The 68037-nt window shown below is 42.9% G+C and overlaps 2 protein-coding genes and 1 pseudogene across 2 annotated transcripts in view; 2 read left to right on the plus strand and 1 right to left on the minus strand.

Annotated features, from left to right (window-relative positions):
• LOC133931277 (protein JINGUBANG-like) overlaps positions 1 to 3 on the plus strand; it is a 2180-nt gene extending 2177 nt beyond the window's left edge. The window contains exon 1 of the mRNA XM_062378129.1: positions 1 to 3. This exon is cut by the window's left edge and continues 2177 nt beyond it. The gene's annotated coding sequence lies outside the window, so the exon portion shown is untranslated.
• Positions 4 to 6807: 6804 nt separating this feature from the next.
• LOC133883752 (uncharacterized) lies at positions 6808 to 58498 on the plus strand (annotated as a pseudogene).
• On the minus strand, positions 20011 to 22625 carry LOC133883341 (protein NRT1/ PTR FAMILY 5.8-like). The gene is made up of 4 exons (XM_062322637.1): positions 22574 to 22625; positions 22260 to 22477; positions 20895 to 21403; positions 20011 to 20812 (listed from the first exon to the last, which is right to left on the minus strand). The coding sequence occupies exons 1-4, from the start codon at positions 22623 to 22625 to the stop codon at positions 20011 to 20013; spliced, it is 1581 nt and encodes a 526-aa protein (XP_062178621.1).
• Positions 58499 to 68037: the final 9539 nt, after the last annotated feature.

Consider the following 68037-nt stretch of genomic DNA (forward strand, 5'->3'; position numbering starts at 1 on the left):
GAGTTACACAGACGAATTCTTAGGATCTGTCACTGATAAAATATCCAAAGATGATTTCTAAGCAGACGTGTATGTAACATGACCGACCATCTGGGTGTGCTAAAACCCAGAGACGGTTTTTACAAATTCGTCTGTTTCTATTATGCAGATATAAATGAAATTTAGAAAAACTCGTCTGTGATATTGTCGCAGATAGTTTCTTGTAAGATCCATATGTGTCTGTATGATAGACATAGACGTATTACTATGATAAACCGTTTGTAGTTAAATACTTGGGTACTGTTTTAAATTTAACCTCTCGCTCTCTGCTTACCACTACCTTTTTCACAAACTGCTCGTCTCCCTTACTAAAGCGACAGAGTTCATCTCCCTCGCTCTCCTTGTTGCCATCCGATCCTCTTCTGTAACTATGAGTTTAAGGTTTGTTAGGGTTTGATTTTGCGAGGGAGGTTCAAGATCTAGACGATGAATCCCCTTCCCTGCACAGAGGTGAGTTTGAAATGCATCGCGGTTTTGTTAGAGTTTGTTAGGGTTTGATTCCGTGTACTGAGTGTTGTTGTTGTGTATCTCAGATCTATATAGAATATGTCTCTGTTCATTGCTATCAAGCACTAAGAGGATGGGGTTATTCATATGCCTGCTTCCACGGTCAGGATGCTGGGTGTCGATTTTGGTCTTGTGGAATATGTGTTCTTCGCTGTTGTGAAGGGTACCACTATGAATCTAATTTATGATGTGAATCGTGTTTTATTGTCTTTTACTCCTAATAAAAGTTTTGCTATTGGTGTTCATTATAATAGAGATATTTTTTGAACTGTAAGACTGATTTGAACTGTTCATCTCTTACTTAATATGGGCAAGAGATTTGAAAGCAATGTTGTTTGGTTATGAAGTATGACTGAGTTAGTCAGGATGGTGTCTAGTCCTGATGACAGTGAGATGATGTATGAAGATAATACTTTTGCTAAGATTATGGTGAAATGCAAGCCTGCTAGTGAAGCTAAATCCTTGAAGACCTATTAGGGATTCATATTGTGTATAGGCTTATGATTTGAACAATGTTCTTCTGATGTTATGCTTAATTAGGTTGTGAATCATGTTTTGAACAATGTGTTCTTATGTGTTAATTAATTTAAATGTGGTGCCTATGATGTATATACCTCTATGATATATATATGTATGTGATGTTCTTATGTGAATTTGCATGTGATGCCTATGATGTATGCTATATCATGAGGGCAGCCATGAAGCAAAATGGTTTCTCAGAAGAAAAATGGACTGCATAGACAAATTTTAAATAAATCTGTCCGTGACACTTTATACAAACATGTTTTCTTAAAATCTGTCTATGACCCTTAATACACACAGACAATATTTCAGAAAAATACATATGTGTGTATTACGAAACCAACACGTGTGTAGCTCTATTACAGACAGAGTTGTAACCATCTGTAACAAGCTCGATATCACATATACTTTTGCAGAGACAAAACTCATACCCGTCTGTGATAAGGTTTAAAATCCGTCTGTGATAACCCGTTCTGAGGTAGTGGCTAATCTGCTACCATGACAGCTGATGACGTCCCGTGCCCTTGCCACCCCGCTCACCACTGCCAATGGGCTTGCCTGCCATCGCAGGCTTCCCTCTAAGCCTGCTAGATTCTGATGAACCTCTGTCAAGGGAGGAAGATTTTCCAGGAGCGAAACTCTGTCAAGGGAGGCCTAAGGTGTATAACAGAGGAAGATGGGGTCATTGGGCCCAGCTCACATATGAGCGCACGCGCACAACAACCTAAGTGGGCCCCACTAGCCCACTTTGCCCCCAAAGACAGTTCCCGATGACTCGAAGCTTCCAGAGCCTTCTACACGTGATCAATAAAATATCTTCGATGATTTCGTCCACTTCCCCAAGAAAAACCCTTGTCTGGTGGCCTATAAATAGAAGACCCCTCTCCACAGCCCAGAGGTTAGATTCAATCGATAGAAAAAGGCCAATTATGGTTCCACATCAGAAGACGACCGTCCTCATCGAAAATCAAGGCGATCTAGCAGTAGCAGCACCTGCGTCGCATGGCATAGATCCAAACCTTAGGGTTTGGGTCCTGTTTTCTGCAGGGTACTGACAAAGGGATTCTACATCACGTTTAACCATGTATTTCCAACGTACCATGAAGTAATCTTTCTGTTCTTCCCTGAGTAGATGGGATCTTACCATGTACTCAGCCCACTACATGATAGGGTCCTGAGGTGAAACTCAACGTCTTCAGGCATAAGCGCTAAGTATTATATGTTGTGACAACATAATCTGAGCTACACATGCAAGTGAACTATATACTTAGGTAAGATTGTCTTTGTCTATTGTTCATAAACCTACAACCTAATCTCTGTGCAACTTGTCCACCCATATTTCTCAATTTACGATATTCTTGTTAGTGGTAAAAGGCTAGGTAATACTAAGGATCCACTTGTTCCCTGATATCGATAAACCTTAGAATACTCTAAAAAAATGCTACATGACCAGTGCGCTTGTGGCTCTGAATGTATTATACATCAACAACATCCTCACCATTATTGGCGGGGTCGAATCGTCTACCTGGTACCGATCTACACGGTATCAAGCATCTACATGTGTCACACGATCTAACGATAGCACGCCCTACAGTATGTGGAAATCGCTTCTCTTCAATCTCTTGCCTGAGAACCAGCCATCAAGCCGGCTTCTGTATGCCTTAGAGACTATTGTACTTGAATAATACATACAATGGGGCCCATTAGCCATGACTGAAACCTTAGCCACTGGCATAGAATCCCTGGTGGCTCCATCCCTGCACTGCACGCACACCATCAACATCGGAGCCGGTGGCCTTCCCAAACACCTTGCAGTAGTTTTCATAAAAAATGATCAACCTGAAATCATCGTCGCCACAGCATCAGAAGACAAACTCACCCAGAAACACTGTGACTTGCAATCGAAGTTTACGTCACTAACATGAAGTTCTCCACCAAAACCCCGAACTCGGCGAATCCGAGCAAACATCGCCTCCTCCATATCCACCTCTTAGGATTCGGCTCGGAGATCGACTCGAAGTCGTCAGGCTAGTAGCCGATGTCGGTGTTCCTGAGGTTGCCATCAATGTCCCGAAGCATACCATTACCGCTCTCATCGTCGTCCCGCAACCACCGTCAACCTCCTCTATTCTCAGCGATTCACCATCGCACAGTGGACCACGTTCTTCCCTATCTCAATGGATCCTATCAATTCCGCCCACTTTCACGATGCGCAGCGAGCCGACGATCTCATCCTCACGTTCATCCCCACCTCCGACCAATGAATCAGCCGGAGCTTACCCCATTCGCACGCATGCACCACTGGATGGAGACACCAGTGCCCTGATGCCACGACTCTGCTGTTGCAAGGTGAGGACGTGTCCTCCTTTGCGCCTAATGACCAGTGAGAAGCCAAGCAGTTGCCTCCCTTCCTTCAGTGCGATGCCGCCGAGCCGCCTCCTCGTTTCCTTCAGTACAGTGCCATCGATGACCGCCGCATAGGAGCGGGCGGCTTGATTAATAAAGGGCTCAAAAATCCGAAAGAAAGAAATAAGAAAACGGAGTAATTAGGTCGAAAGCCAAATAAGTAAATCGGGCCGACCCAATAGAATTGGGCTGTAAATTCTAAAAACTCTAGAAATTAGAAACATTTTTATTTTATATTTTTTAAATAAAAATTATAAAAATAGATGCCATTTTAAAAAAGGCATATCTAGACTCCTATCATCCGTTCAAGACGACAAGTGCCTATCACACTTCTATGGGCAATATGTTAAAATAAAAAAAATACATCATTCTAATGCTCTCAAAATTCATAATACTATAGAAATAGTCAAGAAAAATTCTAAAAACATGTATGGTGTAGAGGATACTATAACCTAGCTCTTTAAAAAAAATCAACTCAAACAAAATACTTGTATAATGAGAATCAAAAAGATAAATTTCATTGTATTGAGTCACTCTGTACAATAAAATTTGTCTTTTTGTTTCACATTGTATAGATCACATTTTTGTCTGATTTTTTTTAAAAGCTAGACCATAGTATCATATACACCACAATTGTTTTTCAAAAAATTTCATGACAATTTTGATAGTGTTTTGAATTATAAGAGCAATGGAATGTAGTATTTTTATTTTTAAATCTGTCACCCGTTGTAAGGACGACACGTCTATGGGTGCGATTTTTCAAAATGGACACATATTTTTATAATTTTTTATTTAAAAAATATAGAAATAAAAAAACGAAAATTAGTAAATCTGAAATTTATTGGAAAACCCCTAGAAATCCTAGATATCATGAGAAGTCTATGTATTTTTGAAGAAGACACCCGTACTTCCTAGGAATTTAGCGCGGTCCTCAGGAATTTGCAAAAAGGTTCATATTTTTCTGCAAATTACACAGGACCCCTGAATTTTTGCAAAAAGGAGCCTATACTGTCTAGAAAATGGGCATAGTACTAAGAATCACAATAAAAGCCTGAGTAAATTAGAAATTTCCAGGTTTTAAGGAACTTCACAAAACAATCCCTCAGGAATTAGTATTTTGCATCCGAATTGTGTGCATATGGCATATTTGAATATGAATGACCATGCTTCTTTATATTTATGCCTTAAATTGATATTGTTGATATATTATTGTGCACTTTTGAATGTAGTTAATTATCACATATTATGAATCATGCTATGTAATCTCAAGAATAAAATATTGAATGATTACATTAGAAACATGGTTTAAGACCTATGAGGTCTCTTAATTCTGCAGATCTTAGACTTAGCTCCTTAGATAGCCTCGTTTTTTTCCTAGCATTGTGTGAATTTTGGGATGAATGAATAATGGGTATTAATTTAGAAAATTAGAAATATATCTTAATTAAATCCTGATGCTAGGATGCTTATAAAAATGTTTTAGATAATCATCCACTACTTTTTGCACCCTACTACTTGTTTATGCACATTATTTTAATTCTATAGAAAATTACCGATCTCATGAAGAGAGAGTTCGATGTGCGTGCCACGAATGGTAGTAACTACCTGGCTTGGTCACTTGATGCTGAAATCCTTCTTATCGGGAAGAACCTCTTGAAGACTATTAAACCCAACAAGGATGAAATTGCCATTGAAGTTGACCAAGCTCAAGCACTGCATTTCCTGATGCGTCATTTAAGTAATATTCTCAAGAATGAGCACATGACCGATAGAATCTCAAGGTCTTGTGGGACTCACAACATGAATGCTTTAAGAAGATAGAAACAACACTACTCCCACGTGTGTAGTGTGAATGGCAGAACTTGCGCTTCCAAGACTATAAGATAATTGAGGATTGCAATACCGCACTTTATGGGAATGTTACATGCTTAAAGTTGTGTGTAGGGATGTCAACGGGGAAATTCCTCGTAGGGAATGGGTAACCATCCCGTCCCGATTGGGGGAAATTTTTCCCGTCCCCGTCCCCGTCCCCGTTCGCGGGGGAGAAAATTCTCCCATCCCCGTCCCCGCGTGGGAAAATATACCCGACGGGGAACCCGTCCCGGCTACGCTAGCACGATAAAGGGCCTGCTGGCTGATGGGCTTTGGTGGGTTGGGTTTTAGTTGGGCCGTTTCTTGCATATATGGGCCATGAAGAGTTTAAATATTTCGGGAAATTATCCCCGCGGAGAAACATGGACGGGGGACAGGGAACCGTCCCCGCCCCCGCCATACCCGACGGGGGAGAATTTTCCCCCATTAAACCCCCCGCGGGGGGGAAAATTGGCCCTATCCCCATCCCCTAATAGGGGAATTCCCCGTCGGGGAACGGGGATCGGGACCCGTTGACATCCCTAGTTGTGTGGCAAAAAGCTTGAAGATAAAGATCTTATAGAAAACGCTCTGTCAACTTTCGTACCCAAACTCACTTCCGTGTAGGGTTGCTTGTTCAGTTTGTTCGGTTCAGTGTATTAGGCATTTAGATATAATACGGTGTATTAGGCATTTCAATATAATATTGTTTGTTCGATTCGGTGTATTAGGCATTATGCAAGTGCTTTACAAAGATGTGTGGTCTTGGCTCCTACAGATTAGTGGCTTGGTACGTTACTGTATGGCTGCGTGCGGTCAATCCAAAACATTCTACAATGACGTGCTTGGCCAGCAGACTTTGGGCCCAAACACAGTGTTATAGCGCAATAGCGCAAGCAATGGACAATGCCAGCGTGCCACAGCGGACAACCTCTGCCTCACAACCCAAATAAATTGGTATCTTCGGGTTTTTTGGCTTTCATCCGGCTTTTATCAAAAAACCGAAAACTAAAAACCATTCTTCATGTCTACCTAACCGAAAACCGTCAAGCTGAGTTAATCGGTTTTGTTTGGTATTTTCGACTTGATTTTTTCGGTTCGGTTGCAAAGTGCACAACCCTACTTATGTGAGTCCTAGTATGAGAAAGACAACTATAAAACATAATGCACTGCAATAGAATCAGGAAGAAGATAAGACTATAATGGTGAACCATTTGCCTTGTCTTACTGGCATAGTAGTGCCACCTGAAGTAAATGCTACATCTTCCAAGAAGAAAGATAACAAGAGGAAAGAGCCACATAAGGCTCCATGAAAGGTAAAAGCAAAAAATGCTAATAGCTTCGAGTAGAAGAAACAGTGGAAATCTAAAAAGGTTCTATCAGAACGAGAATAGGGTAAACAAGACTAGAATGTTACAGGTGTGACATGAGATGCTCTGGTGTAGAATTTGATGCATTCCTATCCTCTCTACGTCTACCATGGAGGACAGATTAGATACAAACAACCAAGCTAAGACATTGAGTCCCACCCTGGCACGACGAACGGGCAACCAAACCATCAAGATATCGTCATGCTTTTCCCTGCCTGCCTTGCCTTCGCCATGGCCCTCCTCCTCATCCTCCTAACACTGGCGCCGGTGGTCGCCACCCTACCTATCATCGCCGGCAAGCCTGCACCATCGGAGGCTGCCGCACCAGCGAGGTGGCTCACTGCCCAGAACACGTGGGGCGTCCTCAGGTTCCAATTCCACCCAAAGTCCCAAACCCTTCTCTTCTTGTTTTTACGCATGCTGCTTGGTGCCCTAACTAGTTTCGTAGCAGCATGTACTGGTTTGATCGATTTGGCCGATTGGCGGTGCTTATCTAGATATTACTGCTTTGGAGTTTGGGCTTTGTAGTATAAATTACTACCATCTAGCAAGGGCAAGTGCGGGGACCGGCTACAAATTGCTCGTGTTTGTTAGAATTGAGAAATTGTTAAGATTACACACCATATTGTTGGCTGCTAGTGTTAGATATACGAGTTTAGCTCAATATATTTAGAATTCTAAATAAATTTAAAAATTCTAACTAAGTGGGGTGTATCTTTTAGTTCCACCTTGCTAAGTAGATTTGAAGGGATACGTGGATGATAGTGTTAGGAGAACACACATGCACTCACCCATTTCAATGGGTTGTGGCTGTGGTGGGAGCGAAGGGTACGGATGCATGACACCTACGTGAATAGTTCGTCGAAATTGGATCTAGTAGCTTGTGTCTCCTCCACTCACTTAGCATGTGTGGATGAGAGTGCTAGGAGAACACACGTGCACTCACTCATCTCAACAGGCTGTGGCTGTGGCGGGAGCGAAGGGTACGGACGCACGACACCTGCATGAATGGTTTGTCGAAATCGGATCTAGTAGCTTGCGTATGTGCAGCCTCCTTTTGCAGTTTTATTCTTTTGTTGTGTGGACAAACGAATATATATAGAGATATCGTGTCAATTAAGAATCTGATCGTGACGCGTAACAGAGTCCGACCATAACACGTCTCAACCGTGCGATTTTCTCTATACATATCTGCCAGCCACCGTCACAAAGCATATACGCAACTAGCGTTTTGCCTATTTCTCTCTGCTACGATACCGCACGTAGTCTACTCCATCCCACTGCTCTAGCGTGCACCAATGAATAGGAGAGCAGGTATCTGGAACCCATCGCTATTGAGATCCTGCACCGAGAGAGGGTGAATAAGTTTTTAGGAAGCGCTCATCGTAACTGCTCACGATCTGCTTCCTCTACATCATCACAGTCTGCTTCATCTACATCCTTCGTCGTCATTTGCTGCATCATCATCACAAGGGCCTCTGCATCTCATGCTGCTATCAGATACGTACATTACGATCTATTATATATTAGATACCTTGTCGGAGCTTGACGAAAGCTTGTCGGGGCTTATCGAGATCTTATCGGGGCTTGTCGGAATCCTTCTCAGAAAGCTAGTCGGGCCTCGTCGGAGCTAGTTGGAGCTGATTGTTTGCATCTGTTCCTATTCATGTTATATTTATGAATTAAATTAAATTAAATCTAAAAATGCTATTTTTCTAACATTTAGTATTTTGGAGCTTCGAGTGCTGTGTAGATACTAAAAAGTTGGGGCTGCTTTGGTAGTCAGGTGCCATAATTTACACTTGGGGATGCAGTTTTTTGTGCAAATCGCTGCCCTGATATGTGAATTTGATAATGATAACTCAAAGTTATATTTGTATGTCATCACATCACTAAGTTCAGCATACAGTAGTAAAAATTTACCATGCAATTTGCATTGTAGAACTGCAATTTAGCAGGCTTGTTAAGTCTTCTACCCTGTATTTGTCAATGCCCATTTGGCTGGTCATTTATGAATACTTGATTATTTCTTGCAGCACAATATCAAGTGAGCTAAGTGGGGCTCCATTTGGGTATTTCTTCTTGTCTCACTATTGCAAACTGCCAACATATATACTCTCTTCTTGTTCGTGAACTCGATTCTTTCATTCTTGTATATACAGCAACGCAGTTTCATATAGCAATGGAGTACCGGGTGAGGGCCATGGGACCCCCTACTTCTCTATTTGACAACTCTGGATCCCACTGCTAGAGACGCACTAGAGGATGAAAGGACCTCCTTCACCCTTAGCGAGTTCCGTCTTGGGACATGTGGGAAAATTGATCTGAAAACCCCACTTGTGCAAGTGCCGACTCGCGGACTGTGAGGGCGAGGCGCAAGCGCCAAGTGGGAGTGGGCGAGCGGGAGCTGCGAGAATGCAGAGCTGTGTGATTGCGGGAGTGTGGAGCAGTAGGGCTGTGGGTGCGGGAGCAGCTAAGGCCTAAGGCGCTAAGCGGTGGCCGAGCAAGGGGTGACTGCGGTGACAGGGTTAGGGACTTGGGGTTACTACTGGTTGCATTGGCCGTTTAGGCTACAACCTACATGGTGCGAATCTGTAGCTTCCTGAAGGAGGTGAGGGATTTATGGGTAACAGGTTAAGTACCGTTCTTTACCATGAGAACGTACCTGAACCCGCTACACTCAATGGGTAAGTTTTTTTCCATTAATAGATCTGTAGAGAAAAATACACCATATTCGACTCTTAATAGAGTAATTACTTGCCAGGTAACGGATAACAAATACTCATTACCATCCCTAGTCCTTTCCATGCATGAGATCAGAAGTTGAAAAGAAGTGTACGAAACACGCAAAGTGGTCATCCGGCATCCAATCCATGGCCCCCATTCTCCCGTCACAATCTGTTCTTGTGTACCGATAGCAGTAGCCCCAACTGGTCCCCCCTCACCTCTCGCCTCTGCCCAGATCATCACTAATAGTTGGGCCGCCGTCTCCATTGGGCCCCACGCATCGGTGCCCCCGCAGCAGTAAACTTCCCACGACGCAGTCGGGCCGTGTGGTCAGCACGTCGCCAGGTCCACACCTCCTCCTCCTCCAACTCCAAGTCATGGTGACTCATCAAAGCAATGACACCCTTCTGGAACACATGTTCGTGCCTGTACGCATCAAGCATGAGGCCATGAGAACGCCTCACGAGTCTCTCTGATTGCTTCCCTCGCCTCCTCTAGAATTCCCTCCGCTTAGCTATCAAAGACCATGATGTTCTTCGCTTTGCCTATAAAACTTGACTGTGAGCCGGAGACCACGAGAGCAATCCAACGCCCGTTTCTTGGTTTCGGAGGTGGATCTTGTCTCATACGGAGTACTACCACGTAGCTTGTTCTGATCTTTTTTGAGTAGCAGAGCGCCAGAGATATGCAGCGGAGCAACTCGTTCGGGACATCGTGGGTAGACCAGTGGGACTACGGCGGCGACCTGAGCCTGAGGACACCACACGAGCGTGACGAGGGGAAGGAGAGTGGTGGCGTTGGGGAGGAGACAAAGGCGGTGGTGGCAAGCGGGCTGAGGAAGGTGAAGGAGGGCACGGTGCAGGGGTTCCAGTAGATTAAGGACAAGTGCCAGCGGAGGAACAACTGCAAGAAGCAAGGCTCGGAGGTTGTTAGAATAATCTAATTACCTCTAATTACGGTCATGTAACATGATGTATTTATTGTCAGTCCTGTTGTTGCCAACTAAGTCAAAGTAGCTAGTGCTAGCTATAGTAAATTAGGGTGTGAAACCTGGTGCAAGCAGAGTGACTTGCGGAGACTAAGAACAGAGTATGCATGAGCTATACCAATACTAGAAGGCTCTAGTTCAGTTGAGATGTAATCAATTGGGCATTCTCTTAAGCTTATAAATATAAGAAAAATAGATTGGCAAGCAGATCTGCTGTGTCACAAAAATATTGCTAGTTGTGTCATCCTCTCCAGACTCCTGTGTGGTTGTGCATTGATGTGTGTTCTTGTGGGTTTGTGTTGGGCACCCTTCTCATCCATCATTTGGTATTCAGAGCAAGGTCTAGCGATGGTGAAATCACCAGTGGATGCCTAAGTATATGCCCAAGGACGCCATGGCGAATAGCCAAGGAGCAACGAGGGAGAGTTCAGTCGGGCTGTCATACCCCGTGTTGATATGAAACAACTACTCAGCTTGGTCTATTAAGATGCAGACTGTGATAGAGGCGCAGGACATCTGGGACATGGTAGAAACTGCGGATCCTGAGGCGGTGATAGATGCGAAGGGCGATAAGGTGGCTCATGCAACCATTTTTTGGTAGTTCCTGAGGACATCCTCTTTGTTGTCTCCAGAAAGAAGATGGCAACAAAGGCATGGTTGGCCCTAAAGATCATGTACCTCAGGGCCGACCATGTCCAAGAAGCGAGGGTACAAACCCTCAAGGAGGAGCTCTACACGCTCAACATGAAGAACAGTGATAGCATCGAGGACTACGCCATCAACATCGACAGGCTTGTTAGCAAGATAAGGGAGTTAGGGGAGATGATGGAGGACTCTTATGTCATCAAGCGCATGCTCCGTGCACTCCTCAACAAATTCTTGCAAATTGTCACCTCAATTGAGCAATTTGCCAATTTTATGGTGATGACAGTGGAGGAGCTCATCGGCCGCCTCAAAGTGCACGAAGAGCGCTTGCGTGTTGCTAATGGTGGCGATGATGAGCACCTCCTGCTCACTTGGGCTCAATGGAGAGCCAAGGAGGAGAAGAGCAGAGGAGAGGCATCCAACAACGATACCAAGAGAGGAGGTAGTCATGGCCGTGGAAGGGGCCATGGTCGTGGCCGTGGTCATGGGCGTAGCGACGGTGAACGCAGCAGTGACAACAAGTTTGACATCAGGAAAGTTCGATGTTACAATAAGCAGAAGAAGCAAGGTAAGGCTTTGGTAGCTTAAAAGAAAGATGATGATGAACCATCCCTGCTAATGGCTGAAGCATGTGAGCTGGTGCATGTATCTAAGAAGAAGAATGAGTATGTGATGCTGACCAAGGAGAAGGTGAACCCAAAATTGATGGGAGAAGCCAGCGTGTGGTACCTTGATACAGGGGCAAGTAACCATATGACAGGTGACAGAGACAAGTCCGCTGACCTCAACAATTCAATCAGTGGCTCAATGAGATTCGGCGATGCCTCAATTGTGAATATTTGCGGATGTGGCTCTGTTCTATTCAAGTGCTTGTCAGGTGAGCATAAAGTGCTAACTTATGTGTATTACTTACCTCAATTGAAAAGTAATATCATCAGCCTAAGCCAACTAGATGAGAATGGGTGTAAAAGTGTTATTGATGATAGTATGTTGAGCATCTTTGACCGATAAAAGCAATTGTTAGTGAGTGTTAAGAGGTTAAATAATCACTTGTATGCACTCAATCTGGAGCTGACTCAACCTGTGTGCTTGTTGGCTAGCATGGATGACAGTGCGTGGGTGTAGCATGCACGCTATGGGCACTTGAATTTTCAGACATTAAGGAACTTAGCAAACAAGGAAACGGTAATCGACATGCCACTACTAGAGCATGTAAATAAGCTGTGTGATGGCTGCTTGGCTGGGAAGTAAAGGCGAGCACCATTTCCAGCACAAACAGTGCATCAAACTAAGCATGCACTAGAACTTGTGCATTGCGATCTGTGTGGCCCGATCACACTGGCAACTCCAGCAAGAAACAAGTATTTTCTGCTAGTGGTGGATGACTACTCCAGGTTCATGTGGATAACACTTCTGAAAACCAAGGATCATGCACTACTTGCACTGAAAAATATCAAGGCTCGTCCTGAATTGGAAGCCGAGCACAAGTTTAAAGCGCTCCGGTCTGATAGAGGAGGGGAATTTATTTCCAAGGTGTTTGTGGAATACTATGATACTCACGAAATACGAAGGTATCTCACAATGCCATATTCTCCACAACAAAATGGGATTGTGGAGAGAAGGAACCAAACAATCTTGGCTATGGCGAGGAGTTTGTTGAAGAGCAAGATGATGCTAGGAAAGTTTTGGGGGGAGGCTGTGACAACTGTCATTTACCTTCTGAATCGTGCACCTACATGGAGTGTGTGATTAGCCAAACTCCATATCAAGTATGGTATGGCATGAAGCCAAATATTTAGCATCTTTGCACTTTTAGTTGTATGGCACATATGAAAGTAGTGTCTCCTCATCAGAAGAAACTTGATGGCAGAAGTGTGCCTATGGTGATGATAGGCTATGAGGATAGTTCAAAAGCCTATTGTACGTATGATCCTGTTGCAAGGAGAGTTCATGTGACACGAGATGTGGTGTTTGAAGAAAACAAGCATTGGAATTGGAGTTCACAATCAAAAAATGATGAACTGCACAATGGAGGTGAAATATTTAGGCCTTGTTTGTTTCCCCCCTGGATTATGGATTATGTATTGTAGGTTGTGGATTGTAGAAGCTCACCTTGAGTGGATTTTACAATAATCCAGACATATATTTGCAAAATCCACTTCCAGAATCTGGCCGTTTATTTACAGAATCCACAATCCAGGGGCAAACAAACAGGGCCTTAGTGTGTTTTATCCTACAACTGAACCTACAATTGCAACTAAAGAAGGTGATCAGCAACTACCATAGCTAGTGGAAGAGCTGAGCGCATCTGTTGCTATGGATGAACCATCATCGTCCACAGAAACTGCATCAGCAGGAATGTCTGTCTTAGTAGGCGAACCTACATCTCTAGCAATAGCTACACTAGCAACTCCTATCGAAGCAGTAGCAACTCCTACCTCAACGTCCTCAATAGAGAGACCACAAGGTTATCGTCACCTCCAAGATATCTATGATGTCACAAGCGAGGTGGGGACGGATTACTCTAGGCCCTGTTTTATGGCGATGGAAGAGCCTCAAAATTTTGCTGAGGCAGTGAATCAAGAGAGCTAGCGCATAGCAATGATTGAAGATCTTGATTCAATTCAGAGAAATGGAACATGGGAGTTCGTAAATCTGCCTCAAGGACATCGACCAATTGGGTTAAAATGGGTGTTCAAATTGAAGAAGAATACTCAAGGTGAAGTTGTGAAACACAAAGCCCGTTTGGTTGCAAAAGGGTATGTGCAAAAGCAAGGGATATATTTTGAGGAAGTATTTGCGCCTGTAGCACGACTTGAGACAATGCAATTTCTCTTAGCTCTAGATGCACAAGAAGACTGGGAAGTTCATCATCTAGATATTAAGTCAGCCTTTCTCAATGGAGATTTAGTCGAGGAGGTGTATGTTACACAACAACATGGTTTTGAGCAAAGAAGGAGGCAAGGTGATGAAACTGAAAAAAAAACATTGTATGGGTTGCGACAAGCTCCAAGAGCATGGAACTTCAAGCTGGACAGAACTTTGATTTCTCTCGGGTTTGAGAAGAGTCCACTGGAGCATGCTTTGTACAAAAGAAGAGATGGTAACTCACTAATGCTGGTTGGTGTATATGTCGATGACTTAATTGTGACATGAACTTGCATTGCTGAAATAATCAAGTTCAAGCAGTAGATGAAAAATCTTTTCAGCGTGAGTGACCTTGGCAAGCTGACCTACTATCTGGGTATTGAGGTACATCAAAATTCTCACGGTATTTCCTTGTGTCAGTCATCTTTTGCTGCAAAGATACTTGAGAAAGTTGGAATGCAACGCGGCACAAACCCCCATGGAAGAAAGACTGAAGTTGAGTAAATTCAGTCAAAATCCACCTATGGATCCAACAATGTACAGAAGCATAGTAGGCAATTTGAGATACTTGGTGAATACTAGGCCAGCTATAGCATATGCAGTTGGTATACTTAGCAGGTTTATGGAGAAGCCTACTTCTGAACACATGGCAATAGTAAAGCACCTGCTCAGGTACATCAAAGGAACATTGAATCTTGGTTGTTTCTATGTGAGAAAGAAGAAAGGAGAAGCTGAGCTGATCGGTTATAGTGATAGTGATATGGCTAGGAATGTTGATGATAGAAAAAGCTCTACTGGAGTGGTGTTTTTCTCTGGCTTAAACCTGATCACTTGGCTCTCTCAAAAGTAGAAAGTGGTGGCGCTATCGTAATGTGAAGTCTAATACATAGCAGCTACCTCAGCAGCTTTCCAAGGCATTTGGCTCAGCCGATTCTTAGGAGATTTGATGAAGAAGGAACCCAGTAAACATTCAGCTGAGAGTTGACAACAAGTCTGCTATCTCTCTCTGCAAAAATCCTATGTATCATGAGAGAAGCAAGCGTATTGATATTCGATATCATTTCATCAGGAGCTGTATTGAGGAGAACAAGATAACAGTAGAACATGTGAGTTCAAATAGCAGCTTGCTGGCATATTAGCAAAGCCTTTGGGATGAGTAAAGTTCCTGGAGATGAGGAATAAGGTGGGATTGTGTGATGCATAGAAGAAAAGAACAAGATTAAGGGGGTGATTGTTAAAATAATCTTGTTACCTCTAGTTACTGTCATGTAACATGTGAAATGTCACCTAGAGGGGGGGGGGGGGAGGGGTGAATAGGTGAAACCTAAAAATTCTGCAAACCTAAAACAGCGGATCAGAAAAAGTGCGGACCTTCTGCACTTTTGTCCAAAACCTCCGCACTTATACGGAGGTTCCGCAGAAAAGTGCGGATACTCCGGACTTTTGGGGAAAACTTGAACTGGAACAAAATCAGAGATAAGGTGTGTCAATTTTACAAGTTACCAAGCACCAGTAGATGTATGTCAACCTATATGGCCAAATACCTACAGCTCAAACCTTACAACAAGATAGATCGGGTTTAAACCCTAGAATTCAATTCAAACAAGAGAATATATACAAATACAAGAAATTAAACAAGATTGACACAAGAATTTGTTTATCAGAGTTCGGCCACTCCACAAAGAAGTGCCTACGTCTCCATTGAGGAGCTCACAAAGAGCCGAGTATTTTTCAACCCTATCCTCACCAAAGCCACCACAAAGATCGAGCTTCAGGTTTCTTACTCAACTTGTCAGGGTGATACAAACGTCCCGAGGCTCACCACAAACTTGGGAGCTCAACAGGCGACGCCAAGCCGTCTAGGTGGATGAACCACCAAGAGTAACGAATTTGAAACCACCGGCTTGATGAAGAAACGAGTGCTCAAAAGGATGGCTTTGTATCTCACTAGCACTATTGCTCAAACTCACTCAATCCTAGCAAAGATCTCAATAAGAATCACAAAAGGGGAGTGGAAAGGAGCTTTTTAATGAGCTAGAAGCATTTTGTCTCAAAGTTGGTCGGAATTGAAAAGCTCAGATGCTGTTGCATTGAAGGTTGTGGGGTTTAAATACTCTACACTCAAAAACTAGCCGTTATGCTCTGGAAAGTGCGGACCCTCCGCACAAGTCCAGAACCTCTGCACTTATGCGGACATTTCGCAGAAAAGTGTGGACCTTCTGCAGTTAGCCGTGAACTCACTAAAGTGCAGACCCTCCGCACAAAAGTGCGGACCTTCCGCACAAGTGCGGATACTCTGTAGAAAAGTGCGGACCTTCCGCACAAGTGCGGATACTCCGCACAAAAGTGCGGACCTTCCGCATTTTTCTGAAACAAAAGATTTAGGGCTAACTTTCTATGACTCTCATGGGTTTGTTTGGATTTTTGAGCACTGTCTCTATACAACCAAGTAGATTTCATGTCCCCCTTTATAGTACAGCATCCTAAACTCAAATATAAAGCATAAAAGAATTTAAAAACCATAGGAGCCATGCCATTTTCCTTTTTCCGTTTTTGGGGGGTTCACAATGCGTCACATTTTTCACTTGATGAACTAACACATGTCCATAACTCATAAAACTCATTAGTTCTTTAATTGTTTTGTCATTATCACTAAAACCCACTTAGGGGCCTAGATGCACTTTCAACATGGTGTATTTATTGTTAGTCTTGGTGTTGTCAACTAAGTCAAAGTAGCTAGTGCTTGCTGTAGTAAAATAAGGTGTGAACCTTGTGCAAGCAGAGTGACTTGCAGAGACTAAGAACAGAGTATGCATGAACTGTACCGAGACTAGAAGGCTCTAGTTCAGTTGAGATGTAATCAGTTGGGTATTCTCTTAAGCTTATAAATATAAGAAAAACATATCATCAAGCAGTTTTGTTGTGTCACAAAAATATTGCTAGTTGTGTCATCCTCTCCAGACTCATGTGCGGTTGTGCACTAGTGTGCGCGCGCGTGGGTTTGTATTGGGCATCCTTCTGATCCATCAGAGGTCGCAGGGTACTGATGTGCTGCTGCAGTTGTTTGGAAAATCAAAACCTCTGCATCACAGCATTTTGCTCTGGTAAAACATTCGTGTCTCGGTGTTTCAGATAACATGCTAGGAGAAGATTTGTTCTGATGATTTGCTATAAATGTGTGTGTGCGTGCATGGGCTATGGTTCTATGATCTTGCTACCGACTTGGCGGTTGTTTCACGCATGTGGTATACTAGTACTGAACTCGCCCATGTGTTTAGTTTCTCTATGTACATGAAAAAAAAATTGGTTTATCATACTTGATATTTGTTCTGGACATGCTTCTACTTGTTGTTGTCTATTTTGTTGCTGAATTCCCTGCTCCAACACTCCAACTCTAAGTCTCTAAACCTAGCTTTGATCCTCGTCAAATTGTTTGGTTTGAAATGGAACAACTAACCTTATAGTTCACATGCACTAAGCTATTGTAAACTAGTAAGTGAGAAATGGGGTTATCCACCCAAATCAGGCAGAGGATCCCATAACAGACAAACACGTTCTAGAGTAAAATGCATCCGCAATACAAGCACCCCATAACTCCCTGGCTGTATGATTGGTCTATTGGAATCACAGCCGACTAGTTAGCATATAAGAAAGGGAAAATTGCAAAAACCATACCAAAAGTCACTTTGATTTTGAGTTTCTGCTCTATAACCGCTTTTGTTGCAATAACCCACCTACTATTTCGGTTTAGTTTGGTTTCACCCTTAAAACTCATGGCATACTCATCGGGCTTTGGTTTTTACTGATGTAACATGGTTGGATGACCTCTCACTACTTCTAGATATGTTCGACATGCTAATTGATTACAATTACTACTACAGAACCGGTCATACATGATGGTTCATCACTATCGGCTGTGCAAGAACCGGTGGTGAAAATGTATCATTGTTGGTTCTTAATCTCCCACGCTCAAACCATGATGGAGCCGCTAATAACCGGTACTGATGATTGGTATAAGTGTCGGTTCATAACACGAACCAGCACTGATACCGACCATTAGTGCCGGTTGTAGCCCCCAACCAGCATTGAAGCTAGCTCGAACCCAAAATTTCCATTCAATTGGATTTTGGCTTGGTCTTATCCCTCTCACGTCCGATCAGTGTTGGGGCTTATCTCTTCGTGCGTGCTCGTCCGCTCTCTCTGTCTCCCTCTCTCTACCTTAACTCCTCATGCTCATCCGCTCTCTCTACCGCTGCCATCACCTACTCTCGCTTCCCCACCCTCACCGCCCTCTCTGCTCCCGCTTCACCGCCTGTCATCCACATCCACATTCTCCAACTTCGCCTTCCCCGCTGGTCGAGTCCACCCGTCAAGCGCGGCGGGCTCCTCGGAGCTGGCCTGGGCCACTACTGCGCCCGCTAGCTCGCCACCGCAACGAAAGAAGAGGCACAACAGGGAGGATCCCTACTATGGGCCCTCCTCCCACACGGTGATGGCGGTGCCCTCCTCCAGCACGGCGAGGGCAGTTGCCTAGTCCACCTCCTCGGCTCAGTCCACTGCCGCCTTGGGCAACAGCGGTGAGAGGTCTGTGGGGCGGTGAACCGTTGCTGGGGCCATGATGAGGTAGCCTGCTAGGGCGGAGGGTCTGAGGGCGCAAAGCGTGGTGGGAAGCGACAGCCCTGGGAGCGGACAGCGAGGGGAGCGGAGGCCCCAGGAGCGGACGACAAGGGGAGCGGGTCCAAGGGCGGTGGGTCCAAGTGCAGCTACCCAAAGGACAGCGGCTCGAAGGGAGGCAAGTCCAAGGGCGGCGGCTTCGAGAGCGCGGTGGGACAAAGGACAGTGGCTCCAAGGGTGGCTCGTGGTCGATGTCAAGAAGGATGGTGGTGGTGGCCTTCGTGTTGTGTGCTATGTGTTGTGGTGGCGGCCTTCATGCCGTCGCGTTTTCTTGTACAGGTGAAGCAAGGAGAGCTGTGGCACGACAGTGGGCTCAGGCTCACTGTGCCACAGCTCGAGCTCGTTTCTTTTTTTTTGCTCCCCAGAATACCTATCACTGATAGTTACGATTTTCACTGCCGAGTAAAAACTACCGATTCCAAAACCAGCAGTGATGGAGTTTTGGAACTGGCAGTGATTAGCTTTTTTTCTATGGTAGCGAATTATGAGTCTAAAGATGCATATCAAGGGTTCGGAGGCAATGACGAAACATCAAGTGGTGATGTTAATTGTGTAAAGAATGAGTCACACAGCACATCACATCGAGGCCAAAGTTACAATCTGTCGACCAGTTGTGTCAAATGATAAAAAAAAAGAGTCTAAATCAACACATTGCATGAGTGAAGTGGCAAAACCAAACAAAGGAAAATAGCAGGTGGGCATTTGCAACAAAATTGGTTGTAGAGGGAAAACCCAAAATCAAATTGACTTTTAGGGTGATTTTTGTAATTTTCCCAGGAAAAAATGTTGGTTTCCATAGCTTCCTTTACCTTCGGCCTCCCATTCACCAAGTTAAGGAATTATTAGGTGTTGGAACTTGGTAACTTCTTTGGGTTTATGTGGGAATTGAATTGTTTTGTGAAATATATATCTATGAAGCTCATATAGAATTTCTGCATCCTGAAACTAAACTAAAATTTGCAGCTCGTCCAGTACGTGATTCACATGCAGCATGAGCATTCAGTACTACACCCTCATTGAAAAAGAAGAGAAAAAAACAGAATCTTCAACATGAGTTTTTCTTTCATCATCTTTCTTTTCCACAAGTAAATTACAAGGACACAAGGCTATGTACAAGAGTTTTACAAAACGGAACACGCCTGAAGACCTGAATAACAGCTCACTCTACATTACATACCTCTTTAACTATACTGAGCTCACCCTGACAAGTATCATATTTTCTCGATAAAAAAAGCTTTATTATTTTTTATCATTATAATAAGAAAATACAATCGCATGCATATAGTTTACTTCCTGCCTTTGCACGACCAAATGCACACATCACGCTGACAAGTATCATATCATGTATGTAATTTACACGCAAGCAACTACAACAAGAACGGCAAATCATTCTGGTTTCCACTCCACCAGATCCTACTTCGCTGAAGCATCTTTGCCATTGTAGTACTTGCACAAGTGCGTGAAGAGCACAAAGCTGATGGAGCTCAGGAGAGCCAAGAACCAGTAGAAGTTATCTAGGCGCGCCTCCCGGGGATCGTCCGAGAACCATCCCCGGCTGTTGCCGGGCCTCGCCGTGGCTATCTCGAGCGCGGTGATCAGGAACGCGCCGAGGAAGCTCCCGAAACCGAAGACGCTGAGGTTGAGCGCGATGCCGATGGTCCTCATCGTGCTGGGTACCTGCGTGTAGAAGAACTCTTGGATCCCCACCACCGTGAACACGTCGGAGACGCCCAGCAGGACGTACTGCGGCAGCAGCCAGAAGATGCTCAGCCGGGCACCGCCTTCGCCGCCGCCGGTGGTCACGCGGAGCCGCCACGACTCGACGAGCGCCGCGATGACCATGGCAACGATGGAGAGGACCATGCCGACGCCGATCCGCTGGAGCAATGTGATCCCGTTGCTACCCCGAGTGATGGTGTTGATCAGCGGGATGATCATCCTGTCGTACATGGGCATGAGCAGGATGATGGTAATGGTGATCGAGCTCTGCAGCATCGCCGGCGGGATCACGAAGGCTCCGCCGCCGACCGTGTGGTCCATCAGCATGCCCTGCTTGATGAAGAACGTCATGGGCTGCTGAAAGATCACCGCGAACATTAGCAGCGGTGTCCAGATCGGCAAAAGGCCGAGTATGATCTTGGCCACACTGGGTGCAGCCTCATCAAGGGATTCCTTTGGATCAGTTGGCTCAGTTTTCAGTGGTTTCTCCTGTAACCTGCAACGTTTCAGATGTTGCACGATTAGTAGTTTGGACTGCCACGAGAAATGTTCCTAGGATCAAGATTCAAGAATCATACTCTAGTTCAGAAATGGCGTCGCCATTGTCGTCTCTCGATGGCAGGCTGATCTTCGGAGAACTGATAATTGCGATAACCGACTTCAGAATCTTGGGGATTATATTCGGAGACGGCCTACCATCGCTTTTCGGCTGCGTCTGCTTGTAGAGAGGGGTGCAGCAGAAGAATGCCGCGACGGACATGGCCATGACGGCGCTGGGGATGGCGAAGCCGAGCCCCCAGCCGAAATTGTCCTGGATGTTGGACATGATGGAGTTCCCCAGCAGGCTGCCGCTGCATATGCCGAAGTACCACCACTGGAAGAACATGCTCTTCACCTTGCCCTTCTCCTCGGGCGACGCCGTGCCAGGCTCCGCGTCGTCCCCGATGTCGAGCTGATCGGCCCCAAAGGCCTGCAGTGCAGGGTTGTACCCGGCTTGGCCGATCGAGCTCAGGTAGAGCGGGAAGAACAGTGTGGAGCACGGCATCCCCGTGCGCAGCAGTGCCCATGAGGTGAGTCCGACAAGCCCCTGATAAGCAGCAGTACAAGTGGGACGTATTAAGCCACTAGAGTTTATTTGGTAGAGCTCTCTCTAATTTAAATTCTCTGTGGAGAGTAATTTTCTGGGAGAAGTGATTTTATAGTTGAAAGTAATTCTTTAAAATAAATTATATGGAGGAAGTGATTTTGTGCGGCAAGTGAATCAGTGGAAACTGTTTTTTCAGCTCCCTAATTTTTAGTTCATTTAAAAGAATCACTTCCACGGATTTCACTCAGAGAGTTAAAAGCTGAAAGCTGTTGTTTGGCAGAGCTTCCTCTGATTCCAGTCGGGAAGCTGTTCTGGAAGTTTTGCCAAACAAATCCTTAGTTCAAAAAGATTTACCGTTATGATGTAGATATATAATTATAAGTTGGTTTCTTGTGATATATTTTAGCAAAAAAAAAAATGGTTGATTCTTATTGAACTCGTCATGCTATCAGTCTGTCACTACTGAACTGTTATTCGAACTCTGCTGTCAATGTCCTGAGTAATCAGAAGCCACATCGAATGTATGCATTCGCGATAGCTCCTGTCTTTAACTAATTTTCATTGGGTTCGTGCCAGTATCCCACATTGGTGCCATCTCCTCCACCATTTCCAAACTCCATCATTAACGCAAGTATATAACAGATTATTTGCACTGCACTCATCTGATCTCCTGAGCACGTATGTTTCCTGACTACAATTACAAGGTGGAGAAATGGACATGTCAGATTCTGAATTCATGTTATTACAGAATTCCTGATTGGTGAAACTGCAAGCCGACAAGAGTCGACAGGTGGGAAACAACACTGGAAAATGACCAATCAGAGAACTCGTCGTCATCAAAGAAGAGGGTACTTACAAGGACGTAGAGCAAGGAGGAGGTGGTGATGGTGGAGTATCGGTCCCAGTAGGAGTCGGCGAGGAAGGCGCTGACGAGCGGCAGCATGAAGTTGACCCCGCTCCAGGTGCTGACGCTCTTGGCCGCCGCCGAGGTGCTCATCCCCACGACATCGGCGAGGTACGTCACCAGGTTCGACGACACCCCCTTGTACGCGAACCGCTCCACGCTTGCCATCACTGCCACACCCCATCACCTCATCATCATCAGCAGCAGCTCGTCCTGAATTACGCATGCTATGCTCTTACGAGCGGCAAGAATATAGCTCGTATTACCTATGATCAGAACGCATGGCCGGCTTAGCGTCGCCGGCCTCTTCTCCGACATGATCGACGCGCTGCGGCGAACAAGACTGACACTGACGCCTCGCTCCGCTTCTGGAGATCACGTACTTATGCATAGCCGCATAGGTATGCTTGCGCATGCATGCATGCTGCATGCAGATTCTATGCATGCATGCTGCATGCAGACTTGGCAGATAAACTAGTGCACAAATGGTAGAGCAATATTTTTTTCGAGCACTTGTTTAAACAAATTCAAGGACATCAAGTCATGCATCTGACGGGGCAACGACAAAGCAAAGAGACACGCTGCTGTTCTGCAACAGGGGCTCTCAGTCTCAGATGACGTGCAATCTCCTTTTTTTCCATAAACGTAAGGAATCGCGTTCTCTGATTTCTGGACTATTCCCAGCAGCTCGAAATATATGTTCGGCCTAAACAAGTAATCGCTTCCTACTGTGAATGACCTTTTCAGATCACTTTTTTCTTTATCGCATCTTAGTTTTTTTTGCGAGGAATCAAATATTAGTAAACATGTCAATAACTCTCTTTGAGAGGATCATGTGAAAAACTTCAGTTACTTGCCCCAAAAAGTATATTTTGTGCATGCTCGACTTTAACATAACATATAGGCGCGAAAATGCTAATTAGCGAGGGCTCGCTTACACCATATATTTTCAGGCTTCTCGTTGTACTGCATCTATCGCCTCATGATGAGAAAAAATTCTTTGCACTTATTTAATATTTTTGAAGAAATTATACTCTAACAATTATTGCCCCCCCCCCCGCCCACCTCAGTGGCAGATCTTCTTTATGGCCAAGAGTGTCCATGGCCACTCCTTCCTCTACTGATTTACAAAGGGGACACTAATTCTCACAGCTTAAATAATAATCAAAGTACACAAATCAAGTATGTTTCACTTGTTTGGCCCCCTCAATAATTTACTTGAAGCTCCGCTACTGACCTACCTCTAATTTCTTTCTGCCCTTGCGGGGCGCCAGTGAAGAAAACCGCGCAGGGGCGAAGCTACAGGGGGGCCGGGGTGGGCCGGCCCCCCCCCATCCGATTTTGGGACGCCCCGCCCCCCCCCCCCTCCCGGCAGCCCAGCCCACACAACTACGTTGGTTTTGGCCATTTGGTCATAGGTTTCACTGACTTGTCCCCCCCCCCCCAACCTCAAATCCTGGCTTCGCCCCTGAAACCGCGAGGTAGGTAGGCATCCCAACCGCTCCAAAAATATGTTCGGCCTAAACTAGTAATTGCGTCCTATTATGAATATTAACCATTTCAATTCTCTTTCGCAAGGATCACGTGAAGAACCTCAATTATTTCCGCCCAAAAAGTAAGTTTTGTACATGCTTGAATCTTAACATATATGCACAGAAATTCCAATTAGCGAGCGCCCGCTTGCACCTTTTAATCTCCTGGCTTCTCCATGCATTTCTATTTCCCCATGATGAGAAATTTTGCATTGCACTTTTGTTATATTTTGATTTTTTTAACACTGTACCCCCTCCTCATATAAAATTACACTCTGAGAATAATTGCACCCCCCCCCCCCAACCCCTAAATCCTATCCACCCTTGGCGATGAAAATCATGAATTGAAAAGGTGGACATCCCCTCTCACTCATGTGTTTGGTGTTTCCATGCGGCAAATGACAAAGCCAGGTCCAAGGAAAACGCATATATATACGACAGGCATTCACCAGACCCCTGCAAGCTGCAAATTCTTGAGCCCGGAGAGAAGAACAAGCTACAGTTCCAAAGCGCACGCGCGCCGCACGCGACCGCAGTTCAGCTTCCTTCCCTGCCACGCCTGCATGACCCAACCAACCTCCCTTTGTCTCTCCCCGATCTGCAGAGCACACAATCCTGCACAAAATTTGCCTCGCAAATCTCAATCACACCCGCCGCTTAAATTAATCACAATCGCAAATCCCTAGATTTAAATTAATCGCAAATCTCAATCACGAAATTAGTCTATGATTGATACTCATATTAATCTCTCTGATAATTTTGATGAGCATGCATCTACTGTTGAGCAGCACGCCGCACATCCTCAAGATTTTATGCAGGGCACTTCTCCCGGGGGTGGTCTGTTTTCACGTACGCAGTTGATGCGCCGACAGCAGCAGTCAGTGCCTGCTCTTGTGTCCCTCATCCGCCACGCGTGCTGTCCCCATCGGGCCCTGTGCCCGCTGAAGTTGATGGCTCGGCAGCAGCAGCGGAAGATGGATTTTCTGTGCCGACCGAGCGCCAGAATTTACAAGAAGCTTTGAGTCATAACTCTTAGAAAGATACAATGAATCATGAATATACAGCTCTAATTCACTTAGTATAACTGAAGAAAGAAGAAATATTATTAATTGTAAATAGGTATAAAATAAAATGAAAGTCACATGGAACTATTGACACGTACAAAACCAGATTTGTTGCAAAAGGTTTTAAGCAACGATATGATGTTAATTATGAAGATACTTTTAGCTATGTTGTTAAGGCTACCACTATTAGGCTTGTACTGTTTATTGCAGTATCTAGAGGTTGGAGTCTTCGTGAACTATATGTACATAATATGTTTCTTCATGATGTTCTAGAGGACAAAATCTTTATGAAGCAACATCCAAGTTATGAAGATAGGTCCATGCCACATTATATATATATAAGTTAGATAAAGTTCTATATGGGTTAAAACAGGTATCCTGAGTGTGGTACTCACAGTTGAGTATAGAATTACAAGATTTTGGATTTCATTCGTCAAAAGTTGATACCTCTCTATTCTTTTATAACAAAGGCAATATCACTATTTTTCTATTGATATATGTTGATGACATAATTATTGTAAGTTCATCACAAGAAGCAATAGTGGCACTTCTTCAAGATCTTCATGCGAAGTTTGCTCTTAAGGATCTTGGTGACCTTCATTATTTTCTAGGAATTGAAGTGAACAAGGTATGTGGAAGTATTTTGTTAACACAAGGAAAGTATACTATGGATTTATTGAAACATGTTGGAATGGTGAATTACAAACCAGTTGCTACACCGCTTTCCACCACAGAAATTATCAGCTCATGAAGGTGAAGCATTGGGACCTGAGGATGCAACACAATACAAAAGTATTGTTGGGGCTTTACAATACTTGACTTTAACCAGACCGGATATTGCTTTTGCAGTCAATAAAGTGTGTCAATATTTACATTCTCCCACTACTCTACATTGGATAGCAGTTAAAAGGATTCTAAGATATTTGAGATATGCCTTGGGTATAGGCTTGAGAATTAATCAATCTTCGTACATGCTTGTTAGGGCTTTCTCTGATCCAGATTGGGCTAGATGTTCTGATGATAGAAGGTCCGCTGGAGGTTTTGTTGTATTTCTTAGATCAAATCTTATATCATGGAGTGCTCGAAAGCAAGTAATTGTATCAAGATCAAGCACGGAAGCTGAATATAAAGCATTGGCCAATGCTACAGCGGAAACTATGTGGATCCAAATGTTACTTGAAGAATTGGACATTAATTCTCCTCGTGTTGCGCGATTATGGTGTGATAATATAGGTGCTACTTATTTTTCTGCAAATCCTGTGTTACATGTAAGAACAAAACACATAGAAGTGGACTATCATTTTGTGTTACATGTAAGAACAAAACACATAGAAGTGGACTATCATTTTGTTAGAGAACGAGTTGCTCAAAAGTTGTCGGATATTCAATTTGTTCTAACAGGAGATTAAGTGGCAGATGGTTTCACCAAACCTCTTTTAGCTCAAAGTTTAGAGGAATTTAAACACAATCTTAACTTAGATAAGTTATGATTGAGGGGGAGCGTTAGAGATAAACTTGCATTGATTGAAGGTTCGGTTATAGCAGTAGATGTACATAGGTCAGGTTAGAGATATAGGAAGTTGAATATCTTTGCATGTACTGAGATCACGTCGGATCTTCCGGTCGTAATCAAACCAAACTCGTGTAATTTCTTGCCTCATTTGGCCGGCTCCATATAAACACATAATTGCGGCCTTTACGGAGGTTAAGACACTTCAACAAACCTTTCAAGCCGCCCTACCGCGGGCGAGGTGGCAGCAGCAGTAGCGCAAGGGGTGGCGACCCCGTGGGGGTTGCCGGCGTGGGGCTCCCTTGTGGCCTTCTTCGTCATGAACTGGTGGATGTTCTCCCGCCTCCAGGACCCCACCAGGCACCTGCATTTCTGCCTCCGCCATCACCCTCCCCGGTCGGTCGCTGGCGCCGGCAACTCATTATTATTGACTCTAGTAATCGGGTGGCTAAGTGGCTAGTTCCTATAGTGACTAATGTGTGCCTCATTGTTGTGATCCTTTAGTGATCGGTCAGTAATTAGCTGTTAGAATGGTTAGGTTAGTCGAAGGCATATTTATGTCATTTGTTGCTTCCTTTTCACTACATGGCTTGGACTATAGTGATACTATTGATAATGTAGTCTAGAATGCCACGAAAAATTGTAGTTTTGTAGAAGCTAGCCATTAATGGCCCTGGGTTTAGTACATTTTGTAACAAAACTAGCAAGGTGACCAACGCTAATAGCATGACTAGTCTCACTGTAATATTTTATCACTACGTCAAAATAGCATATTAGTGATGGGTGATAACCATCATTAGTGAGAGATCCTACACCCGTCGCTCCGAACGTGTCACTAATGATGACACATTAGTGACGGGTCACAGTTGAGACCCGTCACTAACGTGTGTCTCCTATGCACTACTACAGAAACCCCCTTCACTACTGGCTCCAAAACCCCCTTCACTGCCGGTTTTGTAGCCGACAGTGGGTAACGGGCAGTGATAGTCGGGAACTATCACTGCTGGCTCTGTGGACCGGCAGTGAAAAGGGTTATCACTGCCGGCTGAAGGATTCGGCCAGCAGTGATGCCCTGGGTATCACTGCCGGCTGGCGGTTTCAGCCGGCAGTGATTCCCAAGGCATCACTGTCGGCTAAAAGCTTCAGCTGGCAGTGTTGTGTCTCCCCCCTTCTACTCCGGCCCTGTCCTCCCTCTCTCTCCTCGATCTCTCCATCTCTCTCCCACTCAATAATTGCATACAATGAGACATATGTAATTTAAATCAATAATAAAGGCACTTTCATTAATACATAGTAATTCATACCACACATATATACATAATAGTTCTCACAGTAATTCAAGTCACATCATCTTACATAGTAAAATAATAATGATTACAACCAGAACTAGGATTATAATATCTTTACAGGTGACTCACACTTCTTCTTATTTTTGAAGTTAGCCAATTTTATCTCGGCTTGGATGATTTGACTGTTGTATCCCGCAACAGCTTCATGTTTGGACTTGTATCCTTCGTAATATGCTCCTTTGAATCCATTAACTTGTGCGTGACATTCCTCCCAACTGGAGAATACTCCACTTTGCCGATCACAATGAACAACATACCATATCATAGCAGTCCTAAATTTCAGAGAATATGCAAAAATGATATACTACAAACCACGCCAATGCTCTCTGAACTAGTATTGCACTGGATAGCCAAACCAACTAGTATTTCAAAAGCATGGATACTATACCACATATCAAATACAAGAGAATATTCAAGAGTATTCATTACACATGATCTTGAGATAAAAAGACAACAAGCCATAAAGGACAATATCTCTCATCATGTATACAAAAAGTAATGGACAATAGGAATATAATTTGTGTCAAAGTGCTCTCAGATATTGAGTAACAATTGGCCCTAGAACTATTAAAATTCTGCTCCCTAATTGTTCTAATGAATACATCATAGATATGGCAATGTTTCTGAGATTTTAGCTAGCAAATAGAACTTGATCTAGTTCTTCAAAATTTAAGACATCATCATGAACATAGCTGCTATGCCAACAATGTGCACAAACTCTGAACAGAACAAATAAGGAAGTGGCGAGGTAGGAGAACTGAAGCTTTCATCATGGACATGACTGCTCAGAGAAGCTAACATTTTACCAAGTATCAAGTATATTAGACAGACTTTGAGCTCATAGCAACACACGTTCAGAGATCAATTTAACATGTATTGCACTGGATAGCCAAACTAACATGGATTTCTCAGTGTACAAGTACATAACCGAACATACAACAAGTAACATTCAGGTCTACGAACTCGGCGAAGACCGTCGTTGGTTGGCTTCTCGAACATGGTCACCTCCACTGACCAGGAGTAACCACGGCCTCCAAGCGGGACTCTAACTCCCTTGTAGAGTAGAGCGTCGTGGTAGCCCAGACCCTGAAGCAGGTACCACAACGTGCGAGCGAAGTAGCCGACGAGCTATCCGTCTGAGTAGAACTCGGCAGGGGGTTGGTGCGCCTAAACTGCACCATCGGGGACCTCCAGCTCAGGAACCAGCACGCGCTTACGCGGGGTGATCTTCGTGCGGGCCATCTAACATTTTGAAGAGGACACAATTTTATAAAGTGCAATAGACAGAGAAAGGGGAAAACTGAAGGGAAAACAATTTTACAAAATTAGTTTGTACAAACATAGGTCCTTAGCATGTCCTTTCTATCTAGGCTACGTCCTACGGTCAACACAGCTCTGATACCACTTCTATAACACCTAGTTTTAAAAGAATAAAACTGGGCACAACGCATGTATGCCAAGATCAAGTTTCCATACATGTACTGCATCATCAGTGTATCATCACATTATCATTATTACAATAACATTACTAAATTTATTACAAAAGGACCCAAGGGTCTAAAAGTGGAAACTAAATAGGGGCTTCAGCGCCAGCGAGGCTTCCATCTTCCACAGGTGTCGACCGAGGGCAGCCTAGAACAGCAACTCGGGGTCGAAGTCGTCCTCGTCAAAGGTTGCAGCTTCATTGACGGCTTCTGAACAGCGGTCGAAAGCAAGAAAGGGGACAATGAGTGTGAGTACAAAAAATGTACTCCGGAAGTGAAAGGGAAAACATGCTATGGGGCTCGAGTCAAGGAAAGGATAGATACAGGTTAACTGCACTAAACAACTATGACCTATAACTTCAACAACAGGTAACCTATTAACTAGGTGAGAAGACTCAACTGAAATAAAAGGATTGACTCATCGGATTCCATCCGACTACCAAGACTCACCAGGTAATTTCATTACCCAGCTACCCAACCAACCATACCAAACCCTGATCCCACCTAATCCTGAAGAAGTCCAAGTTCACTCTTGTCCATGAGCACGGCTGATCGACCAGTTTGATACTCTGGAGAGTTTGCACAGCTTTCCCCATGAGTCATGATTTCTCGTGTTGCTTCACACTTCCGAAGTGTGGAGTCGGGGTCTCACTACAAGGCCTTTACAAAAGCTCCCACTAACCTGCAGGCACCCACTGAGGTTTCACAGCTAACAGACGATTCCATCACTGCAGAAGCCCCCTCTTGTGCCACTTAATCATCCAACGGTGCCCACAAAATCAGAGGGGTGACTAATTAGTTGGCTAGGCCGTACCCATATAGGCCTTGTGGTTGTGCGGAAATAACTTGGTTACTTGTTCAAGAACCGGTCCTTAGGACCCCACATAGAAACAACCACAACCAACTGTGCACTTCTGGCACACGTGCATTCCCGCACCATCATCAAACAATCATTCTGTTGGGATCCCTATACCATGTTACTACAAAATTACCCTTCCTGATTCTTGTTGCATAATCATTAGTCAATATTAACATTTTTCCCAACCACGACTGCACTAGCATATTCTACCTATTTTATATCATGACTTGACAACGGTGACAAGGAATAGTCATTCAAAAACTAGTAAACCCTAATATAGGATTTCAATTTAGACAAGCATGCGTTTGAAGGATAAACATCTACGTATGAATCCTAAAATATGGGCGAAATGTTCAAGGACACTTACCTTCGGTGGAGGGTTGCTCAAAATCCTCGAAAGCTTGATCTTGGAGATTACCGAACTGCACACCTCCTAAGCGATACACCGAAAAAAGCACACAAGAAAAAACTCTAAGAACAGTATACCATACAGTACTAAAACTATCTAAAAACCCTAAAAAAAGATTCTACACACCGCTACGAACATTTGGGCATAAAAATCGCCTAAATCGAAGTTACGAGCAAAAAGTATTGAGCTTTTGAAGTTTCAGGGGCTAGACTGCAAAATTTACTTGATTTTTAGAGAATAAATCAAATTTTTTTATACTGAAAAACATTATTTATGATGTTATAAATCGAAACGGATTATTTATTGAAAAACTAGTGGAAATGATTTATGGGCCCATGGACCACGACCTGGAGGCCGGTCCATGGGTCCACAGTGGACCGGTTATGCAAGATGAAGGGGTATGCATTCTCGGCTGTAGGATCGAGATCGGACGGCCGGGCTTCATTTGGCTTGGCCGGGCGGCGCCGAACAGGAGGGGCAGCCGGCTGACGGCGGTGGTCACCAGACCTTCGTCGGAATGGCACAAACGAGCTCGGATCGCGACAGGGAATGGCGCAAAAGAGAGAGAGGAGCACGGGGGTTCTCACAGCGGGCTTCACGTTGGTGGAGGAGGTTGGAGGGTGGCTGGCGACGGAGAATGACGGACGGCGGTGCTCGATCACGGTAGGGATGGGGTTCCGGCGGCTCAACGATGACAACGAGCTTTGGGATCGACTCCTTGGGGGTTCTATGAGGTCGGTGAGCATGTTAGAACAGTCGGAGTCAGCTCAGAATAGAAGAGAGAGGGCGGTGGCGCATTTCACTAGCAGCGAAGAGGACAATGGTGCCGAGGTCGATTTCGAGTGGGTAAATGAGGTGGGAGCGAGTGGAAAAGGTGGGGAAGCTTGCCAATAAGACAATGGCAGGCTTATAAGCTTGAGAGGGGGAGTGAATCGACCAGGAGTTGGAAGATTGGCCGGCGGCTTCAAAGGTCTTAATGGCGACGGTTTCCGCCTTGATTGAGCCATAGAAGGGAATAAAGGAGGGGGAATCAGGCGGGGGCGCTTGATGGGGGTGTTAAGGCACTTGATCTGGCTGTTTTGGTGAGTGGAGAGGACACAGGGAGGCGCGGGATTGCGCAGCGGACGGCGGAGGGGAACGAGCTGGGCGGGAGGTTGAAGGAGGGGAGCCTGCTCAGGCGGGGCAGCTAGCGGCTTGGCACGGTCCCACGCGACAGAGGGAGGCGACAGGCTTGGGTGTTGGTAGGCCAGCCCGAGGCCCAACGCGGGAGGGGGAAAGGGCGACCCACACGGAAAAGAGGAAGGAGAACGCGTAAAGAAAAGAAGGGGGAAAAGGAAGGGATTTGGGCTGGATTTGAAGGAGGTTTCGGCCCGGGAGCTTTTACAAATTTTGAAACCCTTTTCTTTTAGATTCTAAACTATTTTCAAACGAGGATTTAAACGAGTGACTTCTAGTGAACTTTTGCAAACTTTTTCCACTCATAAAAACCTATTGCAACTAGGATGACACGAATGCATCAACATAAATATAACCTATGGCCAAATTAAATTTAGAAATTAATTTCTCTCTATAGAACAAAATTTCAACTCCTATTTAATTTCTAGGAAATTTTAAACTATCTCAAAAATTTGAAATTTATGGTGTTACAAGGATGCGGTGGGGACGGCGATGTTGGGGAGCAGGCGGCGGGAGACGTTTCGGCGCGGAGGGCACAGGCCGGAAATTTTTTTCTAAGTGTCAGAGGGCGGTCGTCGAGCAATTATATTGGGGAGGTCTTTCGCTGCCGGCCCGATATGAGCACTGACAGTGAAAGAGTACCTTCATTGCCGGCTTAATAGGATGACTGGCAGTGAAACTGCTTTCACTGTCAGCCTAATAAGTCCACCGACAGTGAAAGTAGTTTCGCTGCCGGTGCAATATATCCACTGGCAGTGAAACCCCTTTCACTGTTGGTACTGCGGGGTGTAAAAAAATTCTTTTAGTTTCGCGCGCGCCCAGAGAATCGAACCCATGACCTGCACCAAGTAAGAACGAACAAACCGCTGGGCTACTCAAGAGTTTTCGATTGAGTTTGTACTATCTATATTTATTAACATTCTATTGACCTAAAATCCTACTACATATTTGTTTAAATTTAAAAGAGTACATTCACTGCCGACTCAATAGGATGACCGACAGTGAAAGTAGTGAAAGTAGTTTCACTACCGACCCAATATATCCACCGATGGTGAAACCCCTTTCACTACCGATAGTGAAACCCCTTTCACTATTGGTATCGCAGGGTGCAAAAAATTTGTTTTAGTTTCGCGCGCACAGAGAAATTAAAGCTTCCATAACAAAAGTGAGATATAATTGCATCTAAAATAAATTCATACATAGTAATTAATACAATTTAGCTACTTTGAGCTTGAGTGGTGGGGGGAATCAATACGGGAGAAGGGATGAAGTGGTTGTTGCCATAGGAGATTTTGTGAGGAAGAGAGTACTGAAATGGCTTTGTTAACCCGAGGTAGAAGAAGGTGGGGAAGAGGAGGATATCACTGCCAGCTCATATAATCCGCCGACAGTGATGTAGAGATATCACTGTCGGACAGTAGATTAAGCCGGCAGTGATAAGGTGTGGGTGCATCATTGCCGGCTCAATCCATCAGCCGACAGTGATGACTCTTATCACTGCTGGTTCGTAAGCTATGATGGCTAATTCTTCCCGCACGACTAAGGAACCGGCAGTGATGCTTCATCACTGCTGGCCCATGAGGAACCGACAGTGATAGACCGGCATCTAAGCTCAGTTCTGTAGTAGTGATGGTCTATGAGGGTCTGTTGCCTGTCACTAATCAGGGTCTTTAGTGATGGGTAGCCACAAGACACATCACTAATGTGTTATTATTAGTGACCATTGTGTACAAACGCCCACCACTAAATACCATCATTAGTGACGGGGTTTCATCAGACACCCGTCACTAAAGACCATCATTGGTAACGGGATTCTGAAGGACACCCATCACTAATGACTAACATAAGTGATGTGTGACAATTTCAAACTCCCCTCCCCAGTTTTCCCTGTTTCCTGGCTACATCCTGAAGCAAAGTCAGGATTTGGCAGTCGTCTTCTCCTGCAAACATATATCCACGAGCAAACATCCACCATATCAACAACATGTAGCATCCACCATATACACAAGTAAACATCCACCATATCGCTCAAGTTTAAATAATAACTACATAAGTTGAAAGTGTACATCGAGATAACTAGAAATTACATAAGTCCAAAGTGCAACCACAAAATACATAAGTCAGTATGACGTCTCCCTACATTAGAACTCGCCTTTTGAAGGGACGACTTCACTCATTATGAATAAGGTGATCCATCCTCGAATGTTGAAGAGTGTAGACTCCTCGATGTTGCTGTCCGATAAGCTCAATTTTCCTGCTAAATGAAAATAGTAATGGAAAAGTTATGCAATTAGTGTGAGCAAATTCATTTTATCATCGGATATTAGTAATGATTGAAAGCAATTATGAAAAGACTATGCAATTACCTTACATCTGGGGATTTCATATCCTTTGCTGCCATGGTTAGCAGCATGTGACGCACAACGTAGGAGCCACATATTTTGCTTGGTGGTTGTTGGTGGCACTAGAGAGAGAAAAAACCGTCAGTTTGAAAGAAAAAAATGACAGTAGTAGAGTATTTGCAAATATCTCTACTAGCATTTACCACAAAGATGGTATTATGTGTCAGTGTGCAGGGGCACCTTCGGATCATACTTTGGATCAGAGCGATTACACATGTCAAAAGCCCTACATGCAAAGAGGGATCGATTAGTCAACATTTAGAAAAAGTTTGAAAAGTTCAATATGTAACCTAAGTCATAAAGAACTTACTCATCGAGGATTCCTTTGACCAGAGTATAGTCACGTTCTCCCCATTCATCGTTAGGTCCAACTACTGGTCTTGCTGAACCGAGATACAAGACCAAGTTCCACTTGGTGACAATTACCAATAAGATCCAATGGTTACCCATGTTGTGGGTGGCCATTAGGTAGTCCTTCCTAGAAAAGTGGCTCGTTGCTCTAGACACATATCCCACAGTGGATTCCCTATCTTGTTGCATCACCGAGACTGTCATTGTTTGGGGGTCAAGGAATCCGAAGTTAGTTAGATTTGAGAATTAGCGGTAATAATTAATGAGCGTCTATTTTAAAGGACTTACAATGTCTGGCATCGTAATAACCCCACATCCATGCCATTGAGGTTGAAGATGTCGTATAAGTCATTGAAGCCCACGAGGAAGTAGCTGTCTCCATTCAAGAAGTGACGATTTTGATACTGGACAACAACATAACTTTTCTTCACTCTATAACCTTGCATGTAGTAATTATGCAACTCAACACAAGGTAGTCCCGCCCTCGGACCATATATCCTTAAACTGTCTAAAGTTCATGGACAATTCGGGAGCATTTTGTTATAAATATGACGAGTTGCTAAGTCATATTTATAATTAAACACACCCAAATGAGAGAAGTAGGTGACGCAACTAAATTCACTTTTAGGATTTTCTTACAAATTTAGTTTTAATTTCATAAATCTCATCATCAAAGTAAAAAAAAAAGATAACATAGCAGATAATGATTTAATAACATTTCACACAGATAAGCATTGAATATCATGTGTAAAGAAAGAACTTAACAAACATGTGAATCGAATTTTTTCTAGATTGTTGCAAAATATGCGACAATATGAGAAAAAATAATATTCCAACAATAACAGTAGAAGGACAAATACACAAGTAGTCTATAAACATGATCCTATAAGCATTGAACAGAAGCATATCATGAATAATTGAGCTATAAATGTATAATAGCATCTGAACAGCAAGATTGTGCATAATTATTGCTATCTGATTATCAATTCAGCTGGCCCCATGGCTTATAATGTCCCTGCTCCCTAACTGTCTAAACATTCTTCACCAATTGGGCAAGACAACAATACAACTAGTTACTACTCCTAGAAAATTGTTGCTACTCTATAGAATATAGCCACTTTTTTTCAAAGAATAAACTGCCAGTACAACACGAAACCAACTAGCATTCAGGAAAATATAAAGCTCATGCTGAACTGCATTTAAATGGCTCTCTGAAAAATTATCCAAACAAGAGTTTCTCAGGTTGATAGCATAACAGAGATATCACTAAACCAATTAACAGGTGCTAGCAGCAACAGTAATCGAACCTAAGCAACACGGCACCATGCAAAGTATCTAAACTAGAGTACTGTAAGAATTGCCTAATCTCAGAATTTATCAATCATCATCGAGCTAAGCACATCCTAGGAAACAACATTGTCCAGAATGACAGGGCTACCTGGACAATAGAGTAGCTGAGCGTCGGTGAGGAGGGGGTGGCGAGCTTCGGCGAGGAGGGGATGGCAGGTGTCAGCGAGGAGGAGGCGTCGGGCGTCAGCGAGGAGGGGGCGAGGCGGAGGGGCGGCAAGCGTTGAGGAGGAGGGAGCGGCGGACGTCGATGAGGAGGGGGTGGTGGGTGTCTCGAGACATAGGCAAAATCAGGGGCTAGGGTTCCCGAGCCTGTTATATACATACAAATCATTAGTGACGGGTTATAGATATGACCCGTCACTAATGACTTACACAATAGTGACGGGTCGTAGTTGTCACCTATTACTATTGCGTTTACTACCCGTCACTAACGACATTCAGAGGGATTTTGGGATATTTTCTTTTAAGAATAGAATTTCTTTTTTCTTTCTGATTTAATTATTTCCACTATGAATTTATTAACAATTGCAAAATTATGATTATGCACTATTTAATTGCAATATTCATGAAAATCCATCTAAATTCAACAAAATTCATGACAATTCATCTAAACTCATGAAAATAAAAATTTAGCAAAATTCATCTAAACTTAGCAAAATTCATGAAAATTCATGAAAATCCATCAAAATTCATGAAAATTCATCACAAGTAATCTAAATTTATCACAATATGGTAACAAGATACTGCGGTTGTCATAGATTCAAACTTAGGGTTTTAATCTACATGAAATTCAGACTTAATTGAATATTACAAATATTACAAATGTGAGGTTATATTGATTCATGCATCATTTGGCTTGTACTCGTTGTTTTCATATTGTCTTGACATAGATCCCTTCATTATGGTCAGAACGTAGGTATGGAGTCTTCTCGTTCTGTGCAACTTGTGGCATGATTGTAGTAGCAAAGGGGGGAGGGATTTTATCAAATTGATTGTATTCATCCTCATCAACCATATTTTCAACTCCGATGATCCGTCTTTTCCTAGCGAGAACCACATGAAGTTTCTTATTTGCCTGTGTCAGTCACATAAAACACATGGGCAACCTGTTTAGTGAGTACAAAATGTTCATCCTTATATCCGACATGTTTGAGATTAACGCTAGTGAATCCATACTTGTCTTTCGTAACGCCTTTTGTCCCATGTACCCAACGACACCAAATCCGGGGTACCTTGAATCCCAAGTAATCCAGTTCTTAGATCTCCTCTATCTGACCTTAGTATGTGCTTCTGTGTATGTTGTTATCATAAAAGCATCTATATGGACACTGATGTTCTGGTATGTGCTTTTCTGATCTTGGACAACTGTGTAAAATGTGTAACTATTTATATTGTACTCTTGATATGTTGTAATTGTGTATATAGGGTCTGCCGCTAGTTTTCTTATCAAATCACTTGTAGGAATACTCGATTGATTGATTCAATCTCCAAATCAAGTGTTGAACCATTGCATATGTTGCTTTGGAAGGCAAGCTTCGGTACACACTGAATTTTCTTGAAGAAGCAACTGCTTGTGCTCATCAATATCTGGGGACACTTCGCTTATTTGTTGCAACATGAGGAAATGAGCTTAGTCGTATGCCTTTGCCTCAGGAGTAATTGCATGTTTCTCCAGAATACCTTTACCAACGAGCCTACCCTCGTGGCGAGAATAAGGCACACCAATTAGGTTATCTGGGTCTATATAATTAATGCACCACTCCAATACCTCCTCTGTAGAATAACCTTGTGCGATGCAACCCTTAGGCAAAGCTCAATTCCTTACGTATGACTTGAAAACACCCATTAATCTCTCATATGGATACATCTGATGTAGTAACACGAGGCCAAGGAAATAAATCTTCTTCACAAGGTGAGTAATGAGATGGACTAAGATGTCAAAAAAGTATGGTAGAAAATACATCTCGAGAAGACATAGAGTCTCAAAGTGTCTTTTTTCTAGCATGGCTAGCGCTTCTGAATCGAGTACCTTTTAATCAATTGTATTGAAGAAAAAGCATAGCCTCGTGATATCCTCTCGAGCACCAATTGGTAACATGTTTCTAATTCCAACCGTAATCATCTACATCAACATCACATGGCAATCATGAGTCTTTATGTTGCCAACCATTTTCAGCTCTTTCACCGAAACAAGTCTTCTAATGTTGGACAGGTAAGCAGAGAAAACTTTCACACCGTGCAAGAACTCACAAAATTCTCTTTTCTCCTTCTTGGATAGAGTGATGCAAGATGGGGGTGTGAGGAACCGTCCAAATAGTATTCGAGCTAATCATTAGGATGATCATTTTCCATAATTAGCCCACAATGACTAACAGAAATACCACTCTGGTAGTCCCAGCATATGTTTACTTCCAGGATCAAAACACACGTCTTTACAACAAGCACATCATCGCAAGATATAATAAAGAGCGAGTAATTAAATTATGTTACAAGTCTTTACGTAGATTAATCTTTACAAGGAAATACATAACTCGAATATTTGCTAGAGTAGCTACGCAGCGGAATAAGTTACATGATGACAGCAGATGGGTAGCACCATTTTCCCTAAGGCGCCACCCCAAAATAACAACACACAAGTAAAATGGCACTACTCTTGCCCATCGGCGGGCGTAAAGTTGACAAAAACTAAACCTTCCTCACCTAAAAAGCAAACAAAGCACGTGAGTACTAAGGTACTCGCAAGACTTAATCCATAATGGGCACTTATAAATAGTATGACTCCAATAAGAATGCATATGGGTAATTAGCAAGGACTTGGCCACAAAGGTTAAGTAACTTCATATGCAGCAGCGATTTGGACTCAAGTGTAAGCATCTACACCTAACAAAAACACCCTTGTATCCTGAGATCATCAACATAACAAAGTTGTAACTTGTACCATATCAACTCTTTATCAACATCACCAACTATGTTCCAACATTCTATCATAACATCCCAATAACGAAACTCTACGGTTGATACGGATGGACAGTAGCGTGCTCATGACTGAGGATGCGACAATTCGAATTGTTCTTACACCCTGCAAGGGGTACATCTTTACCTACACGACACGATGACCATTCAGCTTGTGCCACCCGATAAAGTGCGTACAAGGGGTACTCATATCAACCTTTTCTAATTAAGCTCCGACCATTTGAACATGCACCTATAGGTGCGGAGGTCCACTAGGCTTACTCTTGGAGCACCTTAGTTACGCCTAAAGGTGTGGAGGTAGCTAGAACTACTCATCGAGCAAACTAGATACCTCTACAAACCTATTATGCCCACAACACCTTTCTGATGTTACCTCTACAAGCCTATTATGCCCAGGACACCATAAGCCCATAAGCCAAAAGCTCATAGCTACAAAAGGTATTCAGCTTATCTTACCATTATATCGACATGTGGTAAGTACGAAAAGTGGTAGAGCCAACGGCAACAACGGACAGTGCTTAATTGATTCAAGTGGGCCTATAGCATCCGAGACTCTCTTCTTGAGTTATCCCTATTGCCCACCCGAATCTTATCTCATCCTCACTGACTTACACATCCCATCATCCTCACTGACTTACACATCCCATCATCATCATCATCTTTGAGAATAAAAATATAAGCCCTAAGCTCACAAACGATGGTCGAACCACTGTTCGACTTCTACCGACAACCTAAGCCTTGCTAAGCATAACCTATTTATTTTAAGTTAGACCATTGAGTGCTATATCTAGGGTTACCATGGATCAAATTATAACAATACCAAAGAAGGGTAATACAACAATTAGGATCTACTCTCAAAAACCCGACCTCAACTAACTATCATGTATGAAATACATATGATCCAAAGTAATGGATGCAACATGCTTAGATTCTTGCCATGTTGATCAGCTTCACAAGCAAGGGAAACAACTTCTGGATCGTCCTTGATCACTCCCGCATCACCCTTCGGTCTTTCGTTCGCTAAGAAGAACGCATGCAATGATGAGCATGAAAGAGATGTTATGAAAATGCTACAAATTTTTTAATGGAGATGTGGTACTAGGTAATGAACATAATTCTATAAGAAACATTAGAATTGAAGTACATAGGCTCATGGTATAAATGATTTATTTAAGGGTTATACAAAAAGGACCGTAACTAAACTAGATATCAAGATTAAATGAACTTCAATAATTTAAACAGCACTATCATACCAAACTATATTTTTCGTAGATAGCACTGATCAAAACATGTATTGTCCAAGTGGTTTCATAATTTTAGGACATGCTTTAATTAACTACGATTTAATTAAGCTGAAACACATTTAATTAATTAATTAATTATCAAAAAGTATTTTCTTGAGTTCTAACATTTTTAACAAGTAGTTATACTCTTACGAAGCGAACTCAACTGGTTTCATGATTTTTGGAGTTTGTATGAATTAATTATAAAATTTACAAGCTATTAGCGAATTAAACAAAAAAGAAAAACGCATGATAAACCGTACCCTGGTTGAACTCAGACCCTGTAGGTTCTGGAGTTCTGGGTGAACTTCTGAGTGGGGTTATCGGGTATTTCTAGTTAGGATTACCCAAAACCTCTGGGTTGAACTTGGACCCTCTAGGTTCCGGAGTCTCTGGGTGAACCTCTGGATGGGGGTCCTCATGTATTTTTGGTTAAGATCACCCAGAACCTCTGGGTGATGACCCGGAGCCTTCGGGTTCTTGCAGAATACATGTTTTTGTGATGTTTTTTTATTCAACTTGCATATCTCTCTAAATCGAGGATAAGCATGTTTGGCACTAATGTATGGATTCTAGACCTAATTTATCCACTCCGCAAACTCAAATCACTAGCTCTAACTTCTTCAAAACTCTTCATACTAGCTCCATTTCATCAAGAATGAAATGGTGCTTCACAACCTCGCAAACACAGCTCCAAGACCTATCCAAAAACCAACTAAAACATGCATCCTCACCAAGAGATCCTACGAGACTTACCCCACGTACTTGTGGAGGTTGGTGACCTTCCATTGGGGAAGAAATCAGAGGAAAAAGGGCTTGGAGAAGAGGTCCAAGCTTGCTGAAAATTTCAGAGCAAAGGGGGTGACGAAATTGGATTGCAAATCCTTCAAAACCTCATGCATGTGATTGAATCTAGGATGGATGAAGAGCTAGGGATGAGGGGAAAACAATGGTAACATATGCACACCTTGCTTCTTGCTCCTTGGGTGGGATTTTGGGGAAGAAATGAGAGATAGCTTAAGAGAGAGGGAGATGGCTGCTGCTGTCTTTCTCCTTGGCTGGTTGAGAGAGCAAGAGAGAGTGAGAGTGAGAGGCGTGGGGAGAAGGAGAAGGGAGTGGGGCTGCTACAGCCCAAAGAGAGGTAGTGAGGCAGTGGGACCGACCAGCTCATGTGGACCCACATGCTAGAGACAAGATGATTTTCTGCTATAAAATATTTTCTTTCTCTCCTCATTCCACTAACCCAAAACGAGGTACTCTAGTGCTCCAAAAAAATTTACAAATTTTTGTGCCGCATTTACAAAATGAGATGAACCCCTTTAAAAATGGATTGAATCACAACGCTTATGCGGAACTAAAACAAAAGGGGGAAATTCTAACGTTGGTTATTTTCAAAATACATAGCAAAGATCAAACCACTATTACAAATAACAAGTACTCAACCATGCTTAACAATTAAACCTGATGCTTATGATATTCATGATGCATGATTATGCTTAATGACATGATTATGGAAATTGGGATGTGACAGGGGTAGAAATTTTCTTTTATCTGTATCCTTGGTATGAAGCTCCAGCCTTCAGCCTATTTCTTCAAGGTCAGCTCATGCGTTTTCATGATCCTTTATTTTTCCCTTCATATTGAGCATTGTACCGAGGAAACTAACGTAAATATTCTTCTCTACGTGCATAAGGTCAATAGAGTGGCGAACGTCTAAGTATTTCCAATAATCAAACTCCAAAAGAATTGATATCTTGTTCTAAATTACATTTTCATCACTCGTGGAGGATCGTTTTCGCTTGCCAAGGAAAACATTGATATTCTTAACATTATCATAGACATCTTGCATGCTGAAATACCTTGGAGGTGACGCTTTCTCCCTTGTGCCATCAAACTGAGACTCCATTTTTCGATATGGGTGGTTTATAGGAAGGAAATGTCGATGTCGCATGTACACTGTTTTCTTTGACTCTTTCAACCACATACTCTTAGTGTCATCTAAGCATTGTGTCCAAGCTTTACCTTTTCTTTTACTCTACCTTGATAAGTTACGAAGTGTTGACAGATCATTGATGGCGACGAACAACATGGCATATAGGGTGAAGTATTCTCTCTTATACTGATCCCAAACCTCAATGCCTTCAGACCAAAGTGTTTTAAGATCATCAACCAAAGGTCTGAGGTAACATTGGTGTCGTTGCCTCAAACCAAGAATTAAGGTCGACAACATAATGTATTTTCGCTTTTTACAAAGCTAAGGTGGAAGATTGTAGATAGACAATAAAACAGGACAGGTGTTATGTGAGCTACTCGTGTTCTAAATGGGTTCATGTCATCTGTGCTCAGAGCAAACTTAATATTTCTTAATTTTTTTAGTGAACCAACTAAATGCAGAATTAATGGTTCACCACTGAGCGGAATCTATGAGGTGTCGTATCATTTTGTCGTTCTTACGACCCTCTTTGTACCATAACAGCAATTAAGACTCCTTTGCGTTCGTGAACAAATGCTTCAAACGAAAAATTACAGGGAAATATCATACCACCTTCCTAGGAGGGCCTTTTATCTTGTTGCATTCATCCACGCCGCCACCGTCATTTCTACGCTTGTATCAATGGATTCCATAAATAGGATATTGATCCAGGTCTGCATACACTCTAAGAAACAGGACACAATCCTCCTTACATGCATGTATTTTTTCCATTTCCAATTCCAAAGGACAAATTTTCTTCTTCACGTCGTAGATGGTTTTTGCCACCTTGTTCCCCTCTGGTAGCATGCCCCTTTGCATATGCAACAATACTTTGAAACACCTATCAAACCAATGATGTGTTGCCTTCAATTGCATAAGTGTAAGCACCGCAAATAGCAACGTGTATTTCTCCTTACAGCTAGGATAAAATTTTGTCTTCGAGTCTCGCACCAGTTTCTGGAATTTGGCAAACTCACCATTACTATAGTCGTCGTGCCCCTCAACATCGCGCACCATTTGGTTCACATTCTCCACAAAATCCATGTAGTCATTATTTAATCCTAATATGTTCGCGTCCTTGAGATAATGATCCATATCACTGGCTGGCAGGAGTCCTTGATCTATGCTGTCGTCCAGGAGGACCCGATCCATTTCCCCTTCGTTAAGGCCTTCCTCGTTGTGTTTGTTTCAAATGTGATACCTCTCTTTGAATTCACACCTTAACAAGTGATCATACACATTGTCCGATTTTGGGAACTTCTTCTCATTTTTGCAATCATAGCATGGATACCACATTATCATTGTACCATGACTTTCCATATCCGTCACTGCGATACTCATGAAAGACTTCACCCTGCTCATGTACTCATTACAAGTATTGCAATCAAGGTACTTTAAACTTCGGTTCGTCATCTAATTTTTTTAAAAAAATCATTGTTAATAGAAATGACATAGTAGGTACAATTGAATAAGTATAAAAATTCTAACTAAATTTAACTAAATTAAGTGTGTGCGTGTGTTCTAGTGAGATTCAAGCCAACAATTAATATCCAAATATGATATATGTTATCTATGGCGAAGGATCCTAATTTCTACATAGACAAAGATAGGTCATAATCCCATTCGAGAATATGTGGTCTGAGAAGGTTTCTATGCTCTTGTGTGATTCTAGAGAAAATTTCACTAGCAACTCTCTGTTGTTCTCCACATACACGCCTCAATAACGAGTCAAGATGGTGTGTACTAGAGAACAACAGGGAGATATCACAAAAATTCTCTCTAGAACTGTACAATAACACAGAAACATACTACTTGGGTCATATATCCTCGAACTATCCAAAGTACGTGAACAATTCAGAATTATCTTCTTATAAATATGACGAGTTGCCAAGTCATATTTATAATCAAATACTCCCAAACAGGAGAAGTAGGTTACACAAACCAAATTCACTTTTAGAAATATAATTAACGTAATTGCACCATAAACATATCAAGATTTGGGAGAAGGAGAAATTGTGGATTCCAACTCAAACCCTACAATCTAGCAAACTCAAACCCTAGAATCCACCATATATGAGAAAGGGGAGGAGGAAAGCGGGGGAGGCAAACCTTCAAAGACCAAGGGATAATCCCAACTTCAAATCACCAAGATTTTGGTTGGTCTTCAATAGAATCGCCAAAAAATTGCACCCTGTCATGAGCAGCCGGCGAACAGACACTGTCTAGTCGAGCTGCAAGGTGTAGAAATAACCCTAAATATCACTCATCAGTGATGGGTGATTAGAACACCTGTCACTAATGAGTTGACCTGCTTGAGGCTATATTTAGTAATGTGTGCTCTCTCTACCCATCACTAATAACTCCATCATTAATGACAGTGTTTGAGGTGACTCGTCACTACTATATTTAGTGATGGGTCGTTTTCACGTCGTCACTAATGACACCTCATTAGTGATGAACCTTGGCCAGGTCCTAGCCCGAGCCATACATTAGTGACGCGTCGTCACTAGAACTGTCACTAATAATGCAGTAGTGACGTGTTCTAGTCGACCATCACTAATGCGGTGTCACTAATGGTGGTTTCTTACATAGTGTATCACGGTAACCTTTGATTAAAAATTAGTGTATTTAGCTTCTTTTAATGAGGTTAGTGTCATTTAGTTACAAAACACATAAAATTAGAAGAAGAGAAAAAAATTATGTTAGTGAAAGAGAGAATTATTTATGCTATAAACTTGTACCTGAATTATATACATGTATTTGTTCGATTCATATACGTTTTGATCAACTACCAAAATCGTGCGTCAACTGTAGGTAGCCAAACAAAAATTAGAATATTTTTATCTTACCTGTTGTTTGCTTGATGTGGCGACCTTGAGCTACACTGTGTTTCTTAATCTATTATCTTAGTAAGAATTTTGAAACAAAAATCATTATTTTTTATTATGAATTTTAGCTATTGATTAATTATATTTTACATGGACTCTTTATTTAGGTATTTGATTTTTATAATAATTTGATTTTTTTAAGACTATACTTAATATGGATACTTCTTTTAGCTATCAATAATTATTAATTTTATTTTATCTGGACTCTTTATTTAGATATTTTGCTTCCCAAACCGTATGGAAATTGAACTGCTAATTTTCCATAATTTTTAATTTCGAATTTAGCTATTTATTAATCGTATTTGATATGGACTTTTTGGTTTAATTTAGGCTATTAGATGTTCATAATAATGAGTGGTCTAGATCTTTTTTTCTTATTAGTGTGGTAATTTTGTTACCTTAAGAGCGAACATGGTAGCTCCTTTTAGAGATAAGTGCGATTTACACCCTCCAACTATCACAGAAATCCGATTTTCAACCATCAATTTAAAAAACTAGACTTCCTACAACCCCAAATGACGAAACCAGACAAAATATCCCCCCCCCCCCATACACACAAACCATTCTGGTTTTATTACATGTCAGCACGACGTGCCAGTGATTTTGACTGACGTGGCAATGATTCAAGGTTAAAAATCGGACCATTCAGCAAAAATAGGGAAAATCAGGTAAATAAAAAAATAAGGGAAAATAGAAAAACAAAAAATTAAAAAATCAGAAAGCATTAGGAAAAATTAGGGAAAAAATCAGGACGCATGACTATGTCACTAGACCACATGCAACATATCCTATTCTATAACAAATTTTACTTTTAGAAAGGAATTAGAATAGGAAGGAACCAACGAGTAAGTCTATTACTAACTGGCAGCATAGCATAATATGTCACTAGACCACATGCAACACGTCCTACATACTCTTTAATTTTTTTATTCTTTGTGACATGTATATCTTATTATTTGATATTGTACATAGTGTTGTCTACGAGTTGTATGTACATTTGTCCTCATCCTTCGTCAGGCTGACTACCTTCTAATAACCTAACTCTAAGTTTGGTATCTATGGAAACCCTCCAGTCCCTAACCTACTGATCTCAAAACCTTAACCCCGGTGAACTCCGACATTAATTGTAACAATGGCTAAATTTAAGAGCTTGACCGTTAGACTTTTGTGACAGTTGAAAGACCAAAAATGGATTTTTTTTCTATTTTTATTTTTCCTATTTTTCTAATTTTCTGTATTTTATTTTTTTCTATTATTTCTGATTTTTTTTTTAAAAAAATCTGTTTTTCTATTTTCCTGATTTTTTTATTATTTCTGAAATTTTCTATTATTTCTGTTTTTATAAGAAAAAACCTGTTTTTTTATTTTCCTGATTTTTTCTTTCTTTTTTGCTGACTGTCCTGATTTTCAATCCTAAATCACTATTATGTCAGTAAAAATCACTGCCGCATCGTGTTAACATGCAATAAAATTGGAGTAGTTTGGGTGTAGGGGTATTTTGTCCGGTTTTGTCACTTGGAGGTTGTAGGATATCTAGTTTTGTAATTGAGGATTGAAAATCGAACTTTTGTGACAGTTAGAGGGTATAAATCGGACTTATCTCTTTCTTTTAACACTCAAATAATAATATAATAAATTGTTGAGCATAATTTTCATTGTGAAAATGTTTGAAGGAAGAGGTGGCTGGCGCTGGAAAGGGGAAGAGATCTCACAGGGTTATGCTCACCCGGCTGCTTGCTTTGGCAGCCCACGCCCTGGTAGACGTAACATTCATAATGCAGCTAAATGGTCTTTTCGTATTCACAATTAGTTCACATATTGCACATATATGTGCATTGGAATATGTCATCACTACAAATGTTGCTGTACTGCATAAAACTAGATAACTGTATCATGCAACAGGAAACAAGTCATTTCATTTGCCACATCAATATGATAATTATCTTGCAGTCAACACAAGTTTTAGTGAAACAAACTGTACAGGTGCTTCTAGAATGCTCGCCATAGGCACTTCCTTTTACTTCCTCGTTAATTGTGTCCTGAATACAATTAAGTACATTAGTATATAATCTTGTGCATATTGCTCTGCATGCACGTGTGTGAACAAGTTGACAACATATTTATTCGCTATTTACGACTGAGCCTCGGGATATTGAAATCATCATGGATTATTTTCAGTCTCATAGCTCATCCAATTGCTAGTCTTCCGAAGAATTCATTAATTTGAGTTGGTCAGTAGTTCTAAATTTTTCATAGTTGGTAAACCTGGCCATGCCAGATACTCCTGATTAGTTTCGTACATCTCTCCTTCTACGAACTTTTTTTTTGTCGAGTAAGAATGCACCTAACGTCGTTTTTCTGTTGACACACTTGGTTTTCCTCTACTAGCTTTAACAGTCTTTATCTTAACGCTGTTGCTGTTACACCATGTCTTTCGGTCCTTGATAAACAATGGATAATGCAACATGTTTAGTGGCTGCCTGCTTCTTTTTTGTGAGATATCGATTGGGCTTCTCAAGTATGTTTACAAGACTATATTACTGCAACCTTAAATAGTAACTGATGAATCACTGCTAGCTCACCTTTGGTGGAAGAACATGCATGCTGGAAAGTGGGGAGAGAGGATCCGAGAAAAAAAAAAGAAGGAAGCTGCATGTCTCCCAACATGGTAAGGCAAATACACATTAGGTATACCCATTGATGTGTATCTGCATTTCTGGACAGATCTATCTGAAACTGTTTCTCTGAAAGAAACAATGAGTGCACGCGATCACCTTTTCCTGCAATAAAGTCTCCATGAATGATTCGACGGGCAGGTGCTCTACTCCGGCTCGTGTGACATGACCGTCATCGTGTGGGAAAGTGCAGGCGGGGGCATGACCGCCACCAGCACGCTCATGGGGCACACGAGGGCCGTACTGTGCCTGGCCGCGGCCGGGGACGTGGTGTGCAGCGGTTCGTCAGACAGGACGGTGAGAGTGTGGAGGCGAGGAGCGGCAGCGGTGGGCTATACGTGTCTGACCGTGCTGGACGGCCATACCGGAGCAGTGAAGAGCTTGGCCGTGGTGGGTAAAACGGCAGGTGATCACGACAGCTCGTGCGAGGAGTGCTGTTCAAGCCGTGGCTGCTCTGCAATTCTTGTCTGCAGCTGTTCGTTGGACTGTGATGTGAAAATTTGGAAGATGATTGTTTCTTGTTTACGACTTGGAGTGCTGCAACCGTGCGCAGATGAATAGCTTCTGGGGCTGCGTCTGCGTTTTGGACGACCAAAAGAGCTCAAAGTTCATTTACTTTGGGGGTTTCATGAGAATGTAGTACTAGCTTAGTTGTGTCGCTAGATGCAAGGTCGTGATTCCATCGGTCGACTTCTTTATTTGCTTGATCCGTCTAGCACTCAAGTGTTTAGGGGCATTGCGGCTCCTTTCTCCCTTCCCCACACCTCTCTCGCCCTACCCTGCAGCTCACCGATGCCTACGAGCAGCACTGATAAGCCCTAATCCCCTCCATGTCCTCCTCCATTGCCTCTAGTGACCTCTCCTCTCATGCACTCGCCCTGCTCCCGCCCTCCATCCCTATCTTCGGTAGCGTAACCCGTCACTGACAATACCCTCACCTCAAACCCTGCCCATCGCTAGCCTTTTGCCACCACAGCCGACGGTGCCTCGGCCTCCTCTACGCCCTGCTCACCACCAATGATAGGCTTACATGCCACCGCGGGCTTCCCTCTAAGCTTACCAGACTCCGGTGAACCTCTGTCAAGGGAGGAAGGTTTTCTAATAGCGAAACTCTATCAAAGGAGCCCTAAAGAGCAGAACGAAGGAAGATGGACCCATTGGGCCTAGCTCACAGATGAGCCACGTGATACATCAACCCAAGTGGGCCCCACTAGCCCGCTTTACTCCCAAAGATGGTTCTTAGCAACTTGAAGTTTCCAGAGCCTTCTACATGCGATGAAGAAAATATCTTCGACGTTTTTGTCCACTTCCCCAAGAAAGACCCCTGCTTGGTGGCCTATAAATAGAAGACCTCTCTCCACAGGCGGGAGGTTGGATTCCACCGATAGAAAAAAGGCTAATTAGGGTTTCACATCAGAAGATGATCGTGCTCATCGAAAATCGAGGCGATCTAGCGGCAGAGGCATCTGCGCCGCGCCACGCAGCACAGATCTAAACTTTAGGGTTTGGGTCATGTTTTCTGCAGGGTACTGAAAGAGGGATTTTACATCACATTTAGCCATGTATTTCTGACATACCATGAGGTAATCTCTTTGTTCTTCCCCAAGTAGATGAGATATTGCCATGTAAACACATAGTTTATTATCTTAATATAATTGGTTCAATCTATGCGATGTATACTTAATTCTTGTGCCTTATAAGCCATGTCATAGTGAGGTAGATGTGAACGTGGTGTTTAGATCTAATCTTGTTGATAGCATCATTATAGTCCGCTTGTAGATGTAAATGGATTTAGCCCACTATGTGATAGGGTCATGATGTGAAACTCAACGTCTTCAAGCATAACCGCTAACTAATTATATGTTGTGATAACATATTTTGAGCTACATGTGCAACTGAATTGTATACTTAGGAAATATTGTCTTTGTCTATTGTTCACGAACCTACAACCTAATCTCTGTGCAACTTGTCCACCCATATTTCTCAATTTACAATATTCTTGGTAGTGGTAGACGGCTAGGTAATTAACTAAGGATCCACTTGTTTCCTGATATTGATAAACCTTAGAATACTGTAAAGAAAATGCTACATTATACTGTGTGTACATCAACGGCATCGTCACCTTTGTTGACGGGATTGATTCGTCTACCTGGTACCAATATACATGGCATCGAGCATCCATCTAGGTCACATGATCTACCGATAGCATGCCCTACAATATGTGGAAATCGCGTCTCGCAGATCGCTTGCCTCCGAACTGGCCATACAGTCGGTTTTTGTATGCCCTAGAAACTATTGTACTTGAATAGTACATACGGTGGGGCCCGCTAGTCATCACTTAAATCTTAGCCACCGGCATCCTTGCACTGCACGCACACCATCGGCATCAGAGCCGGTGGCCTTCCCAAATACCATGCAGTAATTATCGTCAAAGACAACCACCTCGTGTGAAAAATCATATCACAATGGTTTGATGAAATCACAGTGCAATCATCTCAATGCGAAGGCTATCATATATATATCATGTCGGACGGCATTGTTCCTTGTCCTTCAAGGTAGGAAACAAGAAACTGAAAATCATGGAGATTACAAACAGATTTGTTACAACTGGAGATATACCTATACATATATCTAGATCGTTAACCGTAATTAGGTTGTTTGATAGCCCCCCTCAATCTGAACGGGTTAGCAACCAGATTGAGATTGAATCTAAAATCTTTGTATGCGTCAGCCGATAAAGGTTTTGTCAGACCGTCTGCTACTTGATCCTTTGATGATACAAACCGAATCTCAAGTGTCTTGTTATCCACTCTCTCGAAAAAAAAAATGAAAATCAACTTCAATATGTTTGGTTCTTGCATGGAAGATCGGATTTGCTGAAAGATATGTTGCACCCAGATTATCACACTAGAGAACTAGAGCATGAGCCTGATGGGTACCCAATTCTTTGAGTAACGACTGTATCCACATTAGTTCGGTAGTAGCATTTTCTAGAGCCTTGTACTCAAATTCAATACTCGACCTTAAGACTATTGGTTGTTTCTTGGAGCTCCAAGATACCAAATCTGATCCAAAAAAGGTAATAAAACCTCCAGTGGATCGACGATCATTGGAGCACCCAGCCCAATCTGCGTCTGAGAAGACATTGACAAGAGTGGACCTTAAGCAGCCAATTTTCAAGCCATTAATAGAAGTGAACTTTAGATACCTCAGTATCCTTTTCACAGTAATCCAATGATCTTTAGTAGGATTTTGCATGAACTGACAGACTCTGTTGACAGCAAAAGAGATACCAGGTCATGTCATGGTTAGATATTGAAGTGCCCCGACAACACTGCAATATCGTGTAGCTTCCTGAGCAGAGAGTGCAGTTCCACATGTCTTAGACAGCTTCTCTGAGCTAGAAATAGGAGTGGTAACATGCCTACATTGCATCATGTTGGTCTTCTGAAGCAGATCAGCAATATATTTTTGCTGCGACAAGATCAGCCCCCTCTAGACTTGGGTGAACTTCAATTCTAAGGAAAAAATGTAAATCACCCAAGTCCTTAATGGCAAATTCAATGTTCAGTTTCTGAAGAAGCCAGTCTATAACTGCTGGTGAAGAGCTGACAATGATGAGATCATCAACATACACTAGAACATACATGATCAGATTTGCACTCTTGTAAATAAAAAGAGAGGTATCTTCCTTGGAAGGTATAAATTGTAGAGCATAAAGAGTGGAGTTGAGTTTAGAATACCATACCCAAGGTGCTTGTTTGGGACCATATATGACTTTGTCCGATCTGCATACATAGCTCGGCCTAACTACATCTTCATAGCCAGAAGGTTGTTGCATATAAACCTCTTCTTGAAGATCTCCATTGAGAAAGGCATTTTTAACATCTGCTTGCCGAATGCACCATCCTTTTGATACTGCCAACGAAAGAATAAGCTGAATGGTTGTTGGTTTGATTACCAGGCTGAAGGTGTCCTTGTAATCAACACCGTACCTCTGCCAGAAACCCTTGGCTACTAGCCGTGCTTTGTGATGCTCAACAGTCCTATCAGCTCTACGCTTTACTTTGAATACCTATTTACAGTCCACAATGTTCATCCCCTTCTTTGCTGGAACTAGATGCTATGTATTGTTGTGCATCAGTGCATTGAACTCATCTTGCATAGCTTGCTTCCAGTGAGGTTGACTCAAGGCATCAATATGCGAGGTTGCTTCTGTGTCTGAATCATATTGTTGTTGAGTAAGAGCAGCAAATCTGCGCTTCTGTGGGTCATAATGCACTGTGCCATTAGTAAGTATTTTAGTCTTCACAATTTTATTTTGCAACCATGTGCGAGGCCGTCAAATTTTTGCAGATTGCTGAACCTAAACTAAATCAGAGTGCTATTGAATGGAGCCTGGCAGTAGCTCCGAATGTTCTTCCTGGCCCTGACCAAAATCCGACAGTAGCTCCGGTTGCTGCTGAATATGTTCTGATGGCAAATTACCTGGTGCCTACACATCTTCAGATACAAGGTGAGATTCATTTTTGCACAGTAGGATTGGTAGCCGTATCTCCTAGTTGGTCACAAACAGTGGGTTCAGCGTTTGAAGCAGGCACGGGAAAAGATATCAAGGCCGGTTTGCAGAAGAACACTCTTAGAGATTGTTTGGGGAGAAGAGTTTTTGTTGGCATAAGGAGAAACTTGCTCATCAAAGACTACATCTCTGGAGAGGTACACACGGCCAGTAGGAATGTGTAGACACTTGTACCCCTTATGCTTTGTACTATAACCAATAAAAACACACTGCAGAGACTAAAAGGAAAGTTTGTGTGTGATGTAAGGCCGCAGATTGGGCCAGCAGGCGCAACCAAAAGCCTTAAGAGATGTGTAATCGGGTGAATTGTTAAGAAGTCGCCGATTGATTAAGTAAGATGCAGTGACAAAAGCCTCATCCCAGAATCGAAGAGGAAGGGAGCTATGAGCAAGAAGGGCTAAGCCAACTTCGACGATGTGTTGATGTTTTCGTTCTGCGACTCCGTTTTGTTGATGGGTGTGAGGGCAAGACACACGATGATGTATTCTCACAGTTTTCAGATAAGTGTTTAGACATTGATATTCTCCTACCCAATCACTCTGAACAGCAAGAATTTGTTTGTTCAGAAGGCATTCAACATGCCTCTGAAACTAAAGAAAAATCGAGTGAACTTCAGACTTGTGCCTTACAAGATAAATGCACGTGAATCTGCTGAAATCATCAACGAAGCTCACATAGTATTTGTAACCACTAGATGATCTAATGGTAGGGCCCTACACATCAGAATGCACAAATTCTAAAGGTGCAGATGATGTATTATCTGAATTTGCAAAGGGAAATTGGTGGCTCTTAGCCATCTGACAAGAATTGCAAACAATTGCAACATTATTAGAAGGGGAAACTAGAAGTTTATTTTGGCTAATGACTTGTTAGACTATGGAAAATCCTAGATGCCCTAAGCGGCGGTGCCAAAGCTCTGTAGTAGGCCCAACCACAAGTAAAGTCTTCTTCAGCAGGCTTGCTTGATCAAGAGGATACAGGCCATCTCTGCATCTCCCTTGAAGAAGAACCGCTCTTGTATCCTTGTCCTTGACAACAAAGAAATCCGGATGAAATTCAAAGAACACATTGTTGTCTTTGGTGAATCGATGGACAGAAAGCAAGTGTTTGGAGCATGGAGGATATTTCGCAGTTATAAAAATCGAGTGAAGTACAGATCTGAGAGTGACCAACATGGAGGATAGGTATACCTATGCCACCAGCAGTCTGAATCTGGTATTTTCCATGATATTTTTCATGCACGACGAGACGTTCAAAATCATTAGTGATATGATCTGCCGCACCTGTGTCACTGTACCAACTGGCATCAACACCGTAGGACGGATTTGCAGCAAATGCAGCCGAGGGCTTGTCATTGGATCCATCGTAGTGGTACCAATACTGAGATGTGAGATGTCCATGTTTGCCACAGATCTGGCATTCAGGACGAGATGAATTGTTTCTAGAGTTGTCGTCACCACCTCCTCCTTAAGAGCTCCTGCGTTTGCCACCACGTCCACCGCGATTTCGACCGTAGCCATCGTGTCCTCTTCCAAAATTTCCATAACTTCCCCTTGATGCAATGTTGGCTGACGAACCACCATACTGAAACGGTCCATTGCGGCTTTCTAACCGCATCTCAAAACTCACGAGATGATTGTACACCTCACCCAGCGTAATGGCATCTGCACGGGTGGTGAGCGATGTCACCAGTAGGTCATACTCCTCACTTAGTCTGATGAGAAGATAGGAAATAATTTCATCGTCACGAAGTGGAGCACCGACGAAGGCCAGAACATCAGCTAGCCCTTTGACCCCATTGAAATACTCCATTGCTGACATGTCATATTTCTTCAAATTTGCTATCTACAGACGTACTGCATGATCCGTGCTCAGGATTAGGCAGAGTAGAGACGCTCTAAGGTGGCCCAAACCTCCCGTGCAGTAGCGAGGACCTGACCAAGAGCCTTGTTGGAGAGCGATGACAGTAGCACGCCAAAAACATACTGATCTTGTTGCATCCACTTCAGATAAGCAGCATTGATCTCCTGCGCCGCCCCTTCTTCAGTGACAATGATCAGCATCCACAGAGGTCACTCTTCAGTGCCATCAACTAAGACAAGAAGTTGTTGGTTTCTGGGAAACAAAAAGGATCTGCGTCTTCTAGTAGAGATAATTATCTCGATTGGGCTTAGACGCTAACAAAGTGGTTGAGCGATGGCACCGAGATAAAGTTCATGGTGTTGCCTATGGCTGCGAAAGCCTAAGATCGATGATGTATTTGTTGTGGAAGACATAATAGATCTCTAATGGCTCTTATACTATGTGAAAAATCAGATCATAATAATTTGATGAAATCACAGCGCAGTCAGAAGACACCCCGAAATCGTCGCCGCCGCCGCCGCATCAGAAGACATACTCGCCGAGAAACACCGCGACTTGAAGTCGAAGTGGACGTCACTGACCTGAAGTTCGCCATCGAGACCTCGAACTCGGTGAATCCGAGCAAACCTCGCCTCCTCCATACCCTCCTCTTAGGATTTGGCTCGGAGATCGACTCGAAGTCGTCAGGCCAGTAGCCGCCGTCGGTGTTCCCGAGGTTGCCATCAATGTCCTGAAGTCGCCGCTGTCGCTCCCGTCGTCGTCCCGCAACCACCGTCGACCTCCTCTGCTCTCGGCGATTCGCCATCGCACAGTGGACCGCATTCTTCCCGATCTCTATGGATCCTATTAGATTTGCCCACTTTCGCAATGCGCAGCGAGCCGACGAGCTCATCACCGTGTCCTTCCCCGCCTCCGACCAACGAATCGGCCGGAGCTTACCCTCTTCTCGCGCGTGCTCCACTGGATGGAGACGCCAGTGCCTTGATGCCACTACCCCGCTGCTACAAGGCGGGGCCATGCCCTCCTTCTCGCGCAACGACCGACGAGAAGCCGAGCTGCCGCCTCCTTTCCTTCAGCGCCATGGGGGCAGCCGGCTTGAGGCCGTGCCGCCCCGACACCTCCGATCTGCGCCGCACGCAAGACTGAAAGGAGAACAACGGCTAGCATTAGGGTCTAGAAAATCCTAGCCGCCGGGTTCATATCCTGAGCCACCATGGATTGGGCTGGATTCGACCTTCGGGCCAAAGGGGAGTTGGACAGGACCGCCTCATTTGTAATTAGGCTGGCCCGATTAATAAAGGGCTGGAAAATACGAAAGAAAGAAATAGAAAAGGGAACAATTGGTCCGAAAGCCAAGTAAGTAAATCGGGCCGACCAATAGAATTGTGTTGTATCCTCTCAAAAATAAAAGAATTGTGCTGTAAATTCCAAAAACTTTGGAAATTGGGAACTTTTATTTTTATATTTCTTAAATCACAAACTTGTGAAAAAAGAAAGCTCATTTTAAAAAATAGCACATCTAGACTGTTGGTGCATGTCGTCTTTCCAACGGTTTAAAAATAAATAAAAATACAACATTCTCGCCCTCCCTATAGCCCGCGTCCCTTGAAGGCCGCCGCAACCGCGAGGTGTCTCACCGCTCACCACCCAAACCCTTCTCTTCTTGTTCTTGCGCCTGCTGCTTGGTGCCCTACCTAGTTTCTTAGCAGCATGTACTGGTTTGATCGATTTGGCCGTGCTTATCTTCATATTACTGATTTGGAGTTTGGGCTTTGCAGTATAAATTACTACCATCTAGTAAGGGCAAGTGCGGGGAGCGGCTACAAATTGCTCGTGTTTGTTAGAATTGAGAACTTGTTAAGATTACATACCGTGCTGCTGGCTGTTGGTACTTTAGAGTGCTGTGTAGAACTGAAAAATTGGGGCTGCTTTAGCAGTCAGGTGCCATAATTTACACTTGGGGATGCAGTTTTTTGTGCAAATCGCTGCCCTGATATGTGAATTTGATAATGATAACTCAAAGTTGTCGTATTTGTATGGCATCACATCACTAAGTTCAGCATATAGTAGTAAAAAATTACCATGCAATTTGCATTGTAGAACTGCAATTTAGCAGGCTCGACCCTGTATTTGTCAATGCCCATTTGGCTGGTCATTAATGAATAATTGATCATTTCGTTTGCAGCACAATATCAAGTGAGCTAAGTGCGGCTCCATTTGGGTATTTCTTCTTGTCTCACTATTGCAAACTGCCAACATATATACTCTCTTCTGGTTCGTGAACTCAATTAGTTCCTTCTTGTATATACAGCAACATAGTGATGTGATGCCATATAGCGATGGAGTACCGGGTGAGGGCCATGGAATCCCCTACTTCTATCTGACAACTCTGGATCCCACTGCTAGAGACGCACTGGAGGACGAAAGGACCTCCTTCACCCTTAGCGAGTTCCCTCTTGGGATATGTGGGAAAATTGATCCTGAAAACCCCACTTGTGCAAAACTAACTCTTACTGGAAAGGTACTAACAAATCACAGCCATGATAAGATGGTCGTTCACTTGCTGTTATCTTCCAAGAATTTATATGCTTAGTAATGCTAGAACTTACAAAGCTCTATTTGTCATGTCGGTGGGGAAGCTCTATTGGAGATGAGATGCAGGAAGCAGACGATGAGGAAATAGCTATTGTATTGATTCATTTCAAAAGGTTCCTCCCGCTCCATATTTATAGGAGCCAATCTAACCTATCTCCAATCTGATTCAAACTCATCTATCCTATCTCCAATCTGATTCAAACTCATATCCTAACTATCCTGGACTCCTCGATCTTCCCTACACCGAAAAGTATGTTTAAGACTATCTAAACCAACGATGGATCAATGGTTGCAGCTTGATCCTGTCCTGCTGGCGCTCCTTTTCCCTTCTTACTGATGGGCTTGATTCTTCATTATCACTGCTTTCGCTCACCTTTGTACTTTTGGGGTATAAGTTGTAGTCTTATGTGGTCTCACTTCCAGTGAGTAACGCTAATGCCGTTTCTCATAATTAAATATTTGGATTGGATCATGACAGTACCAAGTAAAAGAAGGGAACAACGGGGAAATTAACCAATTATAACTCTTGGTGTCAACCTCCATGATCATGACAAACAAAAAGGCTGTTGTAAATTGTAATGCATGAATCTTTTTTGTTGAGTTTTCCAAGCTGTGAAATGTCAAATTCTCTGTTATGATGAGCTAAAAAGGTAAGTTACCATAACGTGTGAGATTCAATGAAGCAGCAATCTACCCTGGGTTGGGGCGAGGCTTCTACCCCTTTGGAGCTGCTCATTTTGCTCATGAAGGTCGTCTGGGATGCGCTTGGTTGAGCAGGCTGCAGAGGAGTTGGAGCTATTGCATTGAGAAGTTCAACGAGTTTAACAACGATGTTTCGAAGCTGTGCTTTCTCTCACATTCCAGTGCTGGTCTTGAGCAGAGTTGTGGCAACATCGAGGTAGAGGTTAACATCCATGGTGGAAAGTTGGAGTTGTTGTGCCGCTAGTACGGCGAGCGCGGCAACAATGACTCACGTGGACTCGCGTTAGTTGTCGAGGCGATTGTGGTTGGCTGGCATTTGTGGTTGTTCAGTTGTCAAGGCATTCTCCTAGTTGTGGGGTTTTGCTAATTCTCCACGAATTAATCATGCAGTTGTGAGGTTTTCAAGCCCAGTCTCCCTTATAAACTGGGTCAATTATCTTCATCTAATATAAAATCAGTAATACTCGTGCCGTCATTTAAAAAAAATTAAGCAGCAATCAATACTGTAGACTGAGGCTCTTTTTATCTTTTTTTTTTAAAAAAGAAGAAAAGCAATGTGAAGTGATATTTACTGTTTTGCAGTTGAAGTTGGTCGATCTTCAGTCCTCTGAAGCAGATTTGGCCAAGTCAGCACTTTTTACCAAACATCCTGAAATGAAGGGTAAAACCAATCTTATGTTTTCCTTGTATGTCGAAAGATTTATAGTATGATTATCTTATCTCAACAATCATCTATTGTTGTCTGGTAGATTGCCCAAAGAACTCATTTTGAGATCTTCAAACTGGAAATCGAAAACATATTCTTGATTTATTGGTTTGGGGTCCTAAACCTATATCCCCTCTCTTTTTTTTAGATGAAGGCACCCTTACTTGGCATTCTTTGACACCACTACATAGGATGCGGGACGGGGGATCAAACCCCCGCTGGCTCACTTCACTCTTAGAGGTTTTGCCACTAGGCTAAAAGTCCATCCGCTACTTGTATCCCCCTCTGAATACCTTGGATATGGAAGGTGAGCATATAAGAACCTTACAAATCTGAGCTTGCAATGTGCAGCCACCCTACCGCACAGAGATCATTTTTGTCAATTTGCAGATCTGCACTTTTGCAGGACCATTTTCTTTAACACACATTCGATTTATGCAGGAATCAGGGCTCACTGAAGTTCTCTTGAGTGAAGAATGATTCACTTCATGGATCATTATCTTGTTTGTTTATGCTCTTCAAAGATAAATCCCTATTGTACATGTTAGAATATATGGGTTTGGTCCATTATATATGTATAATTTTAAATAAATTTCAAAGATCTAACCATATGAATATGGATATATATCTTTTAGTCCCAAATTGCTAGTAGAGGTAGAGGGAGACCGACTTATAAGGAACTCTCATCCACCCCTGAGTGCGCGGGCGCACATCACCTGTGTGAATGATCCGCCAAAATCAGGTCCAATTGCTTGCGCAGGTGTGGCCTCTTTTACAGTTTTATTCTTTTTGCTGTATGGGTAAACAGATAAATATATGAAAATTATATCGGTTAAGAGTCCGATCGTAACGCGTCTCAACCGTGTAATCCTCCCTCTATGTATATTTGGCAGTCACCACAAAGCATATAACTAATTTAGGGTTTTGCCTTTTCCTCTTTATTGCGCCGTCGCACGTAATCTACTCCATCCTGCTGCACCGGCGTGCATCGACAAACGGGTGAGCAGGTCTTCGGAACCCGTTGCTCTTGAGATCCTGCATCAAGGGAGGGCGGATAAGGTTTTTAGAAAGCGCTCGGAGCGACTGGTCACGATCTACTATCTCTACATCATCGTGATCTACTTCGTCTACTGCATCTTCATCATCGTCTACTGCATCGACATCACGGGGACCTTTGCATCTCACGCTACCATCGGGTACATACATTAAAATCTATATTAGATAGCTTGTTGAATCCTACTCGAAAGCTAGTCGAGTGCAGTTAGGGCTCATCTCCTGCTTAAAAGGCTAGTCAAGTGTTGTCGGGGCTCGTCCCCTACTCAAAACTAGTCAAATCTAGTCGATGCTCGTCAGAGCTTGTCGATTCCTACTCGAAACTAGTCGAATCTAGTCGGGGTTCATCAGGGCTAGTCGAAATTGATTATTTGCATCTGTTCTTATTCATGTTATATCAGGAATTGAATTAAATTAAATCCGAAAGTGCTATTTTTCAACATTACATATTGTAACAACATCTGTTGACGATTTATTTCTGAAAATGTGTCCAAAAATAACGGGTTACCTTCGTGGATCAAAGATCGAGAATGAAGCGAGGCATACGCAATGTATACAGGTTGGGGACTTCAGTTGGAGTGATACCATACGTTTTGTGTGGATGATTCTATGTACTCACTCGAGTACAAGCAATATGGCTAACCTATTACAAGGAGTAGATCGGATCTAGTCTAACCTAGAGCTAAAGTCGTCGAGTCCCTCCTGCGCTAAGGTCCTGATGCCTGCCTCCAATAGTCGAGAAAAAGAAGAGCCTCCCCCAAGGGGTCTAAGTCCCCTCCTTATATAAGGGTGATATACCGTCTCTTATCTAACCATAGTCGATAGGGAGTCATTTTTCTTGTTATCCAAGTAGATAGATATGTCCTGAATACTAGTCTTCTCAAGTTGGTTAAGCAATCGAGGCATTCCTAGTATACACCTTCTGGATTCCAGACGTATCAGGTACCGCACATTCGGTTCTATAATATCTGGAGTTATTAAGTATGCACTCGGCATACTCCGTCCGTATATGTTATACTCCTTATACGTATATACCCTATAGTTAGATATTCGATAGTCGCCCCCTAACTCTACTCAGCAGGGATAATTTCTACAAATAGCTACTCGATTACCGCCAAGTCCAAGCCTGGTTGAGTAAGGTATATCGAACTCGCAATCGAAAGAATTGAATAAGAAGAGGTTGTGTTCCAAGTATCGAGTGGAAACACTTTTGGGTCGAGCACCCTGTTATTACCCGCACTCGAGACTCAATAAGGGCCAGTAATATCAACTTCTCGGTATCCGTCTCTGAGTAGAGTTCAAAAATCTTTGAAAATTTGAAATGATGGCTATAGGAGCATTTAACGCTTGCAGAATGCATACAGGTGTGCAGAGATTCGCACGACGCCATCATCCCGCTTTTTAAGCCAATCGAAGCTCCATAATTTTTACCTAAAGTGGAAACAATTTTTGAGTCTCATCTTAACGCAATGCCTATTTAGTTACCTAAAGGGAGAACTTCACCGTCATTGTCTTAGCCTCATTGCCTCCTCTACAGTCTCGTCCTTCGAGCTCATCCACCATTGTTCGCCTTCTACTCAAAGACTTCATTGTTCACTTCAGATCTTATAGTGAAAACTCTCGATTGGGCAACTTGACTTTTGGGAGTGATCGACACTATCTCCAACAAATTGCGGTATCCATAAGATTTCACCTTCTCCGTTGTGTCTGCACCTCATGGCGTGAAGTGTGCAAGACAGTGGAATTTGCTCCTTGGATCCTGAAAGGACCATTCGTGCACGAGGATGGCTTGGTGGAGGTCTATCGCCTGGGAAGTGAAGCAATTTTTTACCTTCATTTTTGAGGTTTAGTCAGCGACAATTGGGAGATGATTAGGGCCTTGAACGGGCTCTTGATCATCATCGAGCGAGGGCGTCAGATCAAAGGTAGGGTAATTAACCCAGTGATCAAATGGTTCTGTTATCTCCCATCACTTTCCTATAATACGTTCTGGGTGAACCTTGAGGGGTGCACAGCGAAAGGATGGAAAATTTTGTCATCATCATTGTTCTGAGGATGTCATGCTTTCATCTTTAGATGACGAATGGAGTGCATGTTTATCTTATCAACGGACCACCATGGTGGTTTTAGATCTCTAGTGGCAAGTTTTGGTGGTGTATTTCAGATTTTCTAGATGGAGTGGATTTAGGAGATCCATCAAGAGCTATGGCGATATTGGAACAATCGATGCCCGAGTTTGAGATCTGGCAACCTGGTCTGAGTTGTTCTCAACTGCTCCTAGTCGAGTCTTGTGTGTTTTTCCTGAAAGTTGGCGAGCAAATTGATGATCCAGCTGAGCACAATGCATTTACACTGGTTTCCCTCCACGCATTTAGTGATGATATTTGGGAGCCACTAAAATGGGAGGTTGTTCCTTGAGCGAAAGGAAGATCAATTCTACTGGGTATGACCTCCGAAGCCGTACCATCAGTACGCAGAGTTACTAAATCTGGTCAAATTCTTAGCTTCCGTCGAGTGAACTCAGCTTACCACCAAGACGATTATGACGTGCTTGAAGTTTCCTATCATGACGAGGTTTCCAGAACCATAAAATCCCTTGAGGGGAATTTCAAGTGGCGTTCTTATAAATGGATATCACCAAAGCTTTATCCTTAGTCGAGTAGTAGAATTCTTGTTTGATGGTTGCAATAAAGCATTGTTGATATTTTACCTATCTAACATGCTATTGTCACTATTTTCTTATCGATGAAATAGAGTTAGCAACAATAGATGCAATCTTGATCTGTAGGCGTATAGACCACCTTGAAGACTTATTGATCGAATATTCATTGATATCTAAAAACTCAACTAGACAAACGATTAGAAATATTGGCCCTTGAGTAATCACTCGAGACAACCGTAAGAATAAGGAAAAGACTTAGTGTAAAACTAAAAATAGAAAATAATGATGACCTTTTGCAAACTTTCACTGACTTACGTGCTTGACCAGCATACAGACATGAACTCGACAAAGAACACATATGGGATCAACTAGAACTTCAGAACCTGTTCTAGCTGTTAGGCATGAGATATATGATAATCTCTTGTGTCATTATACTTTATTAGGTATAGTTGTTTGTCATCAACACAACATATGCCTCTACTGGCTCTTATCTAAAGTAGTCAATGCAAAGCCAGATAAACTTTTGCAAAAGACATATACAATACAAAAAGTATGATATTATTATGTAGCCCCCGACTCTATGGTCGGAGAGAAGATTACTTGATCTAAGAGTAGAAAGGAACATACCTATGTTGTTGAAAGTGTATGGTATTGTAGCCCTCGACTATATACTCGATGACTAGATTGAGTAAAGAGTAAAGTCGTAGCATCGAAAGTATACGATGTAGCTCCCGACTCTCTGTTCGATGTAATAATCAAGGCAGAGAGTAGAGCATAAGCACTAACATTATAAAAGTTTATCAAAAAAAAATATGATGTAGAAAGTGGAGTATAAGCACTAACAATTATACGATGTAGCTTTCGGCTCTCAGGTTGGAATGATAACCAAAAACAGAAAGTGAAGCAGGAAATACCGAAAAAGTATGATGTAGCCCCCGGCTCTCCACTCGATAGCTGGATCGAGTGGAGAGTAGAGCATAAGCATCGAATTTCATTTCTCGACCATGTACTCGATGACTCCAATCCTCGAGTGGGTGGTTGAGATTATGTTATGGTCATCGGGTGTATTCGAACAGCCGAATAGGTGAGCATTAAAAACTCACTCCCGCTTCTACTCATTTTTACCACAACCTTTGATTTGATGTGCAATAATGACATTGCACCCCTCTTTGCATATATTAGATAGGTCATACTGCCTTGGCAACGCCTCGACTTCCGCCAGACACACCGCGTGACCGAGGCGATCTTGAAAAATGTGATCGCTTCGGATGTTGATAGCTCCGTTTACACAGTTTGACCCGTTCCCACGGCTATAAATAGAGGGGACCCAAGGCCGTTTGTTTCTCACCCTTTCTCCTTCCTTCTCCTCTTTTCATTATTCCAGAGAACTCGTAAAGCCTGGAGTCGTGGCCTCTACTCCACCGTCGTCCTGGGAGCTAAGCCCAAAGAATGAAGAAGTTGGGTTACTCTCCCCCAACCCTCTCCATGGTCCCTCCTGGGGTCATCATTGTTTCCTCCGATGATGAGAAATTGAATGAGAGCAAGAGAAATGAAGAAGATGAAGGGGATGAAGATGGTGGTGACCTTGACAAAATCATAGAGCAGGTCACTGATGTGGTCTTCGGTGATGAAGCCCTCAAGCCCTAGCGGTGAAGAGAGCGCAGTCGTCTTCTCCGTCGACAACCACCGGATTGACTACACGTTCCATGGAGAGTTCGTCGGTACCGTCGAGGTCGGTCAGCAACTCCAGCACGGGCAGAGTCTTTGTCTCGGTCACTTTCCATAGCCCTTATGCTGGCCAGCGTCTGGTTCCTGGCGCAATCAGTTGCCGTCTGAGGGAGGAGTATAAAAGATTCCTTGACTCATTCAAGGGGGAGTAGGACCTGCACTGTTTGCAAGAGCTAGGCGAATACTTTCTGTGAACTTTGCACTGGCCACGCAGGTTAGATGGAAAAGAAAAAGTATGTAATTGAGTAGTTAATCGAATCAAATGTAATTGACTTACCTATAATTTACCTTTTCTATGAATGAAACTTTTGAAGTTGGTCGATATTCCATGAGTGCTCGAGTATCTCACCATTTAGAGTAAATAGCTGCAATGATCCAGGTTGGGTAACTTCGACCACCATATAGGGTCCTTCCAACTTATGTGATAACTTATGGCGCCTAGCCTGTTTCTGCACCTTTCATAGATCAAGATCCCCAGTAGTGAGTTTCTTGGGCTGAATCATTTTACTATGATACCTATACAACACTTGTTGATACTTAACCGCTCGAATACATGCTCGATCGCGATACCGCTCGAGTAAATTGATGTCATCCGCTCATAACTGCTCTTGCCCCACCTCCGTGTAACTTCCCACTCACGATGATCTGAACTGCAACTCAGTCAGGAACACTGCCTCTGCTCCATAAACTAAGAAGAACAGAGTTTCAACGGTGGCCCTGTTAGTCAAAGTACAAACGACCCATAGTATTGAGGGAAGTTCTTTCACCCAGCGTTTCAAGTAAGCCTTTAGTCTGTCGAAGACCTGATTTTTGATACCCTGCAAGACTATACCATTAGCATGTTCAACTTAACTGTTACTTTGTGGGTGAGTTACTGAGGCGAAACAAGTTTTGATGCTAAATTCTTCACAGAATGCAGTGAATGTACCGCTTCTGAACTGGCTGCCGTTATCCGTAATTATTCGATGTGGAATACCAAATCGAGTAATTATACTCCTCATAAACTTCTTAGCCTCTTATGCTATTATCTTTCCCACAGGTTCAGCTTCGATCCACTTAGTGAATGTATCGATAGCACAAATAGGAACTTATAACCACCTTGAGCCCTTGGAAATGTTCCCATGATATCCAAGCCCCAGACTGAGAAAGTCCAATAAAGATGAATTGTTTGTAGAGCTTGGGCTGGTCGAGTGGTCTGCCTTCCAAAAAATTAATAGTTCTCGCAATTTTGACCAGCTCAGAAGCATCCTGTAGGACAGTTGGCCAATAGAATCCTTAGAGAAAAGCTTTTTCGACTAAGGTGCGGTAAGACTCATGATTACCACATATGACTCCATGGATATCGAGTAATATTTTATTGCCCCCTTCCTGCGTGATGCACTTAATCAAGATTATGTTACTCCACTTTTGATAGAGCTTGTTATTTACCAAAGCATAGAGCTTGGACTTACTAGCAATTTTCTCTGCAGATGCATCATCATCAGGGATGTCTCTACCTTTGAGATAGGCTTAGTACGGAGTCATCTAAGTTGGTTCGTGTTCGAGTAGTGCAGCATCCGTGTTCGCGGGTTCTGCCTCACTGACTGGACCAGATTGTGGTCGAGTTGGGCAGCATTCGTTCACCAAACTGTCGGGATAGATGATTTGAGGAGTTCCTCAACGAAGACTCCTATGGGTACTAGAGCTCGGGAAGAAGCGAGTCTAGCCAGTTAATCCGCATCGAAGTTGTCACTCCTCCTGATGTGTGTTACTTCTAACCCTTCGAACTTCTGCTCGAGCTTTCATACCTTATTCAGGTAAGCTGCTATATTATCGTTTGAGCACTGGTACTCCTTTTGTACTTGGTTTACGACTAGTTGTGAGTCTCCTTTCACAAGAAGTTGCCTAATTCTAATTGACTCAGCTATGTAGAGCCCGTTTACCAGTCTCTCGTATTCTGCTATATTGTTGGAAGCTTTAAAATCAAATTGAACAACGTACCTGAGTTCGTCGCCTGTTAGAGATTTAAGTACAATGCCAGCCCCCAAGCCTTAAAGCTTGAGCGATCCGTCGAAGAAGAGCATCCAGTGGTCTTCGACCACACTTGACCTTATTTCTGCAATGCTTGTCCATTCGGCGATGAATTCTGCTAGTACTCCCGACTTCACACTTATGCGTGGTACATATCCGATGTCGAACTCATTGAGCTCGACCTCCCATTGCGTGACTCGTCCAGTAGCCTTCCTATTGTACATGACATCCTCCAGCGGATATGTCATCACGACCGTGATCTTGTGTGCTTGAAAATAGTGTCATAACTTCAGGGAAGATATCAAGATTGCATATAGCAACTTCTGCACTTGTGAGTATCGTAGCTTAGCGTCATGTAGGACTTCACTCATATAGTAAACAGGTTTCTGGACCTTGGCCTTTCTCTCGAGGCTTTCTCGCTCAACCACCAAGACCGTGCTTACAACTTGTGGGGTAGCTACAATGTATAAAAAGAGCTCTTCTTTTTCGTTAGGCGGTGTAAGAATTAGTGGAGACGATAAATACCTTTTTAAATCCTAAAAGGCGTGCTCCACTTCTTCCATCCACTTGAACCGGTCGTGTTTCTTTAGCAACTTAAAGAAAGGCATTCCTCGCTCGCCCATCTTAGAAATGAATTGACTAAGAGCTACAATATATCCTGTTAATTTTTGAACTTCTTTCAGTGTTTGAAGTGACCGCATCTGATCAAGAGCTTCGATTTTACCAGGATTGGCTTCAATGCCTCGACTTAACACCAGGAACCAAACAAGCTTACTGGATGGAACGCCGAATATGCATTTTTGGTTATTAGGCATCATGTGATACTTCCTGATGTTGTCGAATGTTTCCTTGAGATTGAAAATCAATGCATCTTCGGTTCTAGACTTGACTACAATATCATCGACATACGCTTCTACATTACGCCCAATTTGGGATTGTAAACAGTTCTGAATACACCGTTGATAAGTAGCACTAGCATTTTTTAAGCTGAAAGACATCTTTACATAGCAGAATACACCAAAAGGAGTGGTAAAAGCAGTGTTATCCTCATCCTCTATTCCCATGCTAATTTGGTGATACCCCGAATAGGCATCTAGAGAACATAGTAATGCACAACCTGTCGTGAAGTCAATAATCTGGTCGATCGAGGAAGAGTTGTGTCAGGGACACATAAAGCGCCAGCTACAGATGTCTCTAGCGGTATTCCACCGGCAACACCGTTACCATGAGCGGCGGTTACCGCTGCTGGATCCTCCGGAATTTCCATGTCATTGTTTACCATGGCTTTTGGATCTACCGCCATTGGATTAGCAAGTGGGATATCGGCTCCTCTAGCCATGAACATGAATCGATCTGTTCATCTGCTATAGTTGGCGGTGGAGTCGTCATCGCCACCCTCGTAGCTATCAGTGTCCATGCACCGGAGAACATTAGGCTCCTTGGGATCCCACTCGAGATGTCTAGCCTCCCGGTATGCGTCCAATTGCCTGGACTCGATAATACCAGTGCGGATCAGTTCACCTTGATGGTCCCGGCGAAATATTATAGTTCCAAATACGATCCTCGGTCCAGCCAAGGGCGATTCGAGGGTGATCGTTGTTGACCCGAAGTGGTCATAGAAGCCGACGTCAGAGAATCTACTGCCAATGTACACTTAAGACATAGTCAATCCTGAAAAGTAGAAGACCCCTGCCTGGCGCGCCAACTGTCGAGGATTTGTTGCTAACAATGTGTCCGAAAATAACAGGGTTACCTTCGTAGATCAAAGATTGAGCATGAAACGAGACACACGCAATGTATATAAGTTTGGACCTACGATTGGAGTAATACACTACGTCTTGTGTGGATGATTTTATGTATTCACTCGAGTACAGGCAATGTGGCTAACCTATTACAAGGAGTAGATCGGATCTAGTCTAACCTAGAGATAAAGTCATCGAGTTCCTCCTATGCTAAGGTTCTAATATTTGCCTCCAATAGTTGAGAGAAAAAAAAGCCTCTCTAGGAAGTCTGGGTCCCCTCCTTATATAATGGTGATGTACCATCTCCTATCTAGTCGTAGTCGATAGGGAGTTATTTTTTTTGTCTACCAAGTAGGTAGATCTGTTCTGGATACTAGTCTTCTTGAGTTGGTTAAGCAATCGAGGCCTTTCTAGTATACACCTTCTGGATTTCTGACGTATTAAGTACCACGGATTTGGTTTCATAATATCCGAAGTTGTTAAGTATGCACAAGGTATACCCCGTCTGTATATGATATACTTCTTATACATATATACCTACAGTTAGATATTCGATAACATCTTTACATGTTGGATAAACATGGTAACGCTCCCTAAAAATTCCCTTTCCCATACCCCACATGCACCCTTATATGCATTCTTGATTTGCAACTTACTTTTTCCTTGGAATAGTTTTCTCCAAGGTTTTGCCAATCGAGTCAGTCTTAGACTCCTGACCAGGATGACTCTCTTTTTTGGGCAATATTAAACTCGGTGAAACCTCTTGGAGTTTCATATTTTGCTGAAATACACTTGAAACTCCTTTAAAACTCG

Source organism: Phragmites australis, chromosome 10 (genome assembly GCF_958298935.1).
Source record: "Phragmites australis chromosome 10, lpPhrAust1.1, whole genome shotgun sequence".
Taxonomy (NCBI): Eukaryota; Viridiplantae; Streptophyta; class Magnoliopsida; order Poales; family Poaceae; genus Phragmites; species Phragmites australis.

What these genes read in the sequence shown, in the direction of transcription:
- LOC133883341 (XM_062322637.1), bottom strand. Translation starts at nt 22,625, where the DNA reads ATGTCGGAGAAGAGGCCGGCGACGCTAAGCCGGCCATGCGTTCTGATC. An exon ending in GCCATGCGTTCTGATCATAG is followed by an intron (nt 22,478 to 22,573) that starts GTAATACGAGCT and finishes GGGGTGTGGCAG; the next exon opens with TGATGGCAAGCGTGGAGCGG. An exon ending in CCTCCTTGCTCTACGTCCTT is followed by an intron (nt 21,404 to 22,259) that starts GTAAGTACCCTC and finishes GCTGCTTATCAG; the next exon opens with GGGCTTGTCGGACTCACCTC.